Source organism: Ranitomeya imitator, chromosome 2, assembly GCF_032444005.1.
Source record: "Ranitomeya imitator isolate aRanImi1 chromosome 2, aRanImi1.pri, whole genome shotgun sequence".
NCBI lineage: Eukaryota > Metazoa > Chordata > Amphibia > Anura > Dendrobatidae > Ranitomeya > Ranitomeya imitator.
In genome coordinates, this window is record NC_091283.1 from 534,645,440 (window position 1) to 534,717,528 (window position 72,089).

At 44.4% G+C, this 72,089-nt stretch overlaps 1 protein-coding gene across 2 annotated transcripts; it reads right to left on the reverse strand.

Moving 5' to 3' along the window:
* Positions 1–7,717: 7,717 nt before the first annotated feature.
* Positions 7,718–40,635, reverse strand: PTGES3L (prostaglandin E synthase 3 like). 2 transcript variants are annotated; one of them, XM_069751876.1, is made up of 8 exons: positions 40,581–40,635; positions 24,184–24,297; positions 22,425–22,491; positions 20,606–20,704; positions 20,293–20,382; positions 19,957–20,019; positions 17,598–17,639; positions 7,718–7,826 (listed from the first exon to the last, which is right to left on the reverse strand). In XM_069751876.1, the coding sequence occupies exons 1-7, from the start codon at positions 40,583–40,585 to the stop codon at positions 17,628–17,630; spliced, it is 450 nt and encodes a 149-aa protein (XP_069607977.1). In that variant the 5' UTR covers positions 40,586–40,635; the 3' UTR covers positions 7,718–7,826; positions 17,598–17,627. The 2 variants fall into 2 exon arrangements, with proteins under 2 accessions (XP_069607977.1, XP_069607976.1); XM_069751875.1 differs by lacking the exon at positions 40,581–40,635 and adding an exon at positions 32,033–32,088.
* Positions 40,636–72,089: the final 31,454 nt, after the last annotated feature.

Consider the following 72,089-nt stretch of genomic DNA (forward strand, 5'->3'; position numbering starts at 1 on the left):
CGTTCTTTCTATTATTTTCTATCAAACCCTGGATTTAGGTAACAGTCATATCTTTTCCATTGGAGGTTCTTATAGATACCATGCTACTAGACATACTCCCCTTACATTACGTCATTAATCTAGCTTCCGGAATCTATATCTATTGGGGATTATTGACTTTAGTATGTATCTCATCACACTGATTGTACTTGATGTCTTTCATTACTATTTGCTAAGTGTATAGTGTTATGTATTATGTTTTTGTTCATTTCAAGATGTATATATATATTGTTTTTATGTTCACAGTGCGACCCGAGATTAAGACCCAGGAGGGTCGAAACGTCACCATTCTGAGTCGCATACACAATTTGTAACAATTGCCTTGTGTTTTGATCCGATGTTATTGATTTCACCTTTTGAATAAATTAGCAAATCTCAAAAAAGAATACATTTCTGCTCAAAGATATTCCACATAGGGAGTGCGGTGGATTACATATTATTCTATTATTAAGGGATAAAACTCGGCAGGCTGCAGATCCCTTCTTTAAAGTCAGGCTGCTCCAGGTATGTATGGCATGGAGAAGGGCATTATGGCCGCTGTAGGCGTGGCGGTGTCCAGCTGGCTAATGGAAGCAGTAAGCTCTGCGGACCCCGGCGGCGGTACAAGGCCTGCGGCTGCGCCTATTGCGGGGTCTGGAGGCGCTTCCAGGTCTGCGGCTGCGACCACCGCTACTTCCCTCCCTGGATCGGACATGGCCGCTCCTCCCCTCTACTAACCTGGTGGAAGTCGAGGCTCCTCTCCGGAATCAGCACTTTGCAGCGTCTCTTCTGGTGGCTTCGCTGCACGGCGTCTCCACTTCCGGCTCTCCCAGGCAGCAGCACAGCACCCGTCTTCTTGCTTCGCGCTCCTTTCGGCTAGCTCTGCCCACGGGGCTATGGCTCCTCCCCTCACGCTCCACACGGCGCAGCAATGGCGGATTTTGGCGGCAATTTGCAACACACAGTCTTTAAGCAAAGCGCAGTTCACATACAGTTCTTAGGCGCACATGACCTAATTTTTCAGGCTTAAGTAGATCCTGTTCGTGACGCCAAAATGGATCGCCCCCCCAGAGTAGGGCAATGGGGTACTCGGCACCGGGTCCTGCGGTTCAGGGGATGTCACGGTGGCTGACCCGGTCCGCGGCCCTCAGGGGTGTCCAGTAAAAGAGTTTATATAGGGGGTGAGGTGCAGTAAAGAACGAGGAGACAGGTTTGCAGTCTTTTACCTTGTTTACTGAAGACTTCAGGTGGTATCAACAGCCCGGAGCACCAGATGACAGGGCAGGCAGAGTCTGGTCGGTCTGAAGGCAATTCTAGAGTCCCCTTATCCAGGTGGAAATCAGTAGCCTTCCTACTAGCGCCTGGGTGTTGTAGTACCTCCCTGCTGAGCTTCTCGGTAAAGGTACCGTCACACTTAGCGACGCTGCAGCGATACCGACAACGATCCGGATCGCTGCAGCGTCGCTGTTTGGTCGCTGGAGAGCTGTCACACAGACAGCTCTCCAGCGACCAACGATGCCGGTAACCAGGGTAAACATCGGGTAACTAAGCGCAGGGCCGCACTTAGTAACCCGATGTTTACCCTGGTTACCATCCTAAAAGTAAAAAATACCAAACACTACATACTTACCTACCGCTGTCTGTCCCCGGCGCTCTGCTTCTCTGCACTCCTCCTGTACTGGCTGTGAGCACAGCAGCCGGAAAGCAGAGCGGTGACGTCACCGCTCTGCTTTCCGGCTGACCGACGCTCACAGCCAGTACAGGAGGAGTGCAGAGCACAGCGCTGGAGGACAGACAGTGAAGACATCGCTGAATCGGTGTCACACACGCCAATTCAGCGATGTCTGCGGGGAGTCCAGCGACGAAATAAAGTTCTGGACTTTCTTCCCCGACCAGCGACAGCACAGCAGGGGCCTGATCGCTGCTGCCTGTCACACTGGACGATATCGCTAGCGAGGACGCTGCAACGTCACGGATCGCTAGCGATATCGTCTAGTGTGACGGTACCTTATGGCCCTCACAACTCTTGTGTATGTTCTGGATGTTATTTCTTCCTCTCTGTCCCCCAAATGGTGTAGATAGGACAAACCCGTATGACTGATGGCCTGAGGCTTGTTTATAGGGACACTAGAGACGCCCCAACCCCCACAAGTTGCCACCGTGTCTTCTTAGGTGTTTAGGTTGGACAGCTAATTTGGAATTGACTGCCCTGCCAGTCTCTGGAGCAAGGCTTAAAGACAGATGCTCCCTCGGTGTCCCCGGCTACCGGCTCCTGCGCGTCAGAAAGGAGCAGCTTGTTCCTGGCTCATCTCCCTCTGGTATTTCTCTCCTGTGCCCTGCTTTCCTGCACACTCTCTGCATGATGTTCACCTTTTCTTGTGTCCTTTTCCAGGAGTTACAGCACGTCATGCCAGCAGAGCTCCTCTTCTTCTGTCTGCCTGGCAGGAACTGAACTCTTTCCCTCCAGATCAGGATGTTAAATAGGGAATTTCACCCTAAACAGACCCTTCTGGTCTGGAGTGTGAACATGTTGTATGTGTGTAATACCTGGATGTGGTTGTCTTTCATTGCCTTCAGACATGACATCACTTCTCCCCTGAAAGGATAATGACATCACTGCGATGACCAGGAAACTGGGGCGCCACACAACAACGTCAGGTTATAAGCTTTTATTTACATAACATGGATAAGCGACATAACTTCTGTCAGGGAGTGTATATACAGCGTATATACAGTGTATATACAGCATGAGCCCTCTCTTAGCCTCCTACATACTGTATCAGCCCCCACATAGCATCCTACATACAGTACAAACCCTCACATAGCCTATATATATATATATAAATATACTGTATATATATATATATATATGCCTATATATATATATATATATAAATATACTGTATATATATATATATATATATACCGTATATATATATATATATATATATGTATATATATATATATATATATATATATATATATATATATATATATATATATATATATATATATATATATATATATATATATATATATATATATATATATATATATATATATATATATATATACACACACACATGTAGAGGAGCTGCGGAGACACCATCACGTGTTTCTCAACGCAGGCAGTGAATAGCCAGGCCTTTCCCCGGGAAGGAACAACCAAGGGAAGGGCAGCATCCAATAAAGGAAAACATCCAATAAAGGAAAACCACCTATGCCAAGCATGGTATCCATCCACAGACAGCTGTTTTGTGGTTTTTGCCCCTCATCAGTGTGGAGTAGGAAACTGACTATCAGGAGCGGTGCCTAGTAGAAAGTCTATAAAGGCACGGATCATTGACCTTGTGGAGACCAAAACATCCAACACCGCGAAGACACCATCACGTGTTTCTCAACGCAGAAGGTCAATCATCCGCGCTTTTTATATATATATACTGTGTATATATATATATATATATATATATATATACAGTTAGGGCCAGAAATATTTGGACAGTGACACAAGTTTTGTTATTTTAGCTGTTTACAAAAACATGTTCAGAAATACAATTATATATATAATATGGGCTGAAAGTGCACACTCCCAGCTGCAATATGATAGTTTCCACATCCAAATCGGAGAAAGGGTTTAGGAATCATAGCTCTGTAATGCATAGCGTCCTCTTTTTCAAGGGGCCAAAAGTAATTGGACAATGGACTCTAAGGGCTGCAATTAACTCTGAAGGCGTCTCCCTCGTTAACCTGTAATCAATGAAGTAGTTAAAAGGTCAGGAGTGGATTCCAGGTGTGTGGTTTTGCATTTGGAAGCTGTTGCTGTGAGCAGACAACATGCGGTCAAAGGAACTCTCAATTGAGGTGAAGCAGAACATCCTGAGGCTGAAAAAAAAGAAAAAATCCATCAGAGAGATAGCAGACATGCTTGGAGTAGCAAAATCAACAGTTGGGTACATTCTGAGAAAAAAGGAATTGACTGGTGAGCTTGGGAACTCAAAAAGGCCTGGGCGTCCACGGATGACAACAGTGGTGGATGATCGCCGCATACTTAATTTGGTGAAGAAGAACCCGTTCACAACATCAACTGAAGTCCAGAACACTCTCAGTGAAGTAGGTGTATCTGTCTCTAAGTCAACAGTAAAGAGAAAACTCCATTACAGTAAATACAAAGGGTTCACATCTAGATGCAAACCATTCATCAATAACAAAAATAGACAGGCCAGAGTTAAATTTGCAGAAAAACACCTCAAGAAGCCAGCTCAGTTCTGGAAAAGTATTCTATGGACAGATGAGACAAAGATTAACCTGTACCAGAATGATGGGAAGAAAAAAGTTTGGAGAAGAAAGGGAACGGCACATGATCCAAGGCACACCACATCCTCTGTAAAACATGGTGGAGGCAACGTGATGGCATGGGCATGCATGGCTTTCAATGGCACTGGGTCACTTGTGTTTATTGATGACATAAGAGCAGACAAGAGTAGCCGGATGAATTCTGAAGTGTACCGGGATATACTTTCAGCCCAGATTCAGCCAAATGCTGCAAAGTTGATTGGACGGCGCTTCATAGTACAGATGGACAATGACCCCAAGCATACAGCCAAAGCTACCCAGGAGTTCATGAGTGCCAAAAAGTGGCACATTCTGCAATGGCCAAGTCAATCTCCAGATCTAAACCCAATTGAGCATGAATTTCACTTGCTCAAATCCAGACTTAAGACGGAAAGACCCACAAACAAGCAAGACCTGAAGGCTGCGGCTGTAAAGGCCTGGCAAAGCATTAAGAAGGAGGAAACCCAGCGTTTGGTGATGTCCATGGGTTCCAGACTTAAGGCAGTGATTGCCTCCAAAGGATTTGCAACAAAATATTGAAAATAAAAATATTTTGTTTGGGTTATGTTTATTTGTCCAATTACTTTTGACCTCCTAAAATGTGGAGTGTTTGTAAAGAAATGTGTACAATTCCTACATTTTCTATCAGATATTTTTGTTCAACCCTTCAAATTAAACGTTACAATCTGCACTTGAATTCTGTTGTAGAGGTTTCATTTCAAATCCAATGTGGTGGCATGCAGAGCCCAACTCGCGAAAATTGTGTCACTGTCCAAATATTTCTGGCCGTAACTGTGTATATATATATATATATATATATATATATATATATATATATATATATATATATATATATACACATCCCATACACATATTAATTTAAAGAAAACATGCCCACCTCGCTCCCGTTCCCCCAGCAATCTGCTCTGGTCCCCGAGGCTCCACTTCTATTTGTGGCCAGCGCGCTGAATGATAAGGTCATCGTGCTGACACATCATAGCACAGGCGACGGTAGATCCCCTTGAACTGTGCTGCCATTCACCAGACAGTCCCCGAGCACAAATTCCCACCAGACAGCCCCCCAAGCATAAACCCCATCAAACAGACCCTCCAAGCATAACGCCCACACTGCATTGACCCCCCCTCCAAATTTAATCAGGTGACACCTCAATATCAAGCCACCTCAAGCCCCCCAAAAATACAGCAAACCAGCAATTTAAAAAAAAACCTCCCGATTTTCACTATGAGAACACTAGCCTCGCTCGCAGTTTTAGATTCTCATCAACGCAGGACACAAATGAATAGCGCACTGAATGATACAATGGCATCCACAAGTCAATGGCATGCTTCATTTCGCAGCTTGCTAAATCATAGCACATCCATAATGCGAAGTCATAACACGCGACGGAAATTACGTCATACCTGAACGGAGCCCATACATACTAGCGTCTACCCTGCCGAGGTTTGTGCTCTGACAAAACATTACAATGAGGGCAATTGGGTCATGGGCAACCCCGAAACCTCGGGCCCTGGGTGCTAGCCCAGATTGCCCTCTGTTACGCCCAACGGTGGCGTAAGTGGATTTTTGGACCCACTGTGCCACAGGGCCAGGCGTGCCTAGGAAGGGGCGTAGCTAAGGGGCTACCAGGTGTTCACTAGACCTCCTTATGGTGGAGACAGACTTGGCTCCAGGTAGCAGCCAGGTATGACTCCTAGGCAGAGTCCAGTACTGCAGCTGCTGACCCCAGGGGTCAGGTTTGCTAACATGGACTTGGGCTATGTTCAGACACCAGTCTAGCATACTTGATCAGTGACTGGCAGCACACAGACTGGGGACACTGTTTAAGTTCTGGCCGTACTGGGACCAGGGGACCTCAAGAACAGGTCTGGCTATAGCGGGACCAGAGATTCGAGTTCAGGACAATAGCCGCAATGGGACCAGGAATTTGGGTTCAGGACTCTGGATGCATCGGGACCAGGGGACCTCACAACTGAACTGGTAGAGCACCAACTACCTACCTAATGATTTAACTCGTTGCTTGGCGACTCCCTATGGGAGAAGGAGTCTTTTACATAGGATGACTCCCAGCGATTGGCTGGGAGACACACCTAGCATGTGTACTAAACATGTTAAATGCCTCCCAGCGACAGGCTGAGGGCATCTACCATATGCAAGTGCTGCCCCTTTAATAGCAGGGGAACATGTGCTGCTGGGAACTGTGATGTGCACACCAGGAAGAGGAAGGAGCACGCCAGAGAAACAAGCCGCGGTGCAGGGGCGGCGAGTAAGCCAGCATCATGTTAGGTTAGGGTCCCAGCAACAGGGTATGCCTTGCTGGCTGTTGGGTTCACACACATTGGCCAATTTCTGCACTAGGAATCTTCATTTTCAACGTATTTTCTATAGCAGTAATGCAGTTCCTATTTCATACTGTATATCCAATGTTTGCATATTACAGCATTTCAGAGTGCAGCTGTTTTTTCTTAGCTTTATTGACTTGGTCTGTCTCAAGTTGCATTCGTTCACACTTGAGTGAACACCTATAATGGGGAGGAAGTGCAAGAACTGTTCTGTCATTGTACACTATTTATACAAATTGTCTCTTCAGAGAGGAAGAGGACTAGAACTCTAGTGCCACCTATTGGAAGTAGCAATCTTAACAGTCAATGTCATCCCTTTAACGAACCTTGCCACCTGACTTAGGATAAAGCCTTATAGAAAATTATGTGTCAGTGGGTCTTCCATTACTACCCTCCAAAACGCAATATACTCTGGTTAGAAGACAATCTGAATCATTTTCGCTCGATGCCCCAGTTCTGCTGTCTCCATTCTTTTACCCCCTAAGGGTAAGTTCACACTAGGCATTTTTTCAGCTTTTTTTCCTGCAACAAAACCTGATATTTTGGCAGGAAAGAAGCTGCAAAAAAGTAGGTTTTGCTTGTTTTTTCTTAAGATTTTTGCTGTTTTTTTGCTGCAGTTTTTGCATGCTGGATTTGTCTCTTGTGTATGCTGATAAAGTTTAGTACAAAAAAAAAGTCCTAGTGTACAGAATCAGGTTTTGGCACAAAAAAGGCCGCAAAACCTAATAACTGTGTTTTTGCTATGGATTTTCAGCATTTTTCACCACCGATTAATGTCAGTGGGTGAAAAATGCTGAAAACACCATGAAAGAAGTGACATGCTCCATTGTGCAAAAAAAACATGCAAAGCACAAAATACTGATGACAAAAAAAACAAGGTGTGTGCATGAGACATCTGAAATCTCATAGACATAGCTGGTACTGTAAATTTACACAAAAAATGCCTAATGTGAACATCGCCTAACTCTATGTAACTAGAAGTTTTAGTCTCAAAATAAACCACATCTGAAAAAAAATATTTTATTACAAACACAAAAAGTTACAAAAAGGAAGGATTGCACTGTAACTTCCATCTTCTTTATTCATCGTCTTGTAAGTAGCTCAGGACTTGGACTCTGAAAATACAAAGGTGTATTTTCCTTTACATGGTGTATGCATGATCCCTTCAGTGAAATAACTATTATTTATTTTTATAGCACCATTGATTCTATGCTGCTGCACATGTGTAGATGGTTTACATACAAAATATATACAGTTGTGCTCGAAAGTTTACATACCCCGGCAGAATTTTTGCTTTCTTGGCCCTTAGAAAATATGAATGATAACACAAATACTTTTTCTCCACACATGGTTAGTGGTTGCGTGAAGCCATTTATTGTCAAACTAGTTGACAATAAAACTAGGTCAGGAGACTGAGATGGCCACTCCAGAACCTTCACTTTGTTCTGCTGTAGCCAATGAGAGGTCGACTTGGCCTTGTGTTTTGGATCATTGTCATGTTGGAACGTTCAAGTACGTCTGATCACATGCAGCTTCCGTGCTGATGAGTGCAAATTTGCCTCCAGTATTTGCTGATAATGTGCTGCAGACGTCTCTTGAAATGTAACGTTTATGGTTGTGGCCAAAAAGTTAAATTTTTTTCTCATCACTCCAAATTACCTTGTTCCAGAAGTTTTGAGGCTTGTCTCTGTGCTGTTTTGCGTATTGTAGGCAAGATACTTTGTGGCATTTGCGCAGTAATGGCTTTCTTCTGGTGACTCGACCATGCAGCCAATTTTTCAGAGAGTCCAGTATTTCAGCTGGTGTTATTTGTGAATTTTTATTTGCATCCCGAACAATTTTCCTGGCAGGTGTAGGTGACATTTTTGTCGGTGTACCTGACCGTGGATTTGTTTTTACAGAGCCCTTGATTTTCCATTTGTTAATCTTCATTGGAACGCTGCTGACTGGCATTATCAATTCCTTGGAGATCTTTTTGTATCCCTTTTCTGTTTCACACAGTCCAGCTACCTTTTCCCGTAGATCCGTTGACAATTCTTTTGCTTTCCCTATGACTCACAATCTAGAAAGGTCAGTGGCAGGATGAAAGATGCAAGAGTCTGTCTGGATCCCAGATACCCACTCAGCTTTTATGCACACACACTGATTACAAGCAAACAGGTCACTTGTGAGGATGTTACCTTTAGAAGCCATTCAAACCGATATGTGTCAACTTCTGTGCATGTTATCAGGCCAAAATCATCAGGGTCATTTGGATGTTTTGGGTTGTCAGTAGTTTGACAATAAATAGCTTCAACCAACTGTAATATGCAGAGCCAGAGCCGTAGTCATGGCTGAGGTTAACTGGTTACACATGCCTTGGCTCCCAATTACATGCAAACAATGTCCCTCCTGCAGCATACCTTTCGCTTCGCTCTTTGCATCATCTGAGTCCCATCGGGCTGGCTGAAATTCCGTTGCTTCCGTAGTACAATAAAAGACAGAGTCTTTTTCAAACTTAAAATGATAAACTTTACTCTTGGTTTGTTGCAGCACATTCTTGTCAGTTGCATGATCAGCATTAGGTTTCAAGCAGTACACGTTCTCTGCTCTCCCTACGCTTTCTCCTACATCTTGCAGTACATTACGGGGACATACCGCTTCTTGCGACAATACAGCGTCCTCCCTGTGTGAGCTCAATACACCTGATTATTCCTCCGGTACGAAAGGCATCAGCCCAAGCAATGGTCTGCCACATGGTGAGCGACCTGTGTCCCTGTACTGGTTAAGGATCACTTCTTGAACTACTGTTCGGAACTGTTGAAAGGCTGCTGCCTCAGCTGTACTCTGTCCATCCGGACTCTGAATGGCTGGGTATATGGCTTGACTGTTGCGGAGCTGACTGCCCAGCACGGGTACTAGGCCCTTACTGACTACAAAACAGGAAGACCCCTTACTTGACACAGACAGCCCCTCCTACATGACTATGTACAATGTAGTGCTCCATCTAGTGTCTGATAACAGGTCCTATACTTGCCCTATAGTACAATACATTGAATGGTAAATATGTACACAGCAGCATAACCAGTTTACACATTTAAAGGGTTTCCACATTTAACAGGGTAGGAATGAGATACCCCTAACATAACTACTGACCATGAGTGGAGAAAAAGTTTTAGTGTTATCATTCATATTATCTGAAAAAAAAGCCAAGAAAGCAAAAATTCTGCCGGGGTATGTAAACTTTTGAGCAAAACTGTAAATACATTATAATGAACAAACGGTTACGGACTGGTACAGAGGGGAGAGGTCCTGTCCTTAAGGGATTATAATCGGCAGGTTAATGAGGAAGGAGGCAGTAGGTTGGGGGTTGTAGCACCTCTGGTGATGGTGAGGTGGCAGTGGGGTTACTGCAGGCTGTAGGTTTTACTGAAGAGATGAGTTTTCAAGCGCTGTCTGAATTTTGCCAGTGTGAGAGACAAATGGACTAGCTTAGGTAGTAAATTCCAATGGATGGGGAATGTTCAGGAGAAGCCTTGGAGGTGTTTGGGTAAGGAACGTATGAGAGCAGAGGAGAGAAGGAAGTCTTGTGAGGATTATGTGTGGGAGATTAGTTTGGGATGTATGGTAGACTATGAATGCCTTTGTATGTCATTATTAGTAATTAAAACTGGATGTGCTAGGGAATTTGAAGCCAGAGAAGGGATTGGCAGAGGGGAGAGGCAGAGGAGTAGCAAGGAGAGAGGTGGATTAATCTTTCAGTAAAGGATGGACTGGAGAAGTGTGACAGTGTTAGCAGTTAGGCCATTAGGGGAGGCTATTGCAATAGTCAAGGTGAGAGATGATGAAGGGATGCACTAACAGTAGATTCCGGGTTGAGGAAAAAATTCAGCGATCCGATAGATGCTACTGCGCAGGTGCCGCCATCTTGGAGGAGGCTTTTTTTTTCCTCTAGCCAGATGGCGCTGCCTGCGCAGTAGCATCTATTGGATCACTGATAGCTGCTACAGGTACGTCCGGTGCCATGTTGCCACAGATTTTTTTTAAATGAATTGATAGCATCAAATAAAAAAGTTAAATGCACATTATACATGCGCTGCCTGCTTATGGTGATTTTTTTTCAATATATATAATTATATATTCATTATGTAAACTAAGGGGCACGTCAGTGAGGGATCAGTGACCTGTCAGAAGCCATACAGATGAATAACTAATCAGTCACCACATGAAGATCCAAACATGTCGCCCCAGAGCATGAGCATATCATTAACTCAAAACTGAAAATAAAGATTACACAACAACCATAAGATGGATTTCATCAACCAATGTATCATTGTAATCAGTATAATGGCGCTCACCTGACACAGTAGGGTACTCAGCACAATCCTGCTGACAGGATCCCTTTAAGTTGCAGGCAGCAGGAGGTGGTAAAAACATAGATGTGCGATTTGAAGGAGAGGTCAGAGTCAAGGGTTAAACCAAGGCAACAAACTTGTGGTGTAGGATAAAGCGTGATTTTGAAAGAGCACCAACTAATAGACCTAAAATGGAATATGCTCAACAAACTGAAAACTGCAACCTGTATGCAAAACCAGTCTATGAGAGACAAAAACCATGGAAGACACCACCCTCCCCACACAGAGTGAAACAGAGCAGTGAGCTGGCAGAAATAAAGACCATGATCAGCTCCATATGCAAGAAACTCACGCGACTGGACCAATTGCCTACAACAAGGTCACCAGTCAGCAACCCAAGATGTCCTATGCAGGACAGCCCATTACAAGGTATACAGCTACACAATGTCAACTCTAATCATTAGTAGCTGGAACATCCAGGGCCTGAACACCTCAGCCTTCGGATACAAGACAAACGACCCAGACTTTAACCAAAGACTGAAAGACATTGATATACAGATCCTCCTTGAAACATGGAGTAAGGCCAATAATGAATCCTATGTCCCCATCGGATACAGGGAATTCTCTGTCTCCGCCCTGAAAAACAAAAACATCAAACAAGGCCGGAGCTCAGGAGGAATATTAGTATGGTACAAAGAAGAGCTCCATGAACATATCAGAGCAGTAAAGAGAGGAGACAGCGACATCTGGATAAGAATAAGCCGCTCCATCCTCACATCTGTAGCCGACATCTACCTCTGTGCAGTGTATGTAGCTCCTCCAGAGTCTCCATACTTCAACAGAGACAGCTTTGAGACCCTAAAGACTGAAGCTGCCCATTTCCAGACTCTTGGCAATGTTCTCATCTACGGAGACCTCAACGCAAGAACGGGAAGAGAAAGAGACTACCTGACCACTGATGGAAACATCTACAGTTAGGGCCAGAAATATTTGGACAGTGACACAAGTTTTGTTATTTTAGCTGTTTACAAAAACATGTTCAGAAATACAATTATATATATAATATGGGCTGAAAGTGCACACTTCCAGCTGCAATATGATAGTTTCCACATCCAAATCGGAGAAAGGGTTTAGGAATCATAGCTCTGTAATGCATAGCGTCCTCTTTTTCAAGGGACCAAAAGTAATTGGACAATGGACTCTAAGGGCTGCAATTAACTCTGAAGGCGTCTCCCTCGTTAACCTGTAATCAATGAAGTAGTTAAAAGGTCAGGGGTGGATTCCAGGTGTGTGGTTTTGCATTTGGAAGCTGTTGCTGTGAGCAGACAACATGCGGTCAAAGGAACTCTCAATTGAGATGAAGCAGAACATCCTGAGGCTGAAAAAAAAGAAAAAATCCATCAGAGAGATAGCAGACATGCTTGGAGTAGCAAAATCAACAGTTGGGTACATTCTGAGAAAAAAGGAATTGACTGGTGAGCTTGGGAACTCAAAAAGGCCTGGGCGTCCACGGATGACAACAGTGGTGGATGATCGCCGCATACTTAATTTGGTGAAGAAGAACCCGTTCACAACATCAACTGAAGTCCAGAACACTCTCAGTGAAGTAGGTGTATCTGTCTCTAAGTCAACAGTAAAGAGAAGACTCCATGACAGTAAATACAAAGGGTTCACATCTAGATGCAAACCATTCATCAATACCAAAAATAGACAGGCCAGAGTTAAATTTGCAGAAAAACACCTCAAGAAGCCAGCTCAGTTCTGGAAAAGTATTCTATGGACAGATGAGACAAAGATCAACCTGTACCAGAATGATGGGAAGAAAAAAGTTTGGAGAAGAAAGGGAACGGCACATGATCCAAGGCACACCACATCCTCTGTAAAACATGGTGGAGGCAACGTGATGGCATGGGCATGCATGGCTTTCAATGGCACTGGGTCACTTGTGTTTATTGATGACATAAGAGCAGACAAGAGTAGCCGGATGAATTCTGAAGTGTACCGGGATATACTTTCAGCCCAGATTCAGCCAAATGCTGCAAAGTTGATTGGACGGCGCTTCATAGTACAGATGGACAATGACCCCAAGCATACAGCCAAAGCTACCCAGGAGTTCATGAGTGCCAAAAAGTGGCACATTCTGCAATGGCCAAGTCAATCTCCAGATCTAAACCCAATTGAGCATGCATTTCACTTGCTCAAATCCAGACTTAAGACGGAAAGACCCACAAACAAGCAAGACCTGAAGGCTGCGGCTGTAAAGGCCTGGCAAAGCATTAAGAAGGAGGAAACCCAGCGTTTGGTGATGTCCATGGGTTCCAGACTTAAGGCAGTGATTGCCTCCAAAGGATTTGCAACAAAATATTGAAAATAAAAATATTTTGTTTGGGTTATGTTTATTTGTCCAATTACTTTTGACCTCCTAAAATGTGGAGTGTTTGTAAAGAAATGTGTACAATTCCTACATTTTCTATCAGATATTTTTGTTCAACCCTTCAAATTAAACGTTACAATCTGCACTTGAATTCTGTTGTAGAGGTTTCATTTCAAATCCAATGTGGTGGCATGCAGAGCCCAACTCGCGAAAATTGTGTCACTGTCCAAATATTTCTGGCCCTAACTGTATATACTTGGAGCAGATACCAACTGTGACAACCCAGTACACACCGACAGGAACAGCTATGATTGCACAGTTAATAAAAGTGGCAGAACGCTGTTGAACCTATGCCGAAGCCTTGGACTTCGTATCCTCAATGGCCGCACCAAGGGAGACTCACTGGGAAGACATACCCTAAACTCCCATGTGGGCAGCAGTGTGATAGACTATGCCATCACAGATATGGACCCTACAAATATTGGCGCCCTTATAGTCACCCCACAAACACATCTGTCAGACCATAACCAACTGCTCCTATACATCAAATCCACAAAGAAATCACCCTCACAAACCCCGCAAAAGACCGGCCTCTTTAGCCTGCCACCATCCTTCAAATGGTCCAAGATGTCGGCCCCAAAATACAAAGATGCCATCAACAGACCAGAGATCAAGGAGAAGCTCCAATGTTTCCATAATAACGTGTATGAACTCAACCCAGAAGGAGTACACCTAGCGGTAAGAGACCTTAATGACATTCTATATGCCATGGCAGAAATGTCTGACCTGAAAAGAAGCATCAACAAGAGACCGAGTAAACAAAATCCCAACAACTGGTTTGACAAAGAATGCAAGACCATATGGAAGGCCCTAAGAATGGCCTCAAATAAAAAACACAGACCCCAATAACCCCACTCTGAGAGAAGCCTACCACACCATACAACGAAATTACAAAGCCATCCTCAGAAAGAAAAAGCAAAACGACATCTCTACCAAACTCCTCCAACTCCAAGATGCCCTTGAAGACAACAAATTTTGGGAACTGTGGAATCACCTTGGATCCAACCAGAAAAGCAACAGCCTCCACATCCAGAGCGGCAACATCTGGCTCCAGTACTTCAATGACCTCTACAATGACATCCCAAGTGAAGACCTGAACCTGGCACAAAAAGAGCTTGTGAAAAAACTGAAAGATATGGAGGAAAAGTTCAAAGATTTCCAAAATCCTCTGGATACACCAATCACACTGACAGAAATAACAGAAAGGATCACACAGATAAAAGGTAAAAAAGCCAGTGGTCCAGATGGGATCCTCCCAGAAATGCTGAAATACAGCCCTCCAGACATCCAGGCTGCGATAACAAAACTATTTACTATTGTACTGCAGGCCGGCTGCTTCCCCAAAAACTGGAACCAAGGCCTCATAACCCCTATACACAAAAATGGGGACAAGTACGACCCAGCAAACTACCGAGGGATATGTGTCAGCAGCAACCTGGGTAAACTCTTCAACTGCATCCTGAACAAGAGGATCCTCACCTTCCTCACCGAGCACAACGTCCTCAGCAAGAGCCAAGCAGGGTTCATGCCAAACCACCGCACTACTGACCACATCTACACTCTGCACAGCCTCATCAAGAGCCACGTCCACAATACAAAGAACGGGAAGATATACGCTTGTTTTGTGGACTTCAAGAAGGCCTTCGACTCAGTGTGGCACCCAGGACTATTCCTAAAATTGCTGGGGAGCGGAATAGGAGGCAAAACATATGATGTCATCCGAAGCTCCTACACTGAGAACAGTTGGAGTGTGAAGGTCAACGGAAGGAGGACTGCCTATTTCCAACAGAGTCGAGGAGTGAGACAGGGCTGCAGCCTCACTCCAACGCTCTTTAACATCTACATCAATGAGCTGGCAGTGGCCTTAGAGTCCTCCTCAGCACCAGGACTCACCCTCCATGACACCCAGGTGAAATTTCTGCTGTATGCAGATGACCTCGTGCTGTTATCACCAACTGAGAAAGGCCTCCAAGATCATCTGAAAATCCTAGAGACATTCAGCAGCACATGGGCACTGCCAATCAACGAGAAAAAAAACTAATATCATGGTGTTCCAGAAAAGAAAGCAGAAACCCACTGGCAATTCTACCTTTATGATAGACAACCGTCCACTTACTGAAACCAACAGGTACACCTACCTGGGCCTAGAACTCAGCCAGTCAGGGAGCTTCAAGCAAGCCATAGAGTCACTAAAAGACAAGGCATCCAAAGCCTTCTATGCCATCAGAAGGCGTCTGTACCACCTCAAGGCACAAGTAACCGAATGGCTAAAAATTTTTGACTCCATCATTGCCCCAATTCTTCTATACGGTAGTGAGGTCTGGGGCCTAGTCTCATACCCAAACTGGTCAAAGTGGGACGCTGGGCCGACAGAAATATTCCACCTAGAGTTCTGCAAGCATCTTCTCCAAGTCCATCGGAGCACATCAAATAGCGCCTGCCGAGCAGAGCTGGGCAGATTCCCACTACACATCGCAATAAAGAAGAAGGCGCTGTCATTAAAGGCTCATCTACAAAGTAGCAGTCCCAGCTCCTACCATCACAAAGCCTTCCTACACCAGGAAGCCTCAGGAAGCCTCCCAAGAAAAAGAACCCAAAGCCAGTCTGACCAAGCCATCAACCTCCATGGCCTGACAAAAGGTGAAATCCAGAAAATGGTACACAAAGTCAAAGAGGAATATCTCAGCATCTGGAGGAACGGCATAAACAAATCCCATAAACTGACAATATACCAGAATCTACAGAGGGAGTACAAACTGGCCCCATATCTAGAGAAACTAGAAAACCCCAAAGATCGACAGATCCTGAGCCGGTACAGACTGAGCGCCCACAGCCTACTCATCGAATCCGGGCGGCACCGACAGAACTACAAGCCTCGAGAGAGCAGACTCTGCCAGCAGTGCCCCCAGGAGGCCGTGGAGGATGAGGCCCACTTCCTGCTGAGGTGCCCCAAATACTCCGCAGTGAGGGACACTCACTTCAAGAGACTGTCTGATCTCCTCCCAGACTTCACCTCCATGGAGGAGGAAGAGAAACTGCCAATTATACTGGGGGAAGAGGAAAGTGCAGTGGCCGTAGCAGCGGAATATGTCAGTGCCTGCCACAGACTAAGAGGAGCCTGATATGTCATGGACTCCTGTATCCCAACACTGGACAAATCCCTATCCCCGACTAAAGAGCCTGATATGTCATGGACTCCTATACCCCACCCTGGAAACATCCCCTATCCTCTAAAAGGAATTTGATATTCCCTGGACCTCTATATGCCCCCCTCCCCCACCCCGTATTTTTACCATATGTTTTGGCAATGCTAACATGTACTTAGTCCTGCCAATAAAGCTCATTTGAATTGAATTGAATTGATTTTTTTTGTGATAGATCGGGTAGGGGGTTAACTGAGGTGGATGAAAGATGAGTTTGGTTTTGTCAATGCTGAATTTTAGAAGAGAAGGAGGATTTGTATTGCTGATATGACACTCTGGGAGTCTGGACAGCAGAGAGCTAACATCTGGCCAGAGAGGTAGATCTGAGTGTCCTTAGCCTATAGGTGGTACCGATACTGGAAGACATGGGAGTTTGAGTCATTCCAGGCCAAAAGTATAAATTAGTAAAAGAGTAGGGATCCTAGGATACAGCCTTGAGGGGCACCAACCGAGGACAGATGATGCCCCTAGTATGGGAATAGGAGACTATAATTGTGCAGTTAGTGAGCTAAGGTGAGATCCAGGAGAGGGCAAGGTCTTTGATTGCCAAGGGAACAGATGATCTGTAGTCGGAGGGAGTGATCAACTATGTTGAAGGATGAGGATAGGTATAAGGAGGAGTATAGAATATTGTCTTTTAGCTTTAGCAGTTAGTAAGTGGTTATTTTGGTTAGGGCAATTTTAGTGGAGTGATGGGGACAGAAACTATGAGCACACTCGGCCATTGTCGGAACTCCCAATTAACTTCCATATGTGTGTAGTCCATCTTTTGGACATTAGTGTAGTTCCCAAAGGTGGATTCACATTTGCAACACGTGCACTGTATATTCTGTGAAAGCCATAAATCTCCGAGGTGGGAATATCCCTTGAAATCAAAATAGACGCTGTATGTTGAAATATAGATAAGCAGCTTACCTGTCATGAGGATGGGATCACCACCACATCTCATATATCATCCTGGTGAAAGAAATATACTATCGGTATTTCATTTGATATTATATTTGGTTATTCTCAAGTTCATTTAACACATTATGGATGCAGCCAAATTTAGTTTTTACGATTTTTGTTTTTCCTTCCCTGTCAAGAGCCATAACTTTTTTAATTCTCTACCGATAATTGAATAAAGGCTTGTTGTTTGCTGGGTGAGTTGTAGTTTTGATATTTTACTATCTGAAAGCTGAATAGCTGAACATTTAAATTATATTTCTAATGGTACTGACACCAACCTTTCCCGTAGTATATCTTCAGTAGCAAAACATTTCGTTCAGAGACATGCCGGTAACATTTCTTCACTGCAAGTTTGTGGACTGGAGAAGGTTAATAACTCACTATGTGGTGGAGATGCCGACTATTAACCCGAGAAGCCTACTGGATTTATGACCTAGGCACCAGATTTCCAGACGGACTGAATAGACGCAATGAAATTATGTTTCATTATCAATGATTTTGTCTTTTATTCATTTCCTTTGTATATTTGCTTTGTAATAAATAATAATAATAATATATTGTTTTTTGTAGGAGTGTTTTTATCTCATTTTTGAATATTCTGTTTGTTGACAATCAATGTTGTAGGACCTTATGTGTCATGTGATTTGTGACTCTGAATGGATTGGTTCAGTCTGTATATATATCCTTCATTTGTAGCATATAGCAGCTTTGATAAAGATCGCTCTTGCGATCGAAACGCGTCACCTGCTGTTTCTATGTACACATGGTGCGGTCTTGGAGCATGCCTTATGTCATTTTTAATTGATTAAATCAATGTTGAAGATTTTATCTAAGGAGCTGGAACAAAGACCTTTTTTTTTCCCTGTACAAATGACCTGATCACATCATTCTGCAGGTCAGTGCAATTGTGGCAATATTAAAGATAATAAACAGGTATGTTTTTTTTTGTTTTTGCTTTTTTGGGGGAAGGGTGGAATATAAAATTTGTATAAAAAAAATTTGCTTGTGTCACCATTTTCCAAGACCCATAATGTTTTCAGTTTTCTGTCGATGTAGCTGTGTAATCAGGGCATTACTGCCCTTACTGGCGTATGGAGGAGATCAAAAGATCAGGAGAACAGACTGTCAGTCGTGAAATGTAGTGTCTCCTTTCATTTAAAATAAGCTTTGGAGGCAGATTCTCAGGGAGATCCATGCCTGGTACATAGATATTAACAGCTCGTTTACATATTAGGAAAAATGTGGATTTCTCTGGAGTAAAATATCAGATCACAGATATCAAGATACCATTTTATTCAACGTTCTACTACCTGCATTTCCACATAGACTGTTTAGGAGCGTTGATCCTATTGACAGATTACCTTTAAGATCAGACTCCCGATCAGAATGTCACGGCATATCCTAGCAATACCCCTATAATAACCTCAGTGGTAGAGCCGGCATTAGGGACAGGCAGACTAGGCATCTGTCTAGGGCCCCCGCCTCCCAGCCAGTGGCGTACTGCTAACAGCGACACACCACGTGGCCGCTATGGGGCCCATGAGTGAGGGGGGCACAGCGCCGCCACCCCCCTCCCTCCACATCATGTATTCAACTTTTTAGCTTTGATGCCGATACAGTTGAAAGCAATGATGGAGGAGAGAGGCTGAGATGATGCTCCCTCTCCCATCACTCAGCAGCGGGGTAACGGAGAGGTAAGTATTGCATTTATTTATTTTTTATAATACTGTGAGGCTGCTTCATTGTGTGTGTGTGTGTCTGTCTGCATTATACTGTAAATAGGGGGCTGCCTTATATTCTCTGAGGAGGGTTGTATTGTTCTTTATGAGGGGAGGCTGCATTATACTCTATGAGGGGAGGGTGCATTATGCTTTGAGGGGTGCTGCATTTTAATCTATTGAGGGCTATGGGTTGAATTATACTATATGTACTATATGTATGTACTATATGGGGCATGCATTTATTAAGGACCATGGGGAGTGCATTACACTATATGTACTGTATGGGACCTGCATAATGCTATATCGATGACTGTGGGGAATGCATTATACTATATGAAAGACTATGAGGTGCATTATACTATGAGGAGTGCATTGTACTATATTGAGGACTCAGGGAAGTTCATTCTACTATAGAGAGGATATGGGGGAGTGTATTATATTATATGGAGGACTATGAAGAGTGTATTATACTATGGGGAGTGTATTAAAGTATAAGGAGGGTTATGGTGCACATTTTACTATATGGAAGACTATGGGGGGCATTAGACTATGTGGAGGATTATGCACTCTTGGAATATGTTATTTCTGTAATCTGTGATACTCACATCCAAATCGTCCAGGTCATCCATACTAGGGGGTGCTCCCTTATCCTTCACGTTGTTAATCAACTAAAGAACAAATTATTAACCGTTAGTTTTTTATGCACTGAATAGATTGGCATTGTAAATATGGACTTTTGATTACATTGACGACAAGTCTTCTGTTTTCTAAAGCATCTTTGATGATATAATGGATGTGAACAGTAATGGATTGTAACAGATCTCACTGCAGGATTTGAGATCCAGCACAAATATTGGAGAGGATGGACCAAAAGCACCAGTGAGTAATCAGAGTTTTGTGAGATCATGCGATGTAATATCACGATATGTTTCAAGACTTACATCCAGGTAATGTTCTGCTAATGCCATTTCTCCTTCCTCTTCTGTATCCCAGTCTCTCCAGTTGTCAAAGTCCACAGATAACCAGGCAGGCTACAAACAAAAGACCAGAACCCAGTCATTAGACATTAATCTATGGCAGCATATCCAATGAGTCTGCGCTGGTACTACTCAATAATGCTGCTGAATGGGAAAGGGTCTCACAATGACATGATTGCATGACTGGACTCCTACTACCAGTCCTGGCCCCATTGTTTAGAAGTCTAGGTCTGCCCCGTGAATTACCAAAACATAATTGTCAACAGTTAGATATCACCTTGTGATTGTCCTTGGTTAGTCTTGGCCAAGCTACTTTCTCTTTCCATTTCCTGAGGAAACAAGTAATTGACCGGTCCGAGCGTTTCTCTCTGGAATCCTAAATATAGAAATACTGATCACTACATTGCATAAAACAGAATGAATTAAGGTTGATGAAGTTGACTGTGCAGCAAAGTTGATAGGACAAAGACCTCTCTTGACCCCATACGGGGGATGGCCGCAATACACAGAGCAGTTTCCACTGATTGGAATTATAGAGAAGCCACATGCATGCACATGCCCCCTCTCTCCTTCTCGGCTACATCGGATCGCCAAATGGTCATCTTGGTGTCTCCCCAAGTGCCTAATATTGTGAGAGCCCCATACCTTTAATCCCACTGAACATAATGTATGCAGTTTGTCATGTGACAGATTCAATTTACTAAATGGGTCTCTTAGACTTGATAAGCCTGTTGTATTTACATACATAGTTATACGTGGAAAAAGACGCAGGTCCATCAAGTTCAACCTTTCTTCACCAATTATTCGTTCTCCTTGCAAAACATTAAAATGCTAATTTAAAGCCATTCTTTTGTGTGTGTGTGTGTGTGGGGGGGGGGGGTTCAAAATAATTTCACAAGACACTTCAGGTGTAAGAGATCTATTTAATAATGTGCACAGATTATAATGAATTTAAAAACAAGTAATTGTATCACATTTGTTTTTTTTCATTGTTGGAGTGGTATAACTAATGTAATTTCTCTGACCCTAGTGTTATACTTGTTAGCCGACGTCTTCATCTTTTATCGGTACCGTTCCATTCCTGATCTGCCATGCTGTGACCTCTGCTTTTGACTGAGTCAGAGGTAACAGTCACAAGCTCTCAGTGTACGGCCGGGGTCAGGCTTGCGAGTGCAATGCGAGAACCTCGCGTAAGTCTCTCGCATCAATCCCCGGCACTGCCGCCGGCACTCGGGACCGGAGTGTGCGGCTACATAGAAATACACGCAGCTGAACGCTCCGCTCCTGAGTGCCGGCGGCAGTGCCGGGTATTGATGCCAGAGACTCGTGCGAGTTTCTCACATTGCACACGTAAGTCTGAGACTTCTATTAAGAAATTACTTCCGGCTCGCCCTGCGAACACTGGCATGGTCTGGCAGGGCATAACCTGCAGAAGACAACAGGAGCGGCGTCGGGAACAGCTGAAGACGGTGACTGGTGAGTAAATTACCGGGGACTGGAGACTTACAATAGTGACACCACTCCAGCAATGAAACTAAAAAAAAGTCACAGTGCTGCTTTAAAGTGTTTGTCCACTACTAGGATCCGGGCTGCAGCTGATCCCTGGCTTCCTCTTCATGTTCAATCCATATGAATGCGGGGACAGTGACACCAGCGCTGATTGGTGCCGAGCATCACATGTCACAACACCGCAGAAGAGCCCCGGGACCACGAGTGCAGACACCGCTGGAATGGCGGCAGGATGGAAGGTTAATAGAGGTTTTTTTATTTTCTTACGGCCAAACATTTAGTTCAAGAAGGGGTTGTCCTAGTAGTGGAAACTCCTTTAAAGCAGATCTGTCACCAGATTTACCAATATAAAAGGAAAACATTAGGATGTCATCATCTTGAAAGTAAAAGGAATGGAAAGTGCTTATTTTAATATCTAGCAGGGAAAATGTCAAAAAGGGTTATATACTCATTCTTATATGGATTATTAAATTAAGCACATGAGCCTCATCCGGTCTAGGAAACCTTTTTAAATGTATGCAGTTTGTATTTTGAAATCTAGGGACAGATGAAGTTTATTACCCTCATTAGTTATAGCACCTTCTTACCTTTGGTTGTATTCTGTCGTACACCACAATCTCATTATAGATAGGAATGTTATCTTCATTTAGACAACTGTGCAGCAAAAGGAGAAGAAAATCTGGTTATTCCTCTATTTTATGTAGAATTTATTTCCTCACTCTACAGTCCCTGATATGGAGGATTGACATTGCCTGCAGTGAAACTATGCCCAATTACCTTCAGGGCCTCATTCAGACGTCGAACCGTTTTTGCACATGTAAAAAAGCACTGAGTGTCATCAGTTTTGGATCCGAGTTTTATCAGTGTTTGGTCAGTTTTTGCCATCAGTGTTTCATCAATGTTTTCACAAATGGATACATTAATAAATTACAAAGCTTCTCCTATCCTTCGCAATGTTAATAGACGGCACACAAACTGCATACTGATGAGACTGAGACTTGTATGGGTGATTCCAATCCATGATTTTTTTTTCAAACACACCGTCCGCAAAACAGTAAAAGATTACAATGGATACTCGATCTGCCAGTGAAAACTATGGATAGATCACGCACATGAAAGTATCTGAATGAGACCTAATCCCTATTTGGTTCCAGTTGACTATCTAGAAGTTATCCAATGAAGGATCTGACTGTTGAAACAGACTTTATAACCAATGAGTTGTCAAAAATGGTGCAGAGAAAAGAGTTTTGGAACCTCCTATGCATCATTTATAATTATGATGTCTTCTGACATGGCAGAAATTTTTTTTAACCCCTTTAGGCCACGTTCAAACGTTCAGTCTTTAGGTACCTTCACACTGGCCAACTTCACAACGATATCGCTAGCGATCCGTGACATTGCAGCGTCCTGGCTAGCGATATCGTTGTGTTTGACACGCAGCAGTGATCTGGATCCTGCTGTGACATCGTTGGTCAGAGCAGAAAGTCCAGAACTTTATTTCGTCGCTGGACTCCCTGCAGACATCGCTGAATCGGCGTGTGTGATGCCGATTCAGCGATGTCTTCACTGGTAACCAGGGTAAACATCGGGTTACTAAGCGCAGGGCCACGCTTAGTAACCCGATGTTTACCCTGGTTACCAGTGTAAATGTAAAAAAAAAAAAAAAAAACACTTCATACTTACATTCCGGTGTCTGTCCCCTCGCCGTCAGCTTCCCGCACTGACTGTGAGCGCCGGCCGGCCGTAAAGCAGATTACAGCGGTGACATCACCGCTGTGCTTTACGGCCAGCCGGCGCTCACAGTCAGTGCAGAGAAGCACAGCGCCGTGGGACAGACACCGGAATGTAACTATGTAGTGTTTTTTTTTTACATTAGCACTGGTAACAAGGGTAAACATCGGGCTACTAAGCACAGCCCTGCGCTTAGTAACCCGATGTTTACCCTGGTTACCAGGGGACTTCGCATAGTTGGTCGCTGGAGAGCTGTCTGTGTGACAGCTCTCCAGCGACCACACAGCGACGCTGCAGCGATCAGGATCGTTGTCTAGATCGCTGCAGCGTCGCTAAATGTGACGGTACCCTTTGTCCCACTCCTGGTTTTGGCTTACAGATACTGAGGTAAAATACTAACCAAATACTGACTGCACATGGCCTTAGGCACCAGTGGGCCCAAGTGTAAGCGCTACCTCTGTACTGTAGATTTGCCACACTTTTGCTTTTATAATATATGCACCTAAATAAAAACTAATTTCATAACTGTTGCTATTTTCATTATTAATTGAATATTTTATCTATCTATCTATCTATCTATCTATCTATCTATCTATCTATCTATCTATCACCCACCTGAAAATGACCTTATGGTCTTCTATGTCCACCTTTACATTTTGGCTGTTCTCAACACAGAATTCCAGAAACACGTACTTCGCTCGGTCATACCAAAGAACTTTAGCTGGTTGCCTTAAAAAAAGTACATGCAATATATTAGGACTTTACAAAAAAAACTAATACATTATATCAACACATGAGATCAGTAAAAGACACCCAGAAACCAGACAAGGATATCACAGGTGTAATATTGCATTGCTGCTATCCCATGTGAAAATGACTCTCCTTCAAATGTGGAAGAGCTGCCATATGTCGTGAAAACAACCTCTGTTTTTAGCAGAACATGGTGCTTTATGGAAATTGGACTCAATATGTAGATTTGAAAAGTTGAATGCGGAGAGGCGGGCATGGCTTATCTGATGTTAGAAGAATACTATCCGGCATTCAGAATGCCCCATCCGTGCTCTCACATCTGCCGATGGACAACAATCAGGAGGCCACCACACACATGAGAACAGGTGCAGACTAGCGTAGTTTTTGGTCCGAGTGCGATATGACAAAGGTTGGATCATACTCTGACCAATGTTAGTGTATAGGGCCGTGAACATGTCCGATATACTGTATTTCTCAGAGTCTGTCCAAGGAAAAAAAAAATTGCTGCATGCTGGAGTTTGATCAAATATTTGGATCACACTCGGCCATGCATGTCAATGATTGTCTGGACAACGTTGGACTGTACTAGGCTGACCGATTTCTGCACATTGACAGAATGGAGAAGATGGAGATGATGTGATCTGAGAGAATTGGATCACATTATGCTCTCCACTGATCAGAGTTTGATCAAAACTTCATTTGTGTATCAGTATGATTGTCTCGGCCTACAGCCGTCTGTACCTGACCTTAGATTAGTGAATCCTATTCTTTGTGGAATCAGCTGATTTTAATCTGCGGGGTGGCCAATTGTTGAACGGCAAAACTGCACATAGTTTACCCCAAACTGAATTTGAAGTAAAGGTAAACACATGGATTATGGGTGGAGTATGTCACCTGTACTTACCATGAAATTATAGTATTTCACAGTTAATCATGTGAGGTTCTTCTGTGCCTTTCTCGGGAACCATGTGTGAATCCAGCCTAAAGCTTGCTAGGTTCACAATGTATTCGGGCACGTCAGAAACATCCTAAAGAATGCTTGCGGGTGAAGGCATAGTTATGTGGTCAACTACACTGCTCAGTGCCGCTGAGACACAAATCAGAAAATGTATACCAGAGGGCACTCCATGTGGTTTATGGCCTGGTCAGATCCTTTCCCAGCATATAAACTGTACTGTACGGCCAGATGCAGCTCCAACCTTATTCAGCCTTATCTATACAGCGGCATGCAGGAAATCCAGCTGAAGACTAGACCTTCGTCCAAGTTTTTCTTTACTGTAGATGTCTCTAAGATATGTGGTAGGGGGTTCAAAGATATAATCCCATCATGTACATATATGGCGTGTCCACAGGCTATGCTATAAATGTATAATAAATGTAGATCTTACCAATAATGCAAGCTCCATCTGTTTGAGAACTGGACCCTGTTGTGCACTGCTTTCAGCAGAGAGATAGTCAGAATTGCCATAGAAATGAAAGCGAATTCCACCCATCTCTCTACTGCCAGCAGCACACATTAAAGGGAACCTGTCACCCCGAAAATCCGGGGTGAGGTAATCCCACCGGCATCAGGGGCTTATCTACAGCATTCTGTAATGCTGTAGATAAGCCCCCGATGTAACCTGAAAAGGGAGAAAAAGACGTTATATTATACTTACCCAGGGGCGGTCCCGCTGCTGGTCAGGTCGGATGGGCGTCTCCGGTCCGCTGTGGCGCCTCCTATCTTCTTTCCATGACGTCCTCTTCTGATCTTCAGCCACGGCTCCGGCGCAGGCGTACTTTGCTCTGCGCTGTTGAGGGCAGAGGATAGTACTGCAGTGCGCAGGCGCCGGAAAGGTCAGAGGCCCGGCGCCTGCGCACTGCAGTGCTTTGTCTGCCCTCAACAGGGCAGAGCAAAGTACGCCTGCGCCGGAGCCGTTGCTGAAGATCAGAAGAGGACGTCATGGAAAGAAGATAGGAGGCGCCGCAGCGGACCGGAGACGCCCATCCGACCTGACCAGCAGCGGGACCGCCCCTGGGTGAGTATAATATAACGTCTTTTTCTCCCTTTTCAGGTTACATCGGGGGCTTATCTACAGCATTAGAGAATGCTGTAGATAAGCCCCTGATGCCGGTGGGATTACCTCACCCCGGATTTTCGGGGTGACAGGTTCCCTTTAAGGCCGGTTTCACACGACAGTGGCTCCGCATATTCATTACTGTAAATGAGCGGCCCCACGTGACCGCTCATACAGTAGAAGATGCGGCCAGGACAGGACAGGAAGCAGCGCCAGCCAGCGAGGGAGCCGGGTGAGTATTTTAATAACAGCGGGGGGGCGCACAGGGGGTGGGAGGGGGGTGGGGTCATGGATCTTTATTTTAAACACGATTATTCATATCTTCTCTACAGCAAACGCTGCTGCAGGGAAGATATGAATTGCGGCTTCAGCACTAGATGCAGGGGACAGCGCTAAACTTTAGCGCTGTCTCCTGCATGGTGCGTGTGGTACCCAGTGGGTACACTGGCAGCACACGTGTGCCGCACGTGTGCCACACTGATGTGCCACAGAAACGCAATGGCACACGGACACGGATAATTCCGGTACCGATTTTTCCGGTACCGGAATTATCTGGACGTGTGAGACTGCCCTAAGGCCCTGTTCTTGACGTAGATGTTTGTCCAATTAGTAGGATCCACATCTATTCTACATTTATGGCATCTCCTGTAGGTAGGCCATAAATATACTCAATGGTATTACTCCTTTAAAGGAGTTGTCCGGGACTTTAACATTGATGGCCCTATTGATTTGAATAGGTGGCGGATGTGCAGTTGATAGAGCTGTGCTGTGCAGTTCCACAACTGAGCAGTTTCGGCTGCTGGCAGTTGGAACAGTTGATCAGTGGGGGTATTGGGTCTTGCATCCCCAGTGATAAACATTGATGTCCTATCATTAACCCCTTCATGACCTTGGGATTTTCCGTTTTTCCGTGTTCGTTTTTCGCTCCCCTCCTTCCCAAAGCCATAACTTTTTTATTTTTCCGTCAATATGGCCATGTGAGGGTTTATTTTTTGCAAAACGAGTTGTACTTTTGAAAGACATCATTGGTTTTACCATTCTTGTACTAGAAAATGGGAAAAAAATTCCAAGTGTGGTGAAATTGCAAAAAAAGTGCAATCCCACACTTGTTTTTTGTTTGGCTTTTTTACTAGGTTCAGTAAATGCTAAAACTTTCCTGCTATTATGATTCTCCAGGTCATTATGAGTTCATATATTTCAAAAACCTGACCTGCACATCCAAACATAGACTGAGTGTGAACAGGTGCTGAACCCAGAGTCGCCAACTCGTATATAGTTAAATAAATAGGGCAGCACACTGCAGCGCCAAAACATGCAAACTTGAAAAAACGAAATTTGAACTGCATTACTGCACTAGAAATATGAAAAATGAGAGCTTTTAGCGCACAAAAATGGCCAATTTTATGTGTACCTCGTAGCCACGTTAAGGCATCTCTCTTATACGAGGTCCTACGTTTGACCTACCTCACTGAGAATAAACGTCTCCATCTGAATGGGTACATGTAAAAACCTCTTCTTGGACTCAAATTTTTCATATTTCTAGTGCAGTAATGCAGTTCAAATTTCGTTTTTTCAAGTTTGCATGTTTTGGCGCTGCAGTGTGCTGCCCTATTTATTTAACTATATACGAGTTGGCGACTCTGGGTTCAGCACCTGTTCACACTCAGTCTATGTTTGGATGTGCAGGTCAGGTTTTTGAAATGTATTCTCTAGCCTTCTGATCGTGCACTCCCCGCCTCCTAGCTTCAGGTGTTTTAATTATAGTAGGTCCAATACCCCTCCACATAGAGAGAGAATTTGAGTCCAAGAAGAGGTTTTTACATGTACCCATTCAGATGGAGACGTTTATTCTCAGTGAGGTAGGTCAAACGTAGGACCTCGTATAAGAGAGATGCCTTAACGTGGCTACGAGGTACACATAAAATTGGCCATTTTTGTGCGCTAAAAGCTCTCATTTTTCATATTTCTAGTGCAGTAATGCAGTTCAAATTTCGTTTTTTCAAGTTTGCACATTATGAGTTCATAGACACCAAACATGTCTAGGTTCTCTTTTATCTATGTGGTAAAAAAAATTCCAAACGTTGCTAAAAAAAAAAAAAAAATTGCGACATTTTCCGATACCCTTAGCGTTTCCATTTTTCCTGATCTGTGGTCGGTTGAGGGCTTATTTTTTGCGTGCTGAGCTGACGTTTTTATTGATACCACTTTTGTGCAGATATCTATTTTAATGCAATGTCGCGGCGACCAAAAAAAGTAATTCTGGCATTTCTAATTCTTTTCTCGTTACGCCATTTAGCGATCAGGTTAATCCTTTTTTTTTATTGATAGATCGGGCGATTCTGAACGCGGCGATACTAAATATGTGTAGGTTTGATTTTTTTTTTATTGTTTTATTTTGAATGGGGCGAAAGGGGGGTGATTTAAACTTTTATATTTTTTTTATTTTTTTCACATTTTTTTACTTTTTTTTTTTACTTTTGCCATGCTTTAATAGCCTCCATGAGAGGCTAGAAGCTGGCACAACTCGATCAGCTCAGCTACATGGGAGCGATCATCAGATCGCTCATATGTAGCTGAATTTCTGCATTGCTATGAGCACCGACCACAGGGTGGCGCTCACAGCAATCCAGCATCAGCAACCATAGGGGTCTCAAGGACCTCTATGGTTACTATGCAGATGCATCGCTGACCCCTGATCATGTGACGGGGGTCGGCGATTCGCTCATTTCCGGCTCGATGGCCGGAAGCGCCGGGTAAATGCCGCCGTCGTTTGACAGCGGCATTTAACTAGTTAATAGCGGCGGGTGGATCGCGATTCCAACCCATCGCTATTGCGGACACATGTCAGCTGTTCAAAACAGCTGACATGTCCAGGCTTTGATGCAGGCTCACTGCCGGAGCCCGCATCAAAGCGGGGGTTCTGACCTCGGACATACTATCCCGTCCGAGGTCAGAAAGGGGTTAAGATAGGTCATAAATGTCTGAAATCCTGGACAACCCATTTAAGGTTGTGGGATCCATGCAAGTAAACCTGCAGTTTTGGACTGGTTTGCTAAGGGCCCACCAGTAACCAACTCCAGGGTCCAGGGCTCCATTTTTCAACTGCATGCAAATGTAACATTATCCTCATTCACAAATTTATATAACCATAAATTGGGTAGATTGTTTAATGAATAATATGCTGTTTTTGTTTGTACACTAGTGAATCAAGTGTATTGTGCCAAGTACTGCTCATAAGAGTGGGTGGTGGCCCACTCTTGCAGCACGGCCCACCGGAGTATTCTCCTGTTCTCCTGTGGGTCAGTCCAAGTTAGCCCCTAAATTTTTATTAGCAGTATGTCTCTGGCATGAAGCTTCGCCCCAGATATTCTTTGGCAGACTGATAAAAGTTTGTTTCTGAATCTTTAGTTCCCATAATCTGGACATTTTCATCAATGTCTTTCTATGGCATTACATGTCATTTTCTTGAAGTACAGTAGTGTCAATTGTAATTATCATAAACTGTGGTAATCATTGGTATTGTAAAATCATTTAGATGAGGAACATGAGTATAGCCAAACTGTGCCTAAAGAAACAACATACCTATATTGTCCAATTCTTCACTGCACACTCCCACTCAAATGAAGTGGAGGAAGACGATAAATGCAAATGTATATTAAAACATGATACGTTTTTATTGAATATCACTAAAAAAATAATAAATAAAATGCAGAATCAAGCTGCTGGAACCACACAAAACAAGAACACAATGGAGAAGGGACGCATGGTCAGTGCCAATCACATACTATATTACAGGTATGGTAATACCATAGGGGAAGCATTTGCGAAACGGCGCTGTCGGGGTGAGAACACTCTGCTCGTTTGGGACCTCTACATGAATTTACATTTAGGTATGACTCCTTTTGTTTCAGTTACTTCACTTAGGCCGGCTTCACACTTGCGAGTTTTACGGACGTAAGAGCGCAGAAACTACGTCCGTAAAACTCGCAAAACATACGGCACAATTATTCTCTATGCCCCTGCTCCTATCTGCCGTATTAAACTGATCAGTATTATACGGCTTTCTACGGCCGTAGAAAATCGCAGCATGCTGCGTTTGTCACCGTATTGCGCAAATAAAACGTCAATGAAAGTCTATGGAAGCCACAAAAATACGGATTACACACGGACCAGCAGTGTGACTTGCGAGAAATACGCAGCGGTGTTAGCGAGAAAAGCCGGTAATTCAGTGCGGTGTACAGTAAAATCACACTGACAGCTTACAGTAGAATAAATGTGTACACATAGAATAGGTATATATATATATATATATATATATATGTCAGTGAGACACATATATATATATATATATATATATATATATATATATATATTAATATTTCTTCCAGCGCTAGACAGCTTTCTGCTATATCGCGCTGGATGAAATATTACCGTAATATATATACATATATGTGTCTACTGACATATATATATATATATATATATATATATATATATATATAACAGTATATATGTTTTTTGTTTTTTTTTTTACACATGGATCCCTTGTATAGCCGTATGTCGGTTTTGCAAGCCTGCGATAAAAACACGCAGTACGGATGACATACGGATTACATACGGAGGATGCCATGCGCAAAATACGCTGAAACACCCTGCCTACGGAGGAGCTACGGACCACTATTTTCGGGACTTTTCAGCGTATTACGGCCGTAATATACGGACCGTATTTTCATACGCTGAGTGTGAAGCCGGCCTTAGTGGTAGTATCTGCGTTCACAGTAACATTTAGCACTTATGCTTAAAGCCACAAGTTAGTGTCTGCAGACTTTGGCATCATTTTCTACTACCTCTCATTTTGAATATATATGCTGCTCACATTTTGCACAATGCACTAGGCACTTTTTTTTCACTTGAAGCATTTGTCAGCTTTTTTATATAATATAAGGCAGCTAATTGCACGTGACACTTGACATAGAGAGTACATTATTTCATGATTATTTTTTGCATATAGATCTGTTTTGTCAGGCTAATTTATTTACTATATTTTATATATATATATATATATATATATATATATATATATATATATATATATATATATATACATACATATATACACTTGTTTTATGTAACATCTGAAACTTTATTTGTACCATACCTGTAATATAATGTGTGATTGGCACTGACTATGCATCCCTTCTCCATTGTGTTCTTGTTTTGTGTGGTTCCAGCAGCTTGATTCTGCATTTTATTTCTTATTTTTTTAGTGATATTCAGTAAAAACTTATCATGTTTTAATATACATTTGAGTGGGAGTGTGTAGTGAAGTGTTGTTTTGACGCTTTTTTGCGAAAAAAAATTTTTGAGACTGTGTTCAATAATTCTATATTGTCCAATGTGGGTAATACGGCCAGGAGATAAACCTCTGTAGGTGAGTAAGGAGAAGCAGCATTTCTTCGCTTTCCATGTTTGAATGATATGGGGACTTTTCAGTAAAACCTATTTTATAATATGTTTTATCTCATCTAATATAGCTTTCATAAACCGGGCACAAAAATATTCCATGACCAGAATGAGAAGAATAATCGCCGAGGACATCACAGCGTTCATCCCTGACCCCATGATGACAACGATGACCGCCTTCGATCCGTCCTTACCTCATGGTAGTCCTGCGAAATGCTCCTAAAAGATGGTTCAGCTCCTGTTGTAGATGAGGGACTGCCCATACAGCTCTTGTGACCACAACTAAAAGTCCTACTATTTTTAGGAACAGCTGCTGGATGTCTTATCGGCTCCCTCCCCCTTAGGAAACATTAGAATGGTCAGTGGCTGTATTAGGAAGACTCTACTATCTTCTAGAGAGTTCCTTACTTGTTGCCTGGCCCTGTAGTAAGGCTACGTTCACATTAGCGTTTTGCGTGTTTGCGTCGGGCGACGCAGCGGCGACGCATGCATCATGCGCCCCTATATTTAACATGGGGGACGCATGGACATGCGTTGTGCTGCGTTGTGCGACGCATGCGTTTTTTTTTGCTGCAAGCGTCGGGCGCAGAAAACGCAACAAGTTGCATTTTTCTTGCGTCCAAATTTTGCCAAAAAAGGACGCATGCGTCGCAAAACGCAGCATTTTTGCGTGCGTTTTGGTGCATTTTTATTTGCGTTGTGCGTTGCGTCGCCAACGCAGCGGCGCACAACGCAAATGTGAACGTAGCCTAAGCTAATAGTCTGGAAATCCCCCACGTAGCAGAGGGACTTCACTACAATGACTAGGGAGCTGTACTGTATGTGGAAATTGTTTCAAGAGATGACCTTGCTGGGTGGTGCTATGTGACAATTAAGGCCTGGTTCATCATTTTGCTTTATTTTTTTTTGCCTTGTGGTGTTTGTTGATGTTTTTTGCCTCAAATTCTTCATTTTTGTCTTTTACCATTTTTAGAGCAAAAAGTCACACAATCCACTAAAAATCTGTGTAAAATTTACAGATACATACATAAATCTCTCCAGGGGATAGGACGCATGCCCACTGTGCTTCTATTTAATGATGCATAAACTCCCCTGCGGTGCGGGCTGACGAGCCACAGCATGTCAATTTCTGTAGCATAGATGCTAGCCTCTGCTGCGGATTTTGACAAGTGCGGTATTTAGAATGAATTTTGGACGCAGCAAAAATACGCTGAGTCCAAAATGCTACTATTCCTGATCGTGGGCACATAACCTAAAAAACTTGCAATTGATGAATAAGAAAAAACATCTGAAAACAACAAATCCCACCCTGAGCATATATAACCCAAGAGAACACGTATAAAGGAGACTTTAACCCCTTTCCAACATCGGGCGTAATAGTATACCGATGTCAGACTCCCCCTGTTTCGTGCGGGCTCCAGCGCTGAACCCGCACCTTTCCGAGCACATGACAGCTGATATATACAGCTGACATGTACCTACAATGGCCGCGCATCACTAAACCCGCCCATCAGTGACCCCGTCACTTGATCGCAGGTCATCGATGGGTCAGCATGACAACCAGAGGTCTCCAGCAGACCTCTATGGTTGTCATAGCCAGATTGCTACGAGCACCACCCAGCTGTCGGCGCTTATAGCAAGTCAGCAATTCTGCTACATGAAGGCAATCTGATCATCGCCTGTATGTAGCAGAGCTGATCAGACAACTTCAGCTTCTAGTTTCCCAAGGAGGCTATTGAAGCATGCAAAAAGTAAAAAAAATGTTTTAAAAAAATATATAAAAGTTTAAATCACCCCCTTTCTCCCCATTCAAAATAAAACAATAAAAAAAATCAAACCTACACATATTTGGTATCGCTGCATTCAGAATCGCCCGATCAATAAAAAAAGAATTAACCCGATTGTTAAACGGCCTAGCGAGAAAAATCACCAGAATTACAGGTTTTTTTGGTCAATGATCAAAAGAACTTGGTGGTTGATAAAGGTCTGTTGACCAAAACGTCGCTACAGAAGGCAGAATAAATGTGAGTTTTTATTTTTTCACCATCCATTGTGGCGCCCTTTCTTTTTTCTTTGAAGTCTTGATCAAAAGAACGTGTCTGTACTAAAATGGTATGATTAAAAATGTCAGCTCGGCACACAAAACATAAGCCCTCACCCAACCCGAGATCACGAAAAATGGAGACACTACGGGTATCAGAATATGGTGCAATTCTTTTTTTATTAACAAACTTTGGAATTTTTTTCACCACTTAAATAAAAAGAACCTAGACATGTTTGGTGTCTGTGAACTCGTAATGACCTGGAGAATCATAATGGCAGGTCAGTTTAAGCATTTAGTGAACCTAGCAAAAAAGCCAAACAAAAACAAGTGTGGGATTGCGCTTTTTTTGCAATTTCACTGCACTTGGAATTGTTTTCTAGCACACAATATGTTAAAAGCAATGGTGTCGTTCAAAACAATAACTCGTCCCGCAAAAAAACAAGCCATCACAAGGCCATTTTAAAAAGAATAAAAAGTTATGGCTCTGGGAAGAAGGGGAGGAAAACCGAAAATGCAAAAACAAAAATACCTCTGGCCGTTAAGGGGTTAAAAAGGTGCAAATAAACAGGCGAAAAAAACGAATATTGGACAATAAAGGCGCAAAAGCAATAGTAAATCAGGCCCTATATGTTTTATTTGGGCAATGAATAAGTATTGTGAGCGCACTATATGGTAGTCTTATGTGTGGACGGTGTTGTATTATTTAGGCATTGTATGACTTATTTTATAAAATAACGATGGCAGCATTTTTCTAGAGGTCCTGTTTCATGGATCAATTGTGATAATTAGTGATTTTTATGGCGCTGCTATACAATTAGAACTGTGTGGTTTACTGAGGGTTTAGGACTTGTTTACATTCTGCACAATGTCGATTCTTTTAGGTTATGTGCACACATTGCAGATTTTGCTGTGGATCCGCAGTGGATCTGCAGCTGCGGGTCCACAGCAGCTTTCTATGCGTTTACAGTACATTGTAAACCTATGGAAACCGTAATCCACTGTGCCCATGCTGCGGAAAAAAACGCGCGGAAACGCTGTGGGTTACATTCCGCAGCATGTCAATTCTTTGTGCAGATTCCGCAGCGGTTTACACCTGCTCCATAATAGGAATCTGCAGATGTAAAACCGCAGGTGGAATCCGCACAAAAACCGCAGTAAATCCGCAGGGAAAATGCAGTGCCTTTTACCTGCGGATTTCTAAAATCCGCTGCGGAAAAATCCGCAGAGCTCCTTTCTACGTGTGCACATACCCTTAGAGTTTTTGCGTTATTTTTCGCCAGTTCAACTCAATAAGTAAAAAAAAACACATAAAAAAGCACCTATTTTAAACAGCGTTTTTCTTGCCAATGCTCTGATTTTTTACGCAAAAAAATCTGATGTAAATACTCTACGTGTGCACATACCCATCGCTAAACTTTCATTTACTCATCTGTTAAAGCTTGCTCCATTTTGTTGAAAGGAGATTTATCAAAAGTCATGGGAAAGTGACGAGAAGGGTGACCAGAAAAATGCCCACAGGAAAAATGCCCACAGGAAAATTGCCCACATGGAATATTACCCACAGGACAAATGCCCACAGGAAAATTGTCCACATGGAAAATTGCCCACACGGAAAATTGCCCACACGGAAAATTGCCAATTGCAGCCTCACAAAGTTTCAGATCCATGATATTTGAGGTGCAAGGTGAAGAATGCCCACAGAAAATTGCCCACAAGCTGAATTATAGGTTAAATGCTCTGTAGGACAGTGGGATAGTATATGCATGTATACATGAGATGCGCTGCAGGGCAGAAGAATAATATATAATTATAGGTGAGATGCTCTGCAGCACAGAGAATAGCAAAGACCTATAGGTTAAATGCTCCAGGACAGGGGGATAGTATGCAGGTATACGTGAGATGCTCTGCAGGGCAGAAGAATAATATAGAATTATAGGTGAGATGCTCTGCAGGGCAGAAGAATAATATAGAATTATAGGTGAGAAGCTCTGCAGGATAGAGAATAGCAAAGAGATATAGGTTAAAGGCTCTGCAGGACAGGGGAATATTATGCAGGTATACGTGAGATGCTCTGCAGGGCAGAAGAATAATATAGAATTATAGGTGAGATGCTCTGCAGGATGGAGAATAGCAAAGATCTATAGGTTAAATGCTCTGTAGGACAGGGGGATAGTATGCAGGTATACGTGAGATGCTCTGCAGAACAGAGAATAGTATAGAATTATAGGTGAGATGCTCTGCAGCACAGAAGAACGTCGGCAAAAATTGCCCACATAAAAAACTACCGACAAGTTTATTAAGAACAGTTTATTAAGGAGTTCTATTAACAATAATAACTTATGTTTATTAAACAATCTTTACACATCTGCAAATAATTAGCTGCCGGGTGATTGTCATTGACTTCCATGGGCTCCATTGAAATACAATACAGCACAACACAGGCAGCAAAGAAAATGCAGAATGGATTTCAACAAAGGTCTCTGGGCCCAGTTTACTTCTCCAGGTTCTCCAGGTTCGGTTCATCATCCCTAGTCCCAGAGTACGGATTCTGTTCTTAGGAGTTGTCATTCCACTGTGCTAACAATAATTCTACTCTCATTATAATAATAATAATAATCTTTATTTTTATATAGCGCTAACATATTCCGTAGCGCTTTACACACATTATCATCGCTGTCCCCGATGGAGCTCACAATCTAAATTCCCTATCAGTATGTCTTTGGAATGTGGAAGGAAACCGGAGAACCCGGAGGAAACCCACGCAAACACGGGGAGAACATACAAACTCTTTGCAGATGTTGTCCTTGGTGGGGTTTGAACCCAGGACTCCAGCGCTGCAAGGCTGCTGTGCTAACCACTGTGCCACCGTGCTGCCTAGAGACCCTTATTCCACTCTCACTGTGGTGTGTCTGGGACTAGAGACCCTTATTCCACTCTCAGCATACCTCCCAACTTTTGAAGATGGGAAAGAGGAACAAAGTTTGTGGTGCGCAACACGCGCCGCGGCAAATTTTAGGCCACGCCTCTGACCACACCCATTCATAACTAGTCACACCCATATCCACGTCCCAACTACACCCATTTAGCACTGCTGATCACACTGTTTCATAAAGGATAATTATAAACAAAAAAATATGGCCACACAGTGCTCCATACTGTATAATGGCCACACATGATTCTCAATACTGTATAATGGCCACACAGTGCTCCATACTGTATAATGGCCCCACATGATGCTCCATACTGTATAATTACTGCACATGATGCTCCATACTGTATAATGCTCCATACTGTATAATGACTGCATATGAGGCTCCATACTGTATATTGGCTGTACATGATGCTCCATACTGTATAATGACCGCACATGATGCTCCATACTGTATAATGGCCACACATGATGCTCCATACTGTATAAAGACCGCACATGATGCTCCATACTGTATAATAGTCGTACATGATGCTCCATACTGTATAATGGTTGTACATGAAGCTCCATACTGTATAATAAGTTCACATGATGCTCCATACTGTATAATGACTGCACATGATGCTCCATACTGTATAATGACCGCACATGATGCTCCATACTGTATAATGACTGCACATAATGCTCCATACTGTATAATGACTGCACATGATGCTCCATACTGTATATTGGCTGCACATGATGCTCTATACTGTATCATGACCGTACATGATGCTCCATACTGTATAATGGCCACACATGATGCTCCATACTGTATAATGACTGCACATGATGCTCCATACTGTATAATGACCGTAGATGATGCTCCATACTGTTTAATGACCACACATGATGCTCCATACTGTATAATGACTGCACATGATGCTCCATACTGTATAATGGCCCCACATGATGCTCCATACTGTATAATGGCCACACATGATGCTCCATACTGTATAATGACTGCACATTATGCTCCATACTGTATAATGACCGCACATGATGCTCCATACTGTTTAATGACCGCACATGATGCTCCATACTGTATATTGGCCGCACATGATACTTCGTACCGTATAATAGCCACACATAGCTACTCCTACACATGCGGCTGTGCTCCGTACACTTTGCACACATGGCTCCGCTCCGTACACACGCTCCGCTCCATACACCTCGTACACATGCGGCTCCGCTTCGTACACCTCATGATTCTCAATACTGTATAATGGCCACACAGTGCTCCATACTGTATAATGGCCCCACATGATGCTCCATACTGTATAATTACTGCACATGATGCTCCATACTGTATATTGGCTGCACATTATGCTCCATACTGTATATTGGCTGCACATGATGCTCCATACTGTATAATGACCGCACATGATGCTCCATACTGTATAATGGCCACACATGATGCTCCATACTGTATAATGACTGCACATGATGCTCCATACTGTATATTGGCTGCACATAATGCTCCATACTGTATAATGACCGCACATGATGCTCCATACTGTATATTGGCTGCACATGATGCTCCATACTGTATAATGACCGCACATGATGCTCCATACTGTATAATGGCCACACATGATGCTCCATTCTGTATAATGACTCCACATGATGCTCCATACTGTATAATGACTGCACATGATGCTCCATACTGTATAATGACCGCAGATGATGTTCCATACTGTATATTGGCCCCACATGATGCTCCATACTGTATAATGACCGCACATGATGCTCCATACTGTATAATGACCACACATGATGCTCCATACTGTATAATGACTGCACATGATGCTCCATACTGTATATTGGCTGTACATGATGCTCTATACTGTATCATGACCGTACATGATGCTCCATACTGTATAATGGCCACACATGATGCTCCATACTGTATAATGACTGCACATGATGCTCCATACTGTATAATGACCGTACATGATGCTCCATACTGTATAATGACCGTACATGATGCTCCATACTGTTTAATGACCACACATGATGCTCCATACTGTATAATGACTGCACATGATGCTCCATACTGTATAATGGCCCCACATGATGCTCCATACTGTATAATGGCCACACGATGCTCCATACTGTATAATGACTGCACATTATGCTCCATACTGTATAATGACCGCACATGATGCTCCATACTGTTTAATGACCGCACATGATGCTCCATACTGTATATTGGCCGCACATGATACTTCGTACCGTATAATAGCCACACATAGCTACTCCTACACATGCGGCTGTGCTCCGTACACTTTGCACACATGGCTCCGCTCCGTACACACGCTCAGCTCCATACACCTCGTACACATGCGGCTCCGCTTCGTACACCTCATGATTCTCAATACTGTATAATGGCCACACAGTGCTCCATACTGTATAATGGCCCCACATGATGCTCCATACTGTATAATTACTGCACATGATGCTCCATACTGTATAATGACTGCATATGAGGCTCCATACTGTATATTGGCTGTACATGATGCTCCATACTGTATAATGACCGCACATGATGCTCCATACTGTATAATGGCCACACATGATGCTCCATACTGTATAATGACCGCACATGATGCTCCATACTGTATAATGACCTACATGATGCTCCATACTGTATAATGACCGCACATGATGCTCCATACTGTATAATTACTGCACATGAAGCTCCATACTGTATGAGTTCACATGATGCTCCATACTGTATGATTGCACATGATGCTCCATACTGTATAACTACTGCACATGATGCTCCATACTGTATATTGGCTGCACATTATGCTCCATACTGTATATTGGCTGCACATGATGCTCCATACTGTATAATGACCGCACATGATGCTCCATACTGTATAATGGCCACACATGATGCTCCATACTGTATAATGACTGCACATGATGCTCCATACTGTATATTGGCTGCACATAATGCTCCATACTGTATAATGACCGCACATCTTGCTCCATACTGTATATTGGCTGCACATGATGCTCCATACTGTATAATGACCGCACATGATGCTCCATACTGTATAATGGCCACACATGATGCTCCATTCTGTATAATGACTCCACATGATGCTCCATACTGTATAATGGCCGCACATGATGCTCTATACTGTATAATGACCGCACATGATGCTCCATACTGTATAATGGCCACACATGATGCTCCATAGTGTATAATGACTGCACATGATGCTCCATACTGTATAATGACCGCACATGATGCTCCATACTGTATAATGACCGCACATGATGCTCCATACTGTATATTGGCCGCACATGATACTTCGTACCGTATAATAGCCACACATAGCTACTCCTACACATGCGGCTGTGCTCCGTACACTTTGCACACATGGCTCCGCTCCGTACACCTCGTACACATGCGGCTCCGCTTCGTACACCTCATACACACACGGCTCCGCTCCATACACCTCATACACACACGGCTCCGCTCCGTACACCTCGTACACATTCAGCTCCGCTCCATACACTTCATACACATTCAGCTCTGCTCCATAAACCTTGTACACATTTAGCTCCGCTCCATACACCTCATACACACACGGCTTCACTCCATACACCTCATACACACACGGCTCCGCTCCATACACCTGACCTCGTACACACATGGCTCTGCTACATCCACACTGTAAACACCTCCTGACCCCACACACGGCAGCTTGCTTACCTCATCCAGCAGCACCATGGCAAGTTGGCAACCAGCACCACAGCCGAATCCTGCAATCCACGGAGGTCCCGATCATGTGACCCCTGACTCCTCCCCTCCTGTGACCTCATCACAGGTCCTGTGCGCACAGAGCAGCCAATATGTGGTGTAAGGCTACTTTCACACTAGCGTCGTGCACTGCACATCGCAATGCGACGTTGCGGCGCACCGACGCATACTGTGCATTCGCCGCACAACGGGGGCAGCGGATGCGTTTTTCCAGCGCATCCGCTGCCCCATTGTGAGTTGTGGGGAGGTGGGGGCGGAGTTTCGGCCGCGCATGTGAAGCGATGGTCGGGGGACCACCACGGTGCAGGAAGACTACTGTACACAAGATGAGGTGCAAACAACAAAGGATAGATTTATTGGGAGACAGGGAATGGAAGGGACAAGGAAGGTGCAAACAGGGGTTTACAATAGCAAAAGATAATGCACATGAGTTATCTTGTCTGTAAAATAGCACAGTGCTTCAACAATTGCAAACTCAGAATCTGTCTCACAAGCAACTTTACACAATAAGACAAATATCGATGCTACTCTGCATATAACCTCCCTGGCCTTTACTACGCAGGCCACACGGCTACCGTGCTCTAACTACTGAAGCCTGCACTAGGCCCTAACAGGTGCACCTAACAGGAACAAACTCACGGTGATGTTGGGGACACAGGTACAGTCCCAGGAGGCCCCCGAAGTCCAAAACGGTGGTGCGCACGGATTCCTGTCAGCTCTGCAAAGCGTGGTCTTCTCCTTGCTTCTGGATCCTAGGAATGCTCCTGGAAACCGTAAGTCCCCTTCTCAGTATCTTCGTGGCTTCACAAACCAGAACAGAACAGCCACCCTTTGCTGTAACCGGGAAAGTCTATTTAACAAACGCAGTTCATCTCAAGCTGTGTAATCTTTCTTGCAGCCAACGACTCTTCCTTGCAGACAGAACAGCACAAAGTTCTCTCAGTTCCCTCTGAAACTTTCCCTCCACACGCTGCTTCAGCTCCACCCCTGCACACAGCCCCGACCAGTTCATAGCAAACATAAGAGCAGGGGAGAACAGCAGAACATACCATCACACCAGACAAGGTGATGCAGCCTCTTAAAGTGACAGCGTGTTTCTTATTGTCCATAACAGCACCACCCTCTTACACATGCGTGGTCAGAAATGGCGGACACAACGCAGCAAAAAACGTTACATGTAACGTTTTTTGCTGCCGACGGTCCGCCACAACACGACGGTTGCGACGTGTGGCAAAGCGTCGCAATGCGTCGCTAATGTTAGTCAATGGAGAAAAAACGCATCCTGCAAGCCATTTTGCAGGATGCGTTTTTTCTCCTAAACGACGCATTGTGACGTGCAGTGCATGACGCTAGTGTGAAAGTAGCCTAAGGCTCTGCGGGTGCAGGGATGACCGGCTGATACATTGCACACCTCCCAACCAGTGCGGGACATACTTGTCAAAATTGTGACAGTCCCACTGGATCCGGGACGGTTGGGAGGTATGCTCTCAGTGTGGTGTGTCTGGGCCTAGAGACCCTTATTCCACTTTCATTGTGGTGTGTCTGGGCCTAGAGACCCTTATTCCACTCTCATTGTGGTGTGTCTAGGCCTAGAGACCCTTATTCCACTCTCAGTGTGCTGTGTATGGGCCTAGAGACCCTTATTCCACTCTCATAGTGGTGTGTCTGGGCCTAGAGACCCTTATTCCACTCTCATTGTGGTGTGTGTGAGCCTAGAGACCTTTATTCCACTTTCATTGTGGTGTGTCTGGGCCTCGAGACCCTTATTCCTCTCTCAGTGTGCTGTGTCTGGGCCTAGAGACCCTTATTCAAATCCACTCTGCATTTCCTTCTATCCTATGCCTACCTGCACCTGCAGTATATGTGTATGATACTTAACTAGATAGGGTCTGTTCACTCTTACTCTTGGTAGTCATAAGTGGACAGGGAAGGAAGTGCAGGCCCCAGATTCACTGCCACTGAAGTCAATGGGAGAGCAGTGCTGTTATGGCACTTCCGCTCATCTGACAGATTCTGACAGAATCTCACCTTTCTGCAGTGCCTTCTGGGCTTCCAGGACCATCTATCTCAGCCAGCAGCACCCTGCTTAAGTGGGCACCCACTGAGATGATAATATATTAGATCTGACATGCAGTCCCATGTAACTCCACAGATAATACAGTGATTCTTTTGTGAGTACTGATAACAGTGATGGCCCCTCTGGATCACACTGCTGCTGTTTCTGCATGCATTGTGCTGCTGTTCTGGGCTGGTGGGAGGAGTAAGGCAGAATCAGTGAGAGATGAGAGCAGACTAGATCTATCTATTGCTGATAATGACAGACTGTTACAAACCACAGATCTTCAGCATGTTTGCAGTTTTGCACTAGGTCAACTGTAAATCACAAGTTGATCACACATCATGTGAACATCCTCACCTTTCACCTCAAATATCATGGATCTGAACTTTGTGATGCTGCAATTGGCAATTTTCCTTGTGGGCAATTTTCAATGTGTGCGCAAATTTCTGTGTGGGCAATTTTTCCGTGTGGGCAATTTTTCCGTGTGGGCAATTTTCCATGTGGGCAATTTTCTGTGTGGGCATTTTTCCTGTGGGCAATTTTCCTGTGGGCAATTTTCCTGTGGGCATTTTTCAGGGAACCACACCTGCATTGCTTTTGCTATAGGAAAACGCTTTAGAAAACGCTGACCGTGTTTTTCTTGAAGTCGTCCTTTTTCACGTCTTTTTGGACATCTTCTGAGATTGTTATCTCAATGAGTTCAAAAGAATCTTTAAAGTGGTGGCAATGCAAAACAAATCTCTCTCTGGGAGGATCCATGAGAGATATGGAATCCCAAAGTAGTCACCTGAGATGCATCTCCTTTCAGCTGGGGAGCACACACACGAATGGTAAATTTCTTCAAGGGGGATGGCCTCAAGATCTGATAGATTCATCTTTCAATAGGAAAGAACTAGCAGACATAAGAGGCCACCATGTGAAAGTTCTGTAGGACAACAAAATAGCCTTGACATATATAAACAAACAAGGAGGCACGAGGTCCAGCAATGGGGAATAATGTCCTTAACCAAAGTAAATTTAAAATCAATATCAGCAAATTATCTAACAGGAGAAGAGAACTCAGAGGCAGTTTACCTAACTAGTCACCTAGTAGACCAAGATGAGTTGTCTTTAAACCCTGGGGTTTTCCAGCATATCACCGATCATTGAGGGAGACCACAAATAGATTTATTTATAAGCAGAGCAAACAAAAAAAATGAAAATTCATCTCCTTAAATCCGAACGACATTCCCTATGGGGTCAATACCCTCCTCCACAGATGGCCGGCAGAACTGGAGCGCCCCAGACGCAGGGCCGCGGGTAACTCGGTACCGGTCCTCTCTGTCTCGGTTCTGGGGTTGTCACGGTGGCTGGACCCGGTCCGTGACCCTGCTAAGGGGCGTCCAATGAAAGGGTGATGAAAGTCGGTCAAGGTTTCGTGACGCCACCTGTGGTATTCGGTCAGGGTGACCGACGCTGCTTGGAGCCCACTGGGGTGGTGTTATGGCAGCTAGATGGTATACCTTCCCACAGGTGAAGTATATCCCCAGGGCTTCCCAGTAGTGTAAGTGGTGATGATGTGGGGCGCAGTTAATAACGAGGTCTCTTTACCTTTTACTGAAGGCTTCGGGATCCGCAATCCAGAGCACTCCTAACAGGGCTGACTGAGTCCGGCCGGTCTGAAGGCACATCCAGAGTTCCCTTTGCAGGTGGAAATCGTTGCCTACCAACTAGCGCCTGTGTGTTGTAGTCCTTCCCTGCTGAGCACCACGGGATAGTCCTTACAACTTCTCGTATCAGTTCTTTCTCTTCTCCGTCCCCCAAGTTTATCTGGATAGGACGCACCCGTATGACGGGTAGGCTCGGAGCTATTCTGGGACCCTAGAGACGCCCCTCTCCACGTTTGCCCCCTATGTCTTCTTAGGTGATCTAAGGTAGACAGCCAACCTATAATCAACTGTCCTGCCGCTGTTTGAAGTAATGCTTGGAGTCAGTTACTTCCTCGGCGTTCCGGCCACCGGCTACGCGCCTCAGTAGGATGTTGCCGATCTCGGGGCACGACTCCTACTGGTTCTCCTTTGTGTTGTTATCTCGTTTCTCACTTCTCCACAATATCCTTCGCTTTGTGTCCTTTCTTAGGATGCCGCCGCAAGGTAGTGGAGGCTCGGCTCCGACACATTCTATCCTTTCCGCTAGGTACCTGCCAGGAACCCACCCCTGACAGGTCCTCCCTGGAGCTCTCCCAGGCTGCGTTCTGTTCTAACTTCCTATCCAACCCCCAGTTTTACCAGTGTGAGGAGTGGCCTAATACATAGTGCCTTTTGCTCCCCCTGGTGGCCGGAGTGTGAAGTGTAATGTGTGACTGTGATACCTGGTGAACTCCTTTAGTGCAATCAGACATTATGTCACTCCCCTTAGTGGCAGAGCGACATTATTGCAATGACCAGGACTCTGGGGCGCTGCAGAACTAGTTTATGCATTTTCTCCAATCTCTTTAATTCCGATAGTGCTGAGGAAAATTTGGACTGACCAAGTCGAATTGATACTGATAGCTGCCTTTTGGCCTAGGACATTCTGGTTCACCTGGCTATACCTGTTAGCCATGGGAGATTCATGGGTGATTCTGGAAAACCCAGAGCTATTATTCCAGGGACCCATACTACATCCCAACATGAGGGAACTCCATTTAATGTTATAACATTTGAGCGTAAACTGCAAGCGGCCAGAGGATGCTCAGAAAATCAAATCTCCACCCTTATGAACTCCAGGTAAAAAATTACACCAGAAATGTCACGACAAAACAAACAAGGATTTACAGAAAACTGCAGGCATACAAAATATTCACTCACGTATAAAAGAAGAATGCACTGGAGTGTGAAGGTAGGGGAATAAACCAAAATAGAGAAGGATAAGGCGTTACCAAACATACAAACCAAACAACAGTCACAGACAACTCCTCCAACTCTCTTCATAAGAACTCCTCTTCCTCCGTTAGCCATGCAGCAAATGCTTGCTCTAACAAGGATTTGTATCAGAGCCCAGATTTTAAAGGGGAAAGGAGTGGCTAACTGAGCTCAGCTGTGAGCACAGGGATTTCCAACATGGCCGATTAACCCATGTTCTGCCAGAAGTAATAAACACTATTAAAATGAAAGAGAAGTGCTTCTTCTCAGTGCCGGAGTAAGAGCAGATGCTGCGGTCCTCTAGCTCCACACTGTTGCAGTAACCCTGTGACAGGATATTTATGCCAGAGCAGTGTTTCTCAACTCCAGTCCTCAAGACCCCACAACAGGTCATGTTTTCAGGATTTCCTTAGCATTGCACAGGTGATAAATTCATCATCTGCTCAAGCATTAATTCCATCGCCTATGTAATACTAAGGAAATCCTGAAAACATGACCTGTTGTGGGTGTCACGATATTGTATGAAATGTGGTATGATTTTGTAGTTTTGCCTATGTGCACCCATGCTACGGGCTAGCCCCCCCCCCCTTCTCTGTGTGTAGAAGAGGTTTTATTGCTTCTAGCTGCAGATTCCAGGTTCGGAGAACCTTACTCATTCCCTCCCACCAAAGAATTTTTATGGTGCTTGTGTAGGCTCAAATCTTCCTCCAGCTAAAACTGGGCTGATATCTCTCTCAAGACATGCGGTTCTTTGTTCCATTATAGTAAGATATTGGGTCACCAACTTGGGCTAGGAAAATAATAAGTCCATGGTGTGAATCTCGATCGGCGGATCTGGCAGACACTGTAAGCATGAGCCTCTAATCCCATCAGGTACAGAGTACGGAATTCTCCGGAACTGGGTGTCCCAACGAGCCCAAATTTGGTCTCATTAGAAAGCCAATTTTAAAATAGGATGAATGCTGGGTGTGTTATGATTCGGAGCGAAAATACAAGAATTATAAGAATTGTTGGAGAAAACTGTACAGCTGAGGAGAGGGGAGGGCGATGTTAACTCAACCCCTTTAGTGATGTCATGAGGCTGCAGTTTATAAGTCTCTACATTTAACCCAGCCTTTAGTCTTACCTGGTGAGCTCTTACTGCTAGCCCTGATGAACTGGGATATTTGGAGCTCCGCCCACCAGCTTGGTTTTGCTTGAAATGACCTGAACACATGTAAGTGTTAACTTCTCATTTAACCCCTGTTATTTTATAATTACCTTTGTACATATTCTCAATTGTCTCTTATTGTAACATCCTTGTAATATTTTTTGATAAACACTGCCTAATCTTTCGACGTAAAATATATAAATTACTAGTTTCGTTCTTCCTGCTCTAAAACGTACCCTAAGTCTTCTGAAGGGAATTACGCTACTGTTTTGGGTTAGCTTCGGACCCGTTAATCGAAGCTGGTGGCAGCATACCTTGTTCTGGGTATTTGGGAGTCGTTGTAGCGATGGCGGCGTTGATAATTATTGTTCCTGCCTGAGTGGGAGTAGTTATATCGCCTCGCTGCAGCGTGCCCAATAGCCAGTACATAGCTGTAAAAACTCTGCTGGCATCACGGCATGGCCTCACATCTCTCACACAATCTTACCCACTGCTCCAGGTCATGATGTGGTTTGTTTCATGCCAACTCCATGTTCTGTGTCTCTCCTCTGTGCATGCTTCATGGCTATGTGTATAGGGGGCCGGCGCCTGAACTCTCTGGTTCTTATAGGAATCAGGTGCATCTGTTTAATCAGCTCCTGACCAATTACGAAGAGGCCTCCTGTATATAGTGCAGCTCCACCCTGTGCTCTGGGCCTGTGCAACTTTCTCCCTCAGTCAGTTCTTAGCTGCTGAGGTGCCAGGTCCTGTCTCGTTTACTCTCTCTTGTCTGCCACCCAGGGGGGCGTTGAACCCTGGTCTTAGTCCTGTGTAGCCACCCAGTGGGGCTTAGTACCCTGGTCTCTGTCTTGTGTAGCCACCCAGCGGGGCTTCGTACCCTGGCCTTTGTCTATGTCTCTGTGTCTTGTCTCGTTCCTGACTCTGTCTTAGTCTAGTCCTATTCCACTGTCTGTTTATATCTGTCTTGGTTTGCCTTTTCTGCTCTGTTCGCCACTGTCTGTGGCTCTGCTTCTCTTTGCTCAGTTCTACCACAACCTGTGCTTCTGTGTCTCTCAGCTTTTCCCTCAGCTCTGCTCTCTGTAACTTTGCTCTGCACTCTGACCTTGCTTTACACTCTGTGGCTTTGCTCTCAGCTCTGCACTCAGACCTTGCTTCGCACTCTCTGGCTTTGCTCTGTGGCTCCGCTCTTTGCAGTTCTATCTGGCTCCGCCTCCTGTGTTTCTGCACTTGGCTCCATCTCCGCTCTTGGCTCCGCCTCCAGCGTCTCTGCTCTTGGCGTTACCTCCAGCGTCTCCGCTCTTGGCTCCGCCTCCAGCGTCTCCACTCTTGGCTCCGCCTCCAGCGTCTCTGCTCTTGGCTCCGCCTCCAGTGTCTCCGCTCCACCTCCAGCGTCTTCGCTCTTGGCTCCGCCTCCAGCATCTCCGCCCTTGGCTCCGCCTCCAGCGTCTCCGCCATTGGCTCCGTCCTTGGCTCTGCCTTCTCCTTCTCTTAGTTCCACCTTCTACTCGTACTCAGCCTCCTGCATTTCTGTTCTTGGTTCTAGCTCTTGTGCTTTCGCTCTGCATCCGCTCTTGCGGTCTTTCTCTACTTGTTACTTAGTCCTCCTGTCTGAACAGGTTCCAACCTGTTTCACATACCTGCCTGCAGACCGGTCCCTACCGGTTCTTCCTATGTTCCAGCCGTACCCGCCTGCCTACCAGAGAGCCAGCCGTGTCCGCCTGCCCGCCAGTGTCTCTGTTGTACCCGTCTGCCTGCCTGTTTCCCAGCCGTGCCCGCCTGTCAGCCAGAGTGCTAGCCGTGCCCGCTCCGTTCCTTAGTGGGATCAGCAGCCACAGCCAGACATCACCCTGGAGTGGCACCTGGTAGCTTCCTATTGCACAAGTCTGACCTCACCATCAGAGGCTCCAGCGAACACCTAAGAAGTTACTTAGTGACGCCCCTTCCAGGGAAGTTCGGTCTGTGGTCCAGTGGGGCCACACCCCCAGGTGCCCGCGCCAACCAGTCTGGGCGCGTGTGTGACAATAGCAGGCAGCCTTTCTGGCGACTAATTACCCTAGGTGCAGTACCTAATCTGACCTGAGGGTAAGGGGGTGCCAGAGAGCTGCAAGTTCTGAAGCGGAACTGTAAAGCGGGATGTACATAAATCCTTGCAGTTCGTGTTATATTGCAGAGGAGTGGGATAAATAAAATAAGCCCCTGCGATAAACTAAGAGGTCAATAGCCTTGTGTGTGTTTTCATCACAGTGTAGCAGTGGAGGGATAACTAAGATAAGCCCCCCTGCACATGTGATAGCCATCTGTTGGCCTAAGGTCACCCCAATCCGTGACATAGGGGTGACAGTCACGGTGTGAATCGTGACAGTGGGGTCTTGAGGACTGGAGTTGAGAAACACTGTGCTAGAGTATTGAGAAAATTACTAGACTTTTCAGGGTCAGACCACTAAGAAACATCCCAGTGCCATGGGTGTCTATTCTAGAGTTCTTACAAGAGGATGGGAGAAAAGTTTTAAACAGAGTACCCTAAAAGTCAACACTGCAGTGCTGGGGGCCCCTTTTGACTGGAAAATTGCTAATCACCCTGTAATGGTTCGATTTTTTTGAAAAGGTGGGAAGTTACAATAGATCTCCACAGCCTCAATCCCCTCCTTGGGACCTAAACTTAGTACTAAAAGTCCTAACCAGAGCTCCATTTTAACCTTTATTAGAATGCCCAATTAGGACTTTGACACTGAAAATTGCCCTCCTAGTAGCCCTTATATCAGTTAGGAGGATTAGTGAACTACACGCACTGTCGGTGAAAAAACCTTTTACAAGATTATTGACAGATAGGGTCATACTCAGCCACAACCCAGCCTTCCTCCCCAAGGTAGTAGCAACCTTTCACAGATCCCAGGAGATGGTTCTGCCATCATTTTGTGATAACCATAACAATGAAGGGGTACAATGTGAGCGAGTGGAGTCTCCTTATTGATTCATCTAAATCACAATGCACAATGGTAGCAAAAATGCATTACTACCTTTAGAGCATGCTGTGGACTTGAAGGAAAGTTATGAGAATTTAGACTTTATTCTTAACTACGAGGATCAAGGATGGTCAATATTTGGTAATCTGAAAGTTTTCTCTTTGGTCCTTTGGCAGCAAGTAGGATACACAAAGTACCCATGCTTTCTGTATGAATGGGACAGCTGTGATAAGACTCATCACTGGATCCAAAAACGTTGTCCAACAAGAATATCTTTGTAACTTGGACTCAAGAACATAGTTGTGGAAAGTTTAGTTGATTCCAACTAAAGTTCTCTCGCCAGTACACCACATTAACCCCTTTCTGACATATGCCGTACTATCCCATCGAGGTGGGGTGGGCCCGAATGACCACCGACAAGATAGTACGTCATACGCGATCGGCCGCGCTCACGGGGGGAGCGCGGCCGATCGCGGCCGGGTGTCAGCTGCCTATCGCAGCTGACATCTGGCACTATGTGCCATGAGCGGTCACGGACCGCTCCCGGCACATTAACCCCCGGCACACCGCGATCAAAGATGATCGCGGTGTGCCGACGGTACAGGGAAGCATCGCGCAGGGAGGGGGCTCCCTGCATGCTTCCCTGAGACCCCCGCAGCAACGCGATGTGATCGCGTTGCTGCGAGGGTCTCCTTACCTCCCTCCCAGTAGCAGGCCCGGATCCAAAATGGCCGCGGCATCCGGGTCCTGCAGGGAGGGAGGTGGCTTACCAAGTGCCTGCTCAGAGCAGGCGCTTGGTAAGCCTGCACTGCTCTCAGACAGATCGGTGATCTGACAGAGTGCTGTGCAAACTGTCAGATCAACGATCTGTGATGTCCCCCCCTGGGACAAAGTAAAAAAGTAAAAAAAAAATTTTCCAAATGTGTAAAAAAAAAATAATAAAAAAAATTTCCTAAATAATGAAAAAAAAAATATTATTCCCATAAATACATTTATTTATCTAAATTAAAAAAAAACAATAAAAGTACACATATTTAGTATCGCCGCGTCCATAACGACCCGACCTATAAAACTGGCCCACTAGTTAACCCCTTCAGTAAACACCGTAAGAAAAGAAAAAAAAAAACGAGGCAAAAAACAACGCTTTATTATCATACTGCTGAACAAAAAGTGGAATAACACGCGATCAAAAAGATGGATATAAATATCCATGGTATCACTGAAAATGTCATCTTATCCCGCAAAAAACGAGCCGCCATACAGCATCATCAGCAAATAAATAAAAAAGTTATAGTCCTGAGAATAAAGCGATGCAAAAATAATTATTTTTTCTATAAAATAGTTTTTATCGTATAAAAGCGCCAAACATAAAAAAAATGATATAAATGAGGTATCGCTGTAATCGTACTGACCTGAAGAATAAAACAGCTTTGTCAATTTTACCAAACGTGGAACGGTATAAACGCCTCCCCCAAAAGAAATTCATGAATAGCTGGTTTTTGGTCATTCTGCCTCACAAAAATCGGAATAAAAAGCGATCAAAAAATGTCACATGACCGAAAATGTTACCAATAAAAACGTCAACTCGTCCCGCAAAAAACAAGACCTCACATGACTCTGTGGACCAAAATATGCAAAAATTATAGCTCTCAAAATGTGGTAATGCAAAAAAATATTTTTTGCAATAAAAAGCGTCTTTCAGTGTTTGATGGCTGCCAATCATAAAAATCCGCTAAAAAACCCGCTATAAAAGTAAATCAAACCCCCCTTCATCACCCCTTTAGTTAGGGAAAAATTAAAAAAATGTATTTATTTCCATTTTCCCATTAGGGCTAGGGTTAGGGTTAGGGCTAAGTTTAGGGTTAGGGCTAGGGTTAGGGTCAGGGCTAGGGTTAGGGCTAGGGTAAGGGTTAGGGTTGGGGCTAGGGTTAAGGCTACAGTTAGGGTTGGGGCTAAAGTTACGGTTAGGGTTTAAATTACATTTACAGTTGGGAATAGGGTTGGGATTAGGGTTAGGGGTGTGTCAGGGTTAGAGGTGTGGCTATGGTTACTGTTGGGATTAGGGTTAGGGGTGTTTGGATTAGGGTTTCAGTTATAATTTGGAGGTTTTCCACTGTTTATGCACATCAGGGGCTCACCAAACGCGACATGGCGTCCGATCTCAATTCCAGCCAATTCTGCGTTGAAAAAGTAAAACAGTGCCCCTTCCCTTCCGAGGTCTCCCGTGTGTGCCCAAGCAGGGGTTTACCCCAACATATGGGGTATCAGCGTACTCAGGACAAATTGGACAACAACTTTTGGGGTCGAATTTCTCCTCTTACCCTCGGGAAAATACAAAACTGGGGGCTAAAAGATAATTTTTTGGGGAAAGTTTTTTTTTTTTTTTTCACGGCTCTGCGTTATAAACTGTAGTGAAACACTTGGGGCTTCAAAGCTCTCACAACACATCTAGATGAGTTCCTTAGGGGGTCTACTTTCCAAAATTGTGTCACTTGTGGGGGTTTCTACTGTTTAGGTACATTAGGGGCTCTGCAAACGCAATGTGACGCCTGCAGACCATTCCATCTAAGTCTGCATTCCAAATGTCGCTCCTTCCCTTCCGAGCCCTCCCATGCATCCAAACGGTGGTTCCCCCCCACATATGGGGTATCAGCGCACTCAGGACAAATTGGACCACAACTTTTGGGGTCCAATTTCTCCTGTTACCCTCGAGAAAATACAAAACTGGGGGCTAAAAAATAATTTATGTGGGAAAAAAATTTTGTTTTATTTTTACGGCTCTACATTATAAAGTTCTGTGAAGCCCTTGGTGGGTCAAAGCGCTTGGTGGGTCAAAGCGCTCACCACACATCTAGATAAGTTACTTAGGGGGTCTACTTTCCAAAATGGTGTCACTTGTGGGGGGTTTCAATGTTTAGGCACATCAGTGGCTCTCCAAACGCAACATGGTGTCCCATCTCAATTCCTGTCAATTTTGCATTGAAAAGTCAAATGGCGCTCCTTCCCTTCCGAGCTCTCCCATACGCCCAAACAGTGGTTTACCCCCACATATGGGGTATCAGCCTACTCAGGACAAATTGTACAACAACTTTTGGGGTCCAATTTCTTCTCTTACCCTTGGCAAAATAAAAAATTGGGGGCGAAAAGATAATTTTTGTGAAAAAATATGATTTTTTATTTTTACGGTTCTGCATTATAAACTTCTGTGAAGCACTTGGTGGGTCAAAGCGCTCACCGCACCTCTAGATAAGTTCCTTAGGGGGTCTACTTTCCAAAATGGTGTCACTTGTGGGGGGTTTCAATGTTTAGGCACATCAGTGGCTCTCCAAACTCAACATGGCGTCCCATCTCAATTCCTGTCAATTTTGCATTGAAAAGTCAAACAGCGCTCCTTCCCTTCCGAGCTCTCCCATGTGCCCAAACAGGGCCGGCTCCAGGTTTTCGAGGGCCCCGGGCGAAAGAGTCTCAGTGGGCCCCCCCCTTTAACACATACCCCGCTTTATGATGCACAGATACGGCAGAGAAATGTATAGTACAATGCCAGATTTCACTTCTTACATGAGTGACAGCTATTGTAAATTCTGCAGTGTATATATACAGGACAGGAGGAGTGGTACTCTGCAGTGTATATATACAGGAGGAAAGGTGCTGTGCAGTGTATATATACAGGAGAGGTGCTGTGCAGTGTATACATACAGGAGGAAAGGTGCTGTGCAATGTATATATACAGGGGGAGAGGTGCTGTGCAGTGTATATATACAGGAGGAGTCAGCGTCGGACTGGAGTATCTTGGGCCCACCAGAGAAAAATCATTCTTGGGGCCCACCATGCAGTTTAAAAATACCACACAGGATAGATCCTATATACCACCCCACACAGGAGAGCTGACAGATCCTCTATATATTACACCACACAGGAGAGCTGACAGATCCTCTATATATTACACCACACAGGAGAGCTGACAGATCCTCTATATACTACACCACACGGGAGAGCTGGCAGATCATCTATATACTACACCACACGGGAGAGCCGACAGATCCTCTATATACTACACCACACAGGAGAGCTGACAGATCCTCTATATATTACACCACACGGGAGAGCCGACAGATCCTCTATATACTACACCACACAGGAGAGCTGACAGATCCTCTATATACTACACCACACAGGAGAGCTGACAGATCCTCTATATACTACACCACACGGGAGAGCTGGCAGATCCTCTATATACTACACCACACGGGAGAGCTGACAGATCCTCTATATACTACACCACACGGGAGAGCTGACAGATCCTCTATATACTACACCACACGGGAGAGCTGGCAGATCCTCTATATACTACACCACACGGGAGAGCTGACAGATCCTCTATATACTACACCACACGGGAGAGCTGACAGATCCTCTATATACTACACCACACGGGAGAGCTGACAGATCCTCTATATACTACACCACACGGGAGAGCTGACAGATCCTCTGTATACTACACCACACGGGAGAGCTGACAGATCCTCTATATACTACACCACACGGGAGAGCTGACAGATCCTCTATATACTACACCACACGGGAGAGCTGACAGATCCTCTGTATACTACACCACACGGGAGAGCTGACAGATCCTCTATATACTGCACCACACAGGAGAGCTGACAAATCCTCTATATACTGCACCACACAGGAGAGCTGACAGATCCTCTATATACTACACCACACAGGAGAGCTGACAGATCCTCTATATACTACACCACACGGGAGAGCTGACAGATCCTCTATATACTACACCACACGGGAGAACTGACAGATCCTCTGTATACTACACCACATGGGAGAGCCGACAAATCCTCTATATACATACATATACAGTGGGGCAAAAAAGTATTTAGTCAGTCAGCAATAGTGCAAGTTCCACCACTTAAAAAGATGAGAGGCGTCTGTAATTTACATCATAGGTAGACCTCAACTATGGGAGACAAACTGAGAAAAAAAAATCCAGAAAATCACATTGTCTGTTTTTTTAACATTTTATTTGCATATTATGGTGGAAAATAAGTATTTGGTCAGAAACAAAATTTCATCTCAATACTTTGTAATATATCCTTTGTTGGCAATGACAGAGGTCAAACGTTTTCTGTAAGTCTTCACAAGGTTGCCACACACTGTTGTTGGTATGTTGGCCCATTCCTCCATGCAGATCTCCTCTAGAGCAGTGATGTTTTTGGCTTTTCGCTTGGCAACACGGACTTTCAACTCCCTCCAAAGGTTTTCTATAGGGTTGAGATCTGGAGACTGGCTAGGCCACTCCAGGACCTTGAAATGCTTCTTACGAAGCCACTCCTTCGTTGCCCTGGCGGTGTGCTTTGGATCATTGTCATGTTGAAAGACCCAGCCACGTTTCATCTTCAATGCCCTTGCTGATGGAAGGAGGTTTGCACTCAAAATCTCACGATACATGGCCCCATTCATTCTTTCATGTACCCGGATCAGTCGTCCTGGCCCCTTTGCAGAGAAACAGCCCCAAAGCATGATGTTTCCACCACCATGCTTTACAGTAGGTATGGTGTTTGATGGATGCAACTCAGTATTCTTTTTCCTCCAAACACGACAATTTGTGTTTCTACCAAACAGTTCCAGTTTGGTTTCATCAGACCATAGGACATTCTCCCAAAACTCCTCTGGATCATCCAAATGCTCTCTAGCAAACTTCAGACGGGCCCGGACATGTACTGGCTTAAGCAGTGGGACACGTCTGGCACTGCAGGATCTGAGTCCATGGTGGCGTAGTGTGTTACTTATGGTAGGCCTTGTTACATTGGTCCCAGCTCTCTGCAGTTCATTCACTAGGTCCCCCCGCGTGGTTCTGGGATTTTTGCTCACCGTTCTTGTGATCATTCTGACCCCACGGGGTGGGATTTTGCGTGGAGCCCCAGATCGAGGGAGATTATCAGTGGTCTTGTATGTCTTCCATTTTCTAATTATTGCTCCCACTGTTGATTTCTTCACTCCAAGCTGGTTGGCTATTGCAGATTCAGTCTTCCCAGCCTGGTGCAGGGCTACAATTTTGTTTCTGGTGTCCTTTGACAGCTCTTTGGTCTTCACCATAGTGGAGTTAGGAGTCAGACTGTTTGAGGGTGTGCACAGGTGTCTTTTTATACTGATAACAAGTTTAAACAGGTGCCATTACTACAGGTAATGAGTGGAGGAAAGAGGAGACCCTTAAAGAAGAAGTTACAGGTCTGTGAGAGCCAGAAATCTTGATTGTTTGTTTCTGACCAAATACTTATTTTCCACCATAATATGCAAATAAAATGTTAAAAAAACAGACAATGTGATTTTCTGGATTTTTTTTCTCAGTTTGTCTCCCATAGTTGAGTTCTACCTATGATGTAAATTACAGACGCCTCTCATCTTTTTAAGTGGTGGAACTTGCACTATTGCTGACTGACTAAATACTTTTTTGCCCCACTGTATATAAACATATATACATACACCTCTATATACTACACCACACAAGAGAGCAGTAATGTAGGTCCAGTGTGTGTAGTAAAATACTTAACGGTGGCCATATTCCACTGCAATGAAGACACAAGCAACGACACAGCGGCAGAAGACAGCGACTGCTGCGTATTTTATTACACACAGGGAAGCTTTCTGTTGGGGGCGAGACATTGTTTTTATTAGTACGATTTTGGGATAGATGTGATGTTTTCATCATTTGTTATAGCTTGTGGAATTGTGGCGAACAGAAAAAAGGACATTTGGCATTTGTTTCTTTTTACGGTGTTTTCTGATCAAGTTAATTGTTTTTATAGTTTGATCGATCGGACTTTTCTGAACCCAACAATACCAAATATTTGTTGTTTTTTATTTTTAAAATATATTTATTTTCAATGGGATAAAAAGGGTGATTTGAACTTTTAGGAATTTTTTTATTTTCTTTTTACCTTTCACTGGTACAGTTAGCCCCCTTAGGCTATGTGAACACGTTGCGGATTCTCTGCGGATCTGCAGCGTTTTTTGCGGTGCAGAAACACTGCAGATCCGCAATTGATTGACAGTACAATGTAAATCAATGAGAAAAAAATGCTGTGCACACTTTGTGGAAAATCTGCTGCGGAAACGCTGCGGTTTAAAAAGTAGCATGTCACTTCTTTTTTGTGAACCTGCAGTGTTTTTGTACCCATTCCATTATAGAAAACTGCAGGAGTAAAAACCGCAGCAAATCCGCAAAAAAACCACAGCAAAAACGCACAAAAAACGCTGCGGAACTGCACAAAAAAATGCGACAAATCCGCAGGTGCGTTTTCTGCCAGGAGAGGCAGAATCCATATCAGAAATTCCTAAGCCTAATCCGCAACGTGTGCACATAGCCTTAAGGGCATGAAGATGCGATCATCCAATCGCATGTGCTATTATATACAGTGATGCCACATCATCCCTGCATATAGAAGAAATTATGGTCTCCTTTAAAGCTCGGCTACAGGAAGAAGACCCCTGGCTGTCATTAAAACCCATCGGCGACCCACGATCACATCATGGGCACCAATGGGTGAGAGAATGATACGCACGCATGCTGGCATGTGTTATATGCTGCAGTCAGAGATTGACACTGGCATTTAACGCGCGCCATACATGTAAGGCAGATGTCGTAAGGGTGTTAATCACCTGAGGACCCCTTCACCACATTGTCACCCAATATCCTATGGGCCCCCTCCCCCACTATTTCACCTCTATTTTCCTGTGGCCCCCTCCCCCACTATTTCACCTCTAATTTCCTATGGGCCTGCTCAGAGAGTGAAAGGGGAGCCACAGTAAGGCTATGTGCACACGATGCGGATTTTGCTGTGGATCAGCAGGAGTTTCCCATGCGTTTACAGTACCATGTAAACCTATGGGAAACCGAAAACGCTGTGCCCATGCTGTGGAAAAAAATGCGTAGAAACGCAGCGGTTTACATTCCGCAGCATGTCACTTCTTTCTGCGTTTTCCGCAGCGGTTTTACAACTGCCCTTATGGAAAACTGCAGTTGTAAAACCGCAGTGGAAAACGCAGAAAAACCGCGGTAAATCCGCAGCGGTTTTCCACTGCGGATTTATCAAATCTGCTGCAGAAAAATCCGCAGTGGACCCTAGTACGTGTGCACATAGCCTAAAATAGAGGTGGTTGACACAATGGGGGAGGGGGCACACAAGAAAATTAGAATATCACTGTGGGCCCCCACCCGTGTCACCTATAGGATGCATGGGGCCCCCTCCCCTAACTGCCTCTGTGGCCGGAGATCTACTCAGGGTGCCGGCATCATATAGTTATTACTTACAGTCACACTGACTGCAGCCATCAGACTCCCTCTGCTCCACTGCTGCTTGGGTAGGACTCCTGACCAATCACAGCACAGCTCCTTGCCTGAGCTGTGCTGTGAGCTCACACAAAGAAAACTAACGCTGATTGGCTGAATTGCAGCCAATCAGCGTTTACACTGCTGTCCAGGGCTTTGCTGAAGAGGAGCAGAGGGACAGAGCACAGGAAACAGGTGACTGCGGGTCAGCTGCTGTGTGCTGTCTGCTCTCAGCCTCACAGTCAGCTGTTCCTCTGACTGCTGGCTGTATTGAGGGTCGGCACTCTGCACACAGCTCTCCTGGCAGAGGAATGGCAGCGGCAGCAGGTGATGTGAAGGAGCTGCTCCTGCACTTCCCATCACCTGTGCAGTCTGCCAGCCGATGCCGGCTATACAGTAACGTGTGCACTGCTGGGCGCATGCTATGAGCATGATGCAGGGCAGGCACAAATGAGGGAGGCAGGGGCTGGGGGCGGGGCCCACCGGAGGATTCTCCGGTGCCCCAGTCCGACCCTGGGAGGAGTGGTACTGTGCAGTGTATATATACAGGGGGAGAGGTACTGTGCAGTGTATATATACAGGAGAGGTGCTGTGCAGTGTCGTGAGCAGGGCGTTGTTGTATCAGGAAATCTTTTCTGCTTTGAGTTTTTCTATGAAACAAAGACTTTTCTACATAAACAACGTTGTTTGGTTTTGCGGCCCTAACAGATCTGTGCTACAAAGTAACAGGTGGCTCGGGCATTAATGAGGGACCTGATGCTGAATCCTTTCCACAAACCCTAATGACCCAATTAGTGCCCCGTCATTAGAAGCTCATTAAACGCCTCCCTGTCCCGAGCAGTCATGTACAGTATGGGGGGATCCTGCAGCCCACCCCCTGACTGCTCCATACCATACACTGCCCTCTGTCGCGCTCACTATTATCCTGTGCATTTCTCCTTCATCGTTACCCCATGTTACACTTGTCACCCCCCCACTACAGAGTAGCAGGGCAGCCAATGTCACAGGTCACCCCCTCCCGGACCCTAATGGCAGCAGGAAATGTCTGCTCCTCTATTGGGTTGGAACCTGATTTAATCAAGGAATAATGTGGATTTGTTCCCGGTGGCTGCAGGGGAAGGGTTAAGTGATGCCATGTCCTTGGTGGGAGCAGTGGCAGCTGCTGGGACCTGGACAGAGACAACCAATGTTGCTGTGACTGCACAGTGTGATGTGGAGGAGAGAAGCTGAGACTCCGGAGCAGAAATCACCCACATGCCAGCACTGGGCAGAGTCCCTCCAGTCACCAGCCTGGGGCCAAGGGGCCCCAACGTCCAGCCCACAGCTTAGTTTTATCCATTTCAGCAGCTCCCCTTCCTCCTGGCATCTGGTTAACCCCATTTATGCGGGTCGGATTGTTATCTTTAAGGTTTAGCAATAACCTTCATACAGATGGGAAGGGGTTAAGCTTCTTCCTACCCCACTGGTGCAGGTTCGGTGTGGCATGCATGTATTCTGGGGTTCTTGGTGAGCTGGGCGGCTGCAGGTTGCAGGCTGCACCCCACCAGCTTCTCCTCCAGACATCACCCACATTTTTAGGCAGCGGAGACAGACAGCAGCAGACTGAGCCATAAGACCAACTGCAATCACTGCTGGATACCTTTGCACTCACTTAGTTGCTGGTAGCAGCTCCTCCGGAATCTGCCTGATAAGTTCAGCTCAGCACTGCAGCCAGAGAATGTGCTCTCTCCGCCCACAAACAATGTCACACTGGCAGCCTTCTCTTAACCCCTATGTGTGCCTGCCTGGCTGCACTGACTGAATGAGAAGATGCTTGTGTCAGAGCTGGCACATAGGGGTTAAGAGAACGCAGCCAGCAGTGACTTTGTGGGCGGAGAGAGCATGTTCTCCTGCTCTGCTCTCCCAGCTGTATCTATGACAGCGTGAGTGGGCCCCCCTCTCTTCCCAGGGCCCCGGCATTTGCCCAGGTGCGCCGGGTACTGACGCCGGCCCTGCACCCAAACAGTGGTTTACCCCCCCATATGGGGTATCAGCGTACTCAGGACAAATTGTACAACAACTTTTGAGGTCCAATTTCTTCTCTTATCCTTGGGAAAATAAAAAATTGGGGGCAAAAAGATAATTTTTGTGAAAAAATATGATTTTTTATTTTTACGGTTCTGCATTATAAACTTCTGTGAAGCACTTGGTGGGTCAAAGTGCTCACCACACCTCTAGATAAGTTCCTTAGGGGGTCTACTTTCCAAAATGGTGTCACTTGTGGGGGGTTTCAATGTTTAGGCACATCAGTTGCTCTCCAAACGCAACATGGCGTCCCATCTCAATTCCTGTCAATTTTGCATTGAAAAGTCAAATGGCGCTCCTTCCCTTCCGAGCTCTCCCATGCGCCTAAACAGTGGTTTACCCCCACATATGGGGTATCGGTGTATTCAGAACAAATTGTACAACAACTTTTGGGGTCCATTTTCTCCTGTTACCCTTGGTAAAATAAAACAAATTGGAGCTGAAGTAAATTTTTTGTGAAAAAAAGTTAAATGTTCATTTTTATTTAAACATTCCAAAAATTCCTGTGAAGCACCAGAAGGGTTAATAAACTTCTTGAATATGGTTTTGGGCACCTTGAGGGGTGCAGTTTTTAGAATGGTGTCACACTTGGGTATTTTCTATGATATAGACCACTCAAAATTACTTCAAATGAGATGTGGTCCCTAAAAAAAAAATGGTGTTGTAAAAATGAGAAATTGCTCGTCAACTTTTAACCCTTATAACTCCCTAACAAAAAAAAATTTGGTTCCAAAATTGTGCTGATGTAAAGTAGACATGTGGGAAATGTTACCTATTAAGTGTTTTGTGTGACATATCTCTGTGATTTATTTGCATAAAAATTCAAAGTTGGAAAATTGCGAAATTTTCAAAATTTTCGCCAAATTTCCATTTTTTTTACAAATAAACGCAGGTAATATCAAAGAAATTTTACCACTATCATGAAGTACAATATGTCACGAGAAAACAATGTCAGAATCACTGGGATCCGTTGAAGTGTTCCAGAGTTATAACCTCATAAAGGGACATTGGTCAGAATTGTAAAAATTGGCCAGCTCATTAACGTGGAAACCACCCTTGGGGGTAAAGGGGTTAAGCTTGGACTGATGAAGCAGTTTTTGAAAGCTCTACCGAAAGAAGGATAGAATTTTAAGGACCTGTCTTCCAAGTTTCAGGGAATGTCAGAAGTAAGACTGAAGGAAGTTGTTTTTGTGGGTCCTGATATTCAGAAACTCAAGAGGGATGACATGTTCGAAACAAAAATGGATGCCGTTGAGATAAATTATTGTGATTGTTTTAAAGAAGTCATGAAGAAATTTCTAAGTAACAATAAATATCCAAAATTTAAGTCCATTGTGGAAAATATGCTGAAACGTTTCAAAGCCATGGGTTGTCTGATGAAGTTGAAGTTACGGTAGATTTTTTAAAATTCACATTAGGGCTATTTTCTTGGAACCCTTGGTGCTGTTAACAAAGAGCAAGGAGAAAGATTTCATCAGGATATGGAGGAGTTTGAACGGCGATACCAAGGTAGATGGAATGTGAACATGATGGGGGAATACTGCTGGATGCTTCACAGAGAAGAACCGCAGGCCTTCTATAAAAGTGAAAGGTATCAAGAGAAGCTTTGAAGAAAAAAGGAAAAGGCAAAAGAATTAAGTTCCAATTGCGAATGAATGTTCAATAATTTTTTTATATATAATATTGTGTACAATTTTGTTTACAATAAAGATTTTTCTTGTTCATCTAGCTTATCCGTAATTTCACATGCGTTTTGTGCAAAATCCAAACTTGATGGTTAAAAATAGAAGTGTTTTTTAATCCGGGCATAGGAAACCAAAAGAATCAGTGATTGGATTTGAAAAAGAATGCATAAACCTAAATTTTGCATACCTGTCCGCACAGCCCTAGGCTATGGGGGCCATCATATTGAGTAATGGAATGTGGGGGTCATCATACTGATTGGGAAGTGGGCTTTAGGGACCATCATACTGAGTTGGTGCCACATGTCCCACTCCTTTTTTATAAAATTTGGGAGATAAGACCCAGCCTACTCTGCCAAATATTTTTGGGGGGAGGATGGGTGTTCAAGGCTACACGAACAGATGATATCTTACAAAGGATGATGATATAACCTGCATCTTGCTGCATGTGCAAAAGCCACCCACCGTGATGCCCAACAGCCTCACGATTTAGTCTGTGCATGAATAGATACTGAAAGATCCTAATTTTTTATACAATAGACCAAGTGGGTCAGTGAGATCTTTACATGGTAAGGCATAAGAAAACCTTGTACATATTTGCTAACACAATATTGTCACTTATTTTTCCATGCTTCTGGCATTTTGTTAGCATGAGAAATAATTGTATCGTTGACATGAAATCTTCAGTTTTCCATTCCTCACCTGGCTGTTAATTGACAAAAGGATGGAAATATACTTAGTGCTGTTTGACAGAGGCTGTACTGGTGTAATGGAACAGAAAAAGAAGGCCGGAGGAGGGATGTGGAAATACAAAGCAATAATCTTACAACAGAACAAACAGAGGTGCATACTACACCATTCTCTCCGAAGAACATGTTTAAAAAAAAAGCAGTATCTTAATGCAGACGAATCTAGTTCCCTATTAACATCTGGATGCTAACTAGTTAAAAAGTGGGGTCACCTTTTAAATACATCACATTCATACACAAATCTGATGGCTTCAGAGCTCACATCTCCCATAATTGTATGCTGGCTCAATATCTGGTGAATTTGTAAAGTGGGGCAGAGAGGTAGTCATGATTAATGACCTGAGGGTCTGAAAGGCGTCTTATCATCTCCCCAAGCCGCTGCTGTGACTACCATGATGTTGTCTTATTTTTAATTTGCCTAATAAATTTGATACTTTTATAGACATTGGATTTCTAAAGCTGGATATACCTTTTTCGACTATCTTAGACTAGCGATCCACCACTAAGGTACTTCCAGTAGACAATGGAAGATTTAAAAAAAAAAACTCCATTACAATATGCTGCCAGGAAGCAGATGGTACGGGCAAAAAAAGTAACCAGCTGGTTGGAAGCTGTTTCGGAGTCTTATTCTGGGCACAGAAGGGACAGGCGAAGACAAAATCCACAAAATCCATCCTTGCGCAGTGATGGCCATCAATAGTGCCGTGTAGGGTTGAGCGAAACGGGTCGTTCATTTTCAAAAGTCGCCGACTTTTGGCAAAGTCGGGTTTCATGAAACCCGATCCGACCCCTGTGTGGGGTCGACCATGCGGTACGCGACTTTCGCGCCAAAGTCGCGTTTCAATGACGCGAAAAGCGCCATTTCTCAGCCAATGAAGGTGAACGCAGAGTGTGGGCAGCGTGATGACATAGGTCCTGGTCCCGACCATCTTAGAGAAGGGCATTGCAGTGATTGGCTTGCTGTCTGCGGCGTCACAGGGGCTATAAAGGGGCGTTCCCGCCGACCGCCATCTTACTGCTGCTGATCTGAGCTTAGGGAGAGGTTGCTGCCGCTTCGTCAGAAGCAGGGATAGTGTTAGGCAGGGTCCATTAACCACCAAACCGCTTGTGCTGTAGCGATTTCCACTGTCCAATACCACCTTCGGTGTGCAGGGACAGTGGAGGCTACATTTTTTTTTTCTCAGCGCTGTAGCTCATTGGGCTGCCCTAGAAGGCTCCCTGATAGCTGCATTGCTGTGTGTACGCCGCTGTGCAAACCAACTGCTTTTTTCAAAGCACAAATCCTCTTGTTCCTTCCTTTCTGCACAGCTATCTTGTTTGTTTGTCCACACTTTTTATTTAATTTGTGCATCAGTCCACTCCTTATTGCTGCCTGCCATACCTGGCTGAGATTACTGCAGGGAGATAGTAATTGTAGGACAGTCCCTGTTTTTTGTTTTTTTTTTGTGGGAGATTAAGATTGGCATTTCTGCTGGAGTGCCATCCCTGTGTGTGCCATCTCTCACTCAGTGGGCCATAGAAAGCCTATTTATTTTTTTGCTTGATTTGGGTTCTAAAATCTACCTGAAAAAATCACTACATCAATCAGTGGGAGAAAAATATTGGCCTCAGGGCTTGTGTGCCACTCCTGACTCCTGTGTGTGCCATCTCTCACTCAGTGGGCCATAGAAAGGCTATTTATTTTTTTGCTTGATTTGGGTTCTAAAATCTACCTGAAAAAATTACTACATCAATCAGTGGGAGATAAATATTGGCCTCTGGGCTTGTGTGCCACTCCTGACTCCTGTGTGTGCCATCTCTCACTCAGTGGGCCATAGAAAGCCTATTGATTTTTTTTGCTTGATTTGGGTTCTAAAATCTACCTGAAAAAAATCACTACATCAATCAGTGGGAGAAAAATATTGGCCTCAGGGCTTGTGTGCCACTCCTGACTCCTGTGTGTGCCATCTCTCACTCAGTGGGCCATAGAAAGCCTATTTATTTTTTTGCTTGATTTGGGTGCTAAAATCTACCTGAAAAAATCACTACATCAATCAGTGGGAGAAAAATATTGGCCTCAGGGCTTGTGTGCCACTCCTGACTCCTGTGTGTGCCATCTCTCACTCAGTGGGCCATAGAAATCCTATTTATTTTTTTGCTTGATTTGGGTTCTAAAATCTACCTGAAAAAATCACTACATCAATCAGTGGGAGAAAAATATTGGCCTCAGGGCTTGTGTGCCACTCCTGACTCCTGTGTGTGCCATCTCTCACTCAGTGGGCCATAGAAAACCTATTTATTTTTTTGCTTGATTTGGGTTCTAAAATCTACCTGAAAAAATCACTACATCAATCAGTGGGAGAAAAATATTGGCCTCTGGGCTTGTGTGCCACTCCTGACTCCTGTGTGTGCCATCTCTCACTCAGTGGGGCATAGAAAGCCTTTTTTTTTTTTTTTTATTTGGTTTCTAAATTGTCCTTGAAAAAATCATTTTATTTTATTTGGTTTCTAAATTCTTCCTTTTAAAATTATTTTATTTTATTTTGTTTATAAAGTCTCCCTGAAAAAAAAAATAAAAATAAAACAGTGGAAGATTAATATTGACATTTGTGCTTGAGTGACAGTCCTGCGTGTGTGGCATCTCTGTGATTTGGTGCCACAGAAAACAGAGTGTGTAACATTGTGCCTGATTTTCCTTGTGGTCTCACCAACCTGTAAAGGGATATTGAAATCATACTGAAGTTATAGGTCACCGTGTAAGTTGTTTGACAGCAACAAATAAAGTTACTTTGGTTAAGTTTTTAAAACAATGAGGAAGTCTGGTGCAAGAGGTCGTGGCCGTGGGCGTTCATTGTCAGCTGGTAATGATGGTAGTGGTAGTGGAGCATCAGGTGGTCGTGGGAAAAAAAATATTCCACCTAAGTCTGGAGCTGTGGAGCCAGGTTCGTCGTCTGGCTACACAAGGCATCGAACGCTCTCTTTTTTTGGGAGTAGTAAAACCGCTTTTAAAGCCAGAGCAGCAACAGCAAGTTTTGGCTTACCTTGCAGACTCAGCCTCTAGCTCTTTTGCCTCCTCTTCTGAAACTGGTAAATGTAAAAGCAGCGCGTCGCTTGTGGATGTTCACGGTCAGGGACAAGTCGCTTCCTTGTCCTCTTCAGCAAAAACAATAACAAGAGAGAAGGATGCAGCAGGCGACACAACGGGTTACTCCATGGAGCTCTTTACACATACCGTCCCTGGCTTAGAAAGTGAAACACTTAACAGGCGATGCCCATTACAAGTTGATTCTGACATGGAGTGCACTGATGCACAGCCACAGCCAGACTACTATGCTGGTCCTTTGACTCAGACCACAACATTGCCCTCTCAGGGTACTGATCCACAATCAAACCCTGATGAGACTATGTTGCACCGTCACGAACGCTATACCACCGACCGACACGGTGACACAGACGAAGTTGCACACGAGCTAGAAGAGGAGGTAATAGATGACCCAGTTGTTGACCCCGATTGGCAGCCATTGGGGGAACAGGGTGCAGGCGGCAGTAGTTCAGAAGCGGAGGTGGAGGAGGGGCCGCAGCAGGCATCAACATCGCAACAGGTTCCATCTGCCGGGCCCGTATCTGGCCCAAGACGCGTGTCAAAGCCAAAACCTGTTGGAGGACAGCGTGGCCATCCGGTTAAAGCTCAGTCTGCAATCCCTGAAAAGGGATCCGATGCTAGGAAGAGTGCAGTCTGGCATTTTTTTAAACATCCAATTGATCAGCGCAAAGTCATCTGTCAAAAATGTTCAACTAGCTTAAGCAGAGGTCAGAATCTGAAAAGTCTCAATACAAGTTGCATGCATAGACATTTAACCACCATGCATTTTCAAGCCTGGACTAACTACCAAACATCCCTTAAGGTTGTAGCACCCTCGGCCAATGAAGCTAGTCAGCAACGCAACATCCCTTCCGTCACTGTAAGGCCACCATTTTCCGCACCACCGGCAGTATCTGTGGAGGTTTCTTTGCTAGCCAAAAGCAGTCAGGGTCAGGGAATCACCGGTTTTGTAGGAGGAAATATTGCATCTAGGGCACCGGCGGAAACAATACCGTCTCCAACCGTCTCTCAGTCTGCCATGTCCACCGGCACACCCGCAAGTTCCACGATCTCCAGCTCTCCAGTCCAGCTCACCCTACCTGAGACTCTCGTTAGAAAAAGGAAGTACTTATCCTCGCATCCGCGTACACAGGGTTTTAACGCCCACATAGCTAGACTAATCTCGTTAGAGATGATGCCCTACCGGTTAGTTGAAAGCGAAGCTTTCAAAGCCCTGATGGAGTACGCTGAACCACGCTACGAGCTACCCAGTCGACACTTTTTTTCCAGAAAAGCCATCCCAGCCCTGCACCAGCATGTTAAACAGCGCATCGTCCATGCACTCAGGCAATCTGTGAGTACAAAGGTGCACCTGACTACAGATGCATCGACCAGTAGGCATGGCCAGGGACGTTACGTGTCCATCACGGCACACTGGGTGAATGTGGTGGATGCAGGGTCCACAGGGGACATCAATTTCGGGACAGTTGTGCCTAGCCCACGGTCTAGGAAACAGTTGGCTGTAGGCGTTCGCACCCCCTCCTCCTCCTCCTCGTCCTCCTGCAGAAGCGACAGCTCTTCCACAGACCGCAGTCGGCCAACCACTCCATCGGCAGCTGACACTGTTGCACACCAGTTGTCCCATTATGGGCCAGCTACTGGCAAGCGTCAGCAGGCTGTATTGGCTATGAAGTGTTTGGGCGACAACAGACACACCGCGGAAGTTCTGTCCGAGTTCTTGCAACAAGAAACGCAGTCGTGGCTGGGCACAGTAGATCTTGAGGCAGGCAAGGTAGTGAGTGATAACGGAAGGAATTTCATGGCTGCCATCTCCCTTTCCCAACTGAAACACATTCCTTGCCTGGCTCACACCTTAAACCTGGTGGTGCAGTGCTTATTGAAAACTTATCCTGGGTTCTCCGACCTGCTCCTCAAAGTGCGTGGACTTTGCTCACATATCTGACGTTCGCCTGTACACTCCAGCCGTATGCAGACCTATCAGCGGTCTTTGAACCTTCCCCAGCATCGCCTAATCATAGACGTTGCAACAAGGTGGAACTCAACACTGCACATGCTTCAGAGACTGTGCCAACAGAGGCGGGCTGTTATGTTTTTGTGGGAGGATACACATACACGGGCAGGCAGTAGGATGGCAGACATGGAGTTGTCAGGTGTGCAGTGGTCGAAGATACAAGACATGTGTCAAGTCCTTCAGTCTTTTGAGGAATGCACACGGCTGGTTAGTGCAGACAACGCCATAATAAGCATGAGCATCCCCCTAATGTGTCTGCTGATGCAAAGTTTGACGCACATAAAGGATCAGGCGTCTGCACCAGAGGAAGAGGAAAGCCTTGATGACAGTCAGCCATTGTCTGTTCAGGGCAGTGTACAGGACGAGGTAGCGGGCGAAGAGGAGGTGGAGGACGAGGAGGATGATGGGGATGAGTATATTTTTAATGAGGAAGCTTTCCCGGGGGCACTGGAAATTGGTGGCGTGGCAAGGCCGGGTTCTGGTTTTTTGAGGGACACAAGTGACTTGATTTGCCTGAAACTGCCCCTCAACCAATCACAACCGCAGATTTGACAACTGGAACTTTGGCCCACATGGCGGATTATGCCTTACGTATCCTCAAAAGGGACACACACATTACTAAAATGATGAACGATGACGATTACTGGTTGGCCTGCCTCCTTGATCCACGCTATAAAGGCAAATTGCAAAATATTATGCCACATGAGAACTTGGAACTAATATTAGCAACCAAACAATCAACTCTTGTTGACCGTTTGCTTCAGGCATTCCCAGCACACAGCGCACGTGATCGTTCTCACACGAGCTCCAGGGGGCAGCAGACCAGGAGTGTTAGGGGTGCACACATCAGAAGTGGCGTTGGACAGAGGGGTTTTCTGACCAGGTTGTGGAGTGATTTTGCTATGACCGCAGACAGGACAGGTACTGCTGCATCAATTGAAAGTGACAGGAGACAACATTTGTCCAGTATGGTTACAAACTATTTTTCATCCCTTATCGATGTTCTACCTCAACCGTCATTCCCATTTGATTACTGGGCATCAAAATTAGACAGCAAATCCAACAGAAAATAGATACTCCAGCTCCGATAAAAACTTGAAATCTTTAATAATCCAAATGGTTAAAATAGATAATCCTTACATTTGGTGGACCAAACAGGTGTTTGTAATAAATAAGGCTACGCGTTTCGACCTAAATCGGTCTTACTCATGCCTGTGTTACATTGCAAATGAAAGTTACACATATAGTCAGTGGCGTAACTACAAAGTTAGGGGCCTCGGTGCGAACTTCCAAATGGGCCCCCCCCCCCCCCTGCAGCCCTGCCATACAACTCAATGTAACCCCCATAGAATAATGGCCACACATGATGCTCAATACTGTATAACGGCCACCACACATGATGCTCCATACTGTATAATGGCCACACATGATGCTGCATACTGTATAACGGCCACACATGATGCTCAATACTGTATAATGACCCCCCTCCTGTATGCATGGCTCATCTCCCTCCTATCCCATATACATAGCTCATATTACCCCTCCTGTATGCATGGCTCATATTCCCCCCTGCATGGCTCATATTCCCCCCTGCATGGCTCATATTCCCCCCTGCATGGCTCATATTCCCCCCTGCATGGCTCATATCCCCCCCTGCATGGCTCATATTCCCCCCTGCATGGCTCATATTCCCCCCTGTATGCAGGCTTAGCTCTCCGCTCCTGCTCGGCGCGCCGGCTTATGTCCTCCTTCATCCCCCCCCCCCTGTCCCCCCGTCCCCCCGTCCCTTGTCCCTCATACTCACCTGTCTTCCCACTGCACGGCCGTGCCGACATCCCTCGCGCTCTGTCCCGACTCCAGACGGCGGCGCCGGCGCAGCACCTTCTTCCTGCTTGAGCGGTCATGTGACACCGTTCATTAAGATCATGAATATGCGCATATTCATGATCTTAATGAGCGGTGTCACGTGACCGCTCAAGCAGGAACGAGCTGCAGTGCAGACGCCGAGACCATCGCTGGAGCAGGGTGAGTATTCAAGGCAGCGGCGGCGGCGGCGGGGAAGGGGGGGGAGGCCCTGGAGCGGGGGGAGGCACTGCCAGTCCGAGCCTGCCTGCCGGGCCCGGGCCCCTGACCTGCCAGGCCCGGTCGCACTGGAGACCGCTGCGACCGCGGTAGTTACGCCACTGCATATAGTGTTCCTAGACAGAAGGTTCCGCCCTCTCCACATCACATGATCTCTAGTGAAAGGTCCTACAAGGTCCTACAAACACATATGTGATATACAATTTAAAACAATAACACTAAACAATTAGCAATAGTAGTATAATAATTCGTTTCTTTTGTTTAACCCTGATGGAAATCGAGTGTTGAGATTAAAAATCCAGAACGCCTCTCTTGTGAGTAGACGTCTTTTTATGTCTCCTCCTCGATTAGGCGGATAGATTTTTTCTATGCCATGCACTTTAAAGGATGAAATATCACCGTTATGCATCGTACGAAAATGTTTTGCAGCCATTGATATATTTCTATTAGTCATATTACACATATTGACATCTTTCAGGTGCTCTGTAATGCGAGTTTTTAATTTGCGCGATGTGCAGCCCACATAGGATTTCTGACATGTAGTGCACTCTATTTCATAGACTACATTTTTTGTATGACAATTTATAAAGCTATTTATATTATAGCTTTTAGATTTATCAGAGTTCCAGAATTTATTTCCCAGCTGCGCATGAATACAAGTGCTGCACGCTGCGGTACCGCATTTAAAGAAACCCTTGCAGTCTAACCAAGTAGTGGACTTAGATTTAGTTTTAGATTGAAGTGAATTAGGGGCAATTATATCACCAATGGTTTGTGCCCTTCTAGCAACTATATTTACACCATCCTTTAATAAATGTGATAGCCCTTCATCTTCATATAGAATAGGTAATCTGTTATTGATAATATTTCTGATTAAATTAAACTGTGGGGAAAATTGTAAACATAAATGTAAATTATTTGCATATTTTCTGTTTTTATTTTTATTGTCATTAGTACCTTTTTTGATTTTAGAAGGGACTAGAAGGTCCTCCCTTTGTTTTTTCTCCACTATATTAATGGCCCTATTCAGTGTCCAATTTGGATAGTTTCTAGCTTTTAGCTTGGTTTTTAGTTCCTGGAACTCTTTTGATTGATCCTCTTTTTTGCTGCAATTTCGTTTCAGCCTAGTGAACTCCCCCACTGGTATGGATTTTATAGTGTGAGATGGGTGACTACTATTAGCATGTAGAATTGTATTGCCGCTAATTGGTTTTATATGAGTTCGACTAGTGATTTCTTCGCCAACAGTACCACTTAGCTCCAGATCTAAAAAAGAAATGGATTTGTTGTCCTGAACATAAGTGAATTTTATACCAAAATTATTAGAATTAATGTATTCCACAATTCCCGGTATGGCAGACACATCAACAAAAACAAAGGGAGGACCTTCTAGTCCCTTCTAAAATCAAAAAAGGTACTAATGACAATAAAAATAAAAACAGAAAATATGCAAATAATTTACATTTATGTTTACAATTTTCCCCACAGTTTAATTTAATCAGAAATATTATCAATAACAGATTACCTATTCTATATGAAGATGAAGGGCTATCACATTTATTAAAGGATGGTGTAAATATAGTTGCTAGATGGGCACAAACCATTGGTGATATAATTGCCCCTAATTCACTTCAATCTAAAACTAAATCTAAGTCCACTACTTGGTTAGACTGCAAGGGTTTCTTTAAATGCGGTACCGCAGCGTGCAGCACTTGTATTCATGCGCAGCTGGGAAATAAATTCTGGAACTCTGATAAATCTAAAAGCTATAATATAAATAGCTTTATAAATTGTCATACAAAAAATGTAGTCTATGAATAGAGTGCACTACATGTCAGAAATCCTATGTGGGCTGCACATCGCGCAAATTAAAAACTCGCATTACAGAGCACCTGAAAGATGTCAATATGTGTAATATGACTAATAGAAATATATCAATGGCGGCAAAACATTTTCGTACGATGCATAATGGTGATATTTCATCCTTTAAAGTGCATGGCATAGAAAAAATCTATCCGCCTAATCGAGGAGGAGACATAAAAAGACGTCTACTCACAAGAGAGGCGTTCTGGATTTTTAATCTCAACACTCGATTTCCATCAGGGTTAAACAAAAGAAACGAATTATTATACTACTATTGCTAATTGTTTAGTGTTATTGTTTTAAATTGTATATCACATATGTTTGTAGGACCTTGTAGGACCTTTCACTAGAGATCATGTGATGTGGAGAGGGCGGAACCTTCTGTCTAGGAACACTATATGTGTAACTTTCATTTGCAATGTAACACAGGCATGAGTAAGACCGATTTAGGTCGAAACGCGTAGCCTTATTTATTACAAACACCTGTTTGGTCCACCAAATGTAAGGATTATCTATTTTAACCATTT

Coding starts and splice junctions, on each gene's coding strand:
- PTGES3L (XM_069751876.1), bottom strand. Junction 20,705..22,424: donor ACGACAGAATACAACCAAAG/GTAAGAAGGTGC, acceptor TTCTATATTTAG/GATTCCAGAGAGAAACGCTC. Junction 20,383..20,605: donor TAACCAAGGACAATCACAAG/GTGATATCTAAC, acceptor TTTTGTTTGTAG/CCTGCCTGGTTATCTGTGGA.